Here is a 71,250-nt window from a genome sequence, read left to right on the forward strand (position 1 = left end):
ATATTCCATTATGTCTCAGTAACAGTATAATCCACAGCAGAAGAGACTGCGTTTTGAGTCCGTGCCTGTAGGGGGCGGTGTTGCGCAGGCACAGTGCGCACACTGGACCTGACACTTAAAGAAGACACGGTGCTTCCGGGCTCACGATTACGGATCTGATCCTGGTTCTTACGGAGCTGAGCTGAACCAAACCGGGCCCGTTCAGGACAGTAGACCGAGCCAGGGGCTGAGGTAAGCCGCTCCCCGCGGAGTGTGGGGCCGTGGGGCCCGTGCGGCCGCGCTTCTGCCTTTAATGCCATGACTTTCGTTTTCGAGCCATTTATCAATTTATTTTATTCAGGAAGAACAGTTGGCTTTGGCTGGTTGGAAAAGCAGGCATGAAACCAGCGCGTTTTAAAGGTTCGAGTGTTTTGGATTAGCAATAGCACTGCTGCAGCTCTTAGTCAAGGTATTCATGACCTATTTATGTTTATGATCTGAGGCCGACATGTTTCAAATAGATATTGGTTTATTCAGCTATTCACAATTACAAAAACAATGACGTACAAGTCGTGTGCATATCAGGTGTTAAATTTTGTTTTGGTTCCTGAGACTTTACCCAATCAGAAAGCAGAAAGGGCCCCACTCTGGGTAGACTAGGCAAGAGAAGAAGAAAAAACAGAGAGAGAATAGTTTGTAATAACTCTTCCATAATCCAGCACCTGTGTCTGATAACTCTAACTGACTACTACCTGTCTGTAAAGTACTTTACTGCGGTCCATCCACAGTACTCACAACTTATACAGACACATTACAGTGGAGATGAAGATTTTACTTCAATATTTGTGTTACTTTTAGATGGAGTAAAGGGTCAATGCCGACCATGTGACCTCAGGACAGGGCCCTATACCCATAGCAGGACGTACGAGGGGGACACCGGCCCTGGGACAGCCCGAGCGGCACACCGGCCCAGGATATGGCAAGCGAGTGCAGCAGCAGTGGGGTGTCCCGGACAGCCCTGCCCATCTGTATAAACGCTGGACGTCCAGTGTCTGTGTGCAGTGACCCGCCCAAACAAAAGTCCATCTCTGATGTGAGGAGGACCTTCTGCCTGGTGGTGACCTTCGACCTGCTGTTCATCTCTCTTCTCTGGATCATCGAGCTCAATGTGAGTGTGTGCACCTCACGACACTACAGCAGTACTGTGGAGTAACATCAACTAAATATCAGGACCTCGAACAGCTTTGCCCATTTATACATTTATACATTTATACATTTATACAACTATAAAACTATAAGACTCTGACCTTTAAAGTGGGACCATGATGCAAAATATGTTTTCAGTTTATAAAACTCTGCACTGTTGTAACCAGGGGTATTGGTTTTGTATTTTCTGTGTTATCATTGGAGCCAACAGCACATTATTTATTACTATTTGACAACGTTTAAAAACAGGTCCTTCATCCTGGCCTATTGTACATGTTTTTAGTGGTAGGGGAAACCGGAGTACCCGGAGGAAACCTCCGCAGACACGGGAAGAACATGCAAACTCCACACAGAAAGAGCCTGTCTAGGTGGGATTTGAACCCAGACCTTCTAGCTGTGAAGCACGAGTGCTAACCACTGTGCCACCCTGCCGCCCATCGAAGCTTCATTCAGGCATTCAAGTTGACCGCTGGATTATTCCTGCTTCCCCTTACAAATCTTCAGTCTAAGCCAGTGCGCATGCGCGTATACATGCGCACTGGCACCAATGATGACAACAACACTTTGTAAGAGTTACGTTTTCGGACAGTTTTGTACATGTTTTGCAATATTATTATTAGTTGCTCACATTTTCATTCTAATATTGAAGTTGAACAATGTCAAAACTGACTTCCTCAAACTGGCTTCCTCTCGCTGTTTTCCTCTCCTCGTCTCTCAGCAGAGTTTCTGAACACTTTGGTTTCTCTAAATACTGCCTTTGGCGCAGTGCAGTGGCTATGTTAAGTTTGTTAGGAAGCTTCATAAATGAGGGCCCTGGCTCTGACTGGGGCTGTGTTTGTTCCAGGGCAGCGGAGACGTCCTGCAGCAGCTCATAGAAGAAGTTGTCCACTATGACTTCCACCACTCCTTCTTCGACATCTTTGTGAGTGTTATGTAGAACGCTACGTTCTGGCCGTTAACAAACATCTGTCACAATGTTGCATTGGTAACGCAATTTCAACTTCAGTGTGTGGCCCAGAGACAGTTTCAGCCTGAGCTCGTAGCTTTAGTGATGTTCAAATCAGAGTAAATCCTCCTTCCCCTCAGAGCTGGAACATTCTGATCAGGGTTCAATGCCAGTACTCAAATTGTACACTATACAACTATACTATACTACTCACTATCAACTCTTTTTGGTTTAATGATGGATTAGGACAAATGAGCTAAGCCCTGGAGCACCACATGAACAAAGCAATACTATGTTTAATGGTTTAGCAATATTCACATGAAGACATTTTGGAAATCTTGCACTTTCATGTATTGTTTGCAGCTCCTGGCCCTGCTCAGGTTCGGCGGTCTCATTCTGTCTTACGCTGTGTTTCGGGTGAGGCACTGGGCACCCATAGCTGTGAGTATCATCTACTCTGTAACATGGTTCTGTCAAAGCTCCCTTTAATCAGCAGCTCGCCAGTTCTTTTTAATGTCGCTCCCCAAAGATTGAACCCAAATTTGATCACTGTCTTTGCCAAAGATTCACATTGTTTCTGTGTCAAAATGCAAACGTCTTGGCTCATCTCAGCAACCACCACTGAGGAACATGCAAAGATTTAGTGGCTCTCTGCTGTTTTTATTTAGTAAACGAAGCCTAGAGGGGCAAACCAGTGGGAGATCGCTGCTTTATGTCTATGGCGTAAGAAAACAGCTGGAGTGGATATTACTATTTTGAACCTACAGCTTATTGTTTTGCATAGAGTAAGAGTCCTCTGTTTGAAGGTTGTAAGACGCAGCATAGACACTGATCAGGTGCCATTATGCTAGTGCTGTCCCCTTTGACCTTTGCTGTTCATGCCCCACAGATGACCACCGCAGTCAGCTGTGTCTTCCTCATCATCAAAGTCACTTTATCCAAGGTAACGTTTCACAGTTTACATCAGGACCTGTACATTATGAGCTTGTTTTCATCATTCATGTCTGACTGAACATCCATGAGGCTTAAGAACCTTTAATCGATGAACGCAATTTTTCAGACAATGGTGGCGTCATCGACCCATTAGAAATACATTACTGTAAGGCAGGGGTAAGCAACATCAGGCCCGGGGGCCAAATCCGGCCCAGTACAAAACCTCTGGCCCCAAGATGAGTTTGAGAAATATTATATTTATGTGAAATAGAGCTCCGTCAGTCCACTGCAAGAAAGTCATTAACTAGATTAGTTTAAAATTTTGAATTTGAGCATCATAATCCAAATTTGAGTTGTTTTGCTGAGTTAAGATGCGGTTGGATGTTTGACCATAGATCATTTAGATTACTGATTATTGATTTACTTGTTCTGGTAGGTTTCTGACTCGTTTCTTTACATTTAGTCTTTATTTCAAGTAATTGTATTTGCCAATGGGGTAAGAACATTGGTCTTATGCCATTGGCAGCTTTCTTATTTCACCTGAGATTTACCTTAGATATAGTCTGAAACTAGAAAAGTAAACCTCCCTGTATTACCTCAATGTAAGTCATTTAAGCCAATGCTTAAAGCCATCTACTTTTACTTAGTGTATTGTCAGAACATCCCACTTGGTCATATTTAATGTAATGTATAGCCTAAGGCATTTGCAAGAAATGGTTCTTTACTTTGGGCTACAATGGTGAGGGGGGCCCTTGGTGTTTTGGGGATGATAGAAATCGGCCCACAATGCAAACTTGCCTACTCCTGCTTTAAGGGAATATATCAATGTATGTGTATATTTAATGTTACAGCTGTCCTTTAAGCACAATAGTTAAAGCAAATGCAGGCCTCATTGTGAAGTAGAGATTACTAGAGGGGCATGGTGACTTATGGGATGGCACATGGCTCCTAATCACTGGTGAGGAACCCCCAGAGGTCCCTATGCGAAAGGGGATATGATAGGAAAGCAGCTCCCTACCTCCTTCCTCACTGACTGCACTGTTCGGACACTTCTTGTCATGGCGGACGCTGACGCACATCCGGTTTAGCCTTAGACCTCTTACCCATTTACTGGTTTCGGCTCCAGCCATGGAAAACCTCAAGAGAAAATCTGTACGAACCCCGCTGGGGTAAACAACATTATAACATGGTCAAAAGCGCTAAATTGGTTTTCTTCTTCTGATCTCGTGTTGTAAATCCTTATGAAACGCCCTGACTCTCCCTTTTTTGTCTCTGTGTCTCAGCTTTTGTCACTGGGTACGTTTGGGTACCTGCTGCCCATCTTCTCCTTCGTCCTGGCCTGGGTGGAGACTTGGTTACTAGACTGCAAAGTGCTGCCCCAGGAGGCCAGCGACCAGGCCTGTGAGTGCCCAACTGTTTTAATAGATTAGCTTAACATTGTGGTCAAATAAGAGATAAAGGTTGTAGACCAAACTCAGACCAAACTGACTGGACTTACTTCAACTAAGAGTTACTTTAACTGAATTTTCCTCACTGAGAAGTAAAGAGTTATTCAAAGGTTACAAGCTATAAGGAGCAGCCTGATTCTTTAATACTGTTAGCATGGGCATGTACATGTACATCTGATATTCCCAAACAGTAAACAATGGAGATAATCTGACTGACAGAAAGCTGTAGAAACATAGTATACTGTGTTCTTATATTGTGTTCACGAAGAGTAGGACTACAGATGTTCACGGCACTTCAAATATTAAGTCATGAAAAACTAGTATTCAAACTGGTATTCAATCGAAAAAAAATCTCAGGGACAGAACCATCTCAATGACATCGCTCAACTACTTTTACAAAAACAATGGTCGAAAACAAACTCGGCTACAGTTTTGAAACATTTTCACAATCTTTTGCTCAAAAGTTGCCCGTTGTTTTTCCTCTGTTTGAATGAATGTTTAGAAATCTTAGGAAATCTGCCGTTTTTGGGGGGATTTGTGACATATTCAGGCATTAAAAGGTATTTGACTTACTGCCACCTGTAGAAACCCTGAACAAGGTTACTTTCAAAGTATTCTCAGAGGAGGAAGTACCCGCAGTAACAGTGAGGAGTTGCTTGTGTTTCAGGGTTTGCTGGTGTGGTGAGCGGCGCTGAGCGGGCCCCTCTGCTCGGCCCCGGGCCCCTGTCAGACGGACAGTTCTACTCTCCCCCAGAGTCTGTGGCAGGTACAGCCCAAAATCACATTCTAATCATTTCCATCTGAGAAAACTCTCAACGAGGTCAGGAAGACTCGAACCTGTGCCGCTGAACCGCGCTGGGTCGACAGTGATCACATGACCTGGGGCGACAGTGATCACATGACCTGGGGCGACAGTGATCACATGACCTGGGGCGACAGGGGCGACAGTGATCACATGACATGGGGCGACAGTGATCACATGACCTGGGGCGACAGGGGCGACAGTGATCACATGACATGGGGCGACAGTGATCACATGACCTGGGGCGACAGGGGCGACAGTGATCACATGACATGGGGCGACAGTGATCACATGACCTGGGGCGACAGTGATCACATGACATGGGGCGACAGTGATCACATGACATGGGGCGACAGTGATCACATGACATGGGGCGACAGTGATCACATGACATGGGGTGACATGGGGCGACAGTGATCACGTGACATGGGGCGACAGGGGCGACCGTGATCACATGACATGGGGCGACAGGGGTGACCGTGATCACATGACATGGGGCGACAGGGGCGACAGTGATCACATGACATGGGGCGACAGTGATCACATGACATGGGGCGACCGTGATCACATGACCTGGGGCGACAGTGATCACATGACATGGGGCGACAGGGGCGACCGTGATCACATGACATGGGGCGACAGGGGCGACCGTGATCACATGACATGGGGTGACAGGGGGCGACCGTGATCACATGACATGGGGTGACACGGGTGACCGTGATCACATGACATGGGGCGACAGGGGCGACCGTGATCACATGACATGGGGTGACAGGGGGCGACAGTGATCACATGACCTGGGGCGACCGTGATCACATGACATGGGGCGACAGTGATCACATGACATGGGGTGACAGGGGGCGACAGTGGGTAGAGTGCATTTTCTCAGGTCGGGGGTTTGAATCCCGTCTCCTGAAGGTGCACACTGTCGCTGTGTCCTTGGGCAAGACACTTCACTCACCTTGCCTCCAGTGCGTATGAAGGAGAGAGTGAATGGTGGTTCCTTACTGTAAAGCATATTGAGTGCCTAATTTAGGTGGAAAAGCGTTATATAAGTTGAGACCATTTACCCTTACACTGTTCTGAACTAGGGATGTCAAGATTAACCAGTTTTACAATAACCACGGCAGGTTAATTGTAAGAATTTTCGGTAAACCGCTGTCACCTCCTGAGCCGTAGCGTATATCGGTGTCAAATATTGCGCTCTCACCGGTAAAGCCTGAAGAAACGGTGTCCAGTGTTCAATCCAGCACAAAACACGTGAAGTCAGCGGGAAGCTCAATAAGTGCAGAGAAAACGTGATCCTAAGGAAGAGTCCCAAAGAACTGTTATAGTAATTCATGAGACACAGATCAGACGAAGATCTTTTGAAAACATTCACAGCAACTTGTTTCATTTAGAGAGAGCAAATATCAGTATTCTTTTACCTGTTAATTATTCTAAAATTGTAATTTCATTATTTTCTTTTTTTGCCAGGGTAGAGCCTGAGCATAAAGATAAAGATAACTTAGACTGAAAGTTCAGTAGGTTTGTAATTAAAACAACCCTGAAAGAAATATAAAAATGTGCATATAATGCTTGTTTCTTTTCATTTCAGACGGTACTGTAAAAAATTTCAGAAATTCTCTGTATTTTCGTCCTTACTTTTGATAATCGTGAATAATCGTAAAATCGTAGTTTTTTCCTCACAATAATTGTGACTCAAAAATATACAATTTTGACATCCCTATTCTGGACACAAGTGTGTCTGACACTCACAGAGGCATGAGATGCATGTTGCTGTTATAAAGCAGCAGAGTGGCGCCACCTGTTGGGCAGACTGGTGTAGTGCAGCCACTCTCACCATTCTCACTTGTTCTGTGTCGTTCTCTAATGTGGAGCTACCATTCTTCACAACATCTTTTAAGACTGGAAAAATCAGGTAGTCCATTCAGTCTTGTCTTGAGCTGAGGACAAACCCCAAATCTTCCAGTTTTGCGGAAGTATTTATCACCTGGCTCTAGTCTTCATTTAGATTTTGTTTCATTCACTATTTTCAAAAGAAAACATTCAATGGCAGTAATCGACAGGGACAGTTTCAAATTGATATAGCTCAGATGATGTTTTAGAGGAGTGAGAGAATTTAGACGCACACATCTGAAAATGTCCAAAACAACTCACACAGTGGCCTTTCGGGACGGGACTCAATCCCACTCCCACCCGCCCCGGCGGGACTCTCCTCCCCTGACCGCCCGAGGGATTCCCATGGGGTTTTTGAAGCACATTCTGAAGGTCATTGTAATTCATGATGGCTCTTTCCAGAGTGAGGTTTGAACAAGGATTTAACACATCACTATGGTCCTTGTGATCTGCATCAGAGGATCACAGCCGGTTGGCTGGAGTTCGGCTGTAAGTTTGGTCAGTTCGTGTCGAGAGCAGCCAGTGCAGGGATCTAGAACACACTCTTATTGCACTGATGCTGTTGCTGACAGGCTCACATCCAAAGGCAGTGGGAGGCACTCGAGTGGTCCTCTCTCGACCTGGAGCCTTCCCTAAACATCCCAGTGTCCACTAATGCCTAAAAGTATGCTTTACATTACCTTATGTTACTTTACGTTACTTCACGTTACCTTATGTGGTTGTCTCCGTTGTGTTATTTGCAGACATTTCATTTATTCATTTATTTGAATGGGACAGTGCATATTAATGAACAGACAACTAGTGCTATAAATATGCCGTTTTTAGCTCAAGGCTCATTTCCATCCGCAGTCCCATCCATCCATCCATCCATCCATTTTCTTCCACTTGTCCGTTGCCGGGTCATGGGGGCAACCGATCGAGTTGCCCAAATCACATTGCACGTGCCCCTATAGCTCCCCCTGCAGGTGGTGGGTCCACAGAAGAACAGCCCCATGGTTCTAACCGGGCCTGTTGGTCTCTCATAAGGGGCTTCTGAACCGCTCTTTGTCTGACCCGTCACCTAGGACCAGTTTGCCATGGGAGACCCTACCAGCGGCACCAAGCCCCTGACAACAGAGCCCCCAGGATCATTCAGGTGCTCAAACCCCTCCACCACGTTAAGGTGGCGGTCCCAGGAGGGACCAAGGAAGACAAGAACACACAAAATATAAAACACATTAGACAAAACACACAGCAGTACATTACAGACAAAACAGGCAAGGACAACAACTACACAATACATAAAGTGCATTTCTTCCATACACCAGTCCCCTCGCTCACGCTCACACACCTGTACCTGCAAATAAATAAACATATGTTCCGGTCTAATGCCTCTTAACGGTTACACCTTTGTTGGCAAAGAAGCCATTCTTGTTGTTGTCTCTGAAATGAGACGTCGGTGCTGCTTTCTCTACGGTCAACTAGAACAAGCCTTAATGGAATGTGCCTTCACAGCCCCGCCTGACTGCTGATCGAGTGCTGGTCTCATGATTTCTTGTCAGTGATCACTGTCGCCCCATGTCAGTGATCACCGTCGCTTCTTCTCTTCCTTAAGCGGAGGCGGGGCCAGGTCATGTAACACTATAAAGATTTTAGATAATTTCTTACTTAAAGCACATATATGAAAAGAGTGGGTCCTTTGATCAAGTACCTTAATAATAAGACCTACCCGTAGACCTTACAGTGTGTGTGATCAAACCTTTGTCTCTGTGACTGTGATGCAGACTCTGACGACGAGCTGGAGGACAAACATGAAGCAGAAAAAGACCTCCTCCACCACAGCCCCTAGCACAGCTACAGTAAGTAAGTGCTTTATTTAGCAATGTACAACCATACAACCAAATGTTCAGGAGTTAGTCCAGAGCCACTTCCTCCTGAGCAGCTTCCTCCACCCCACAACAGTCTTCCACCGTCTTCTGGGAAGAGCTTAGCAGTTGATCTGTTTTATTCTCCATTGAACGTCCATTAGCCAGAACAATAGGGATAGAGGCATGTGTGGCTTAGCTTTGAGTCTTGCCCGGATGCCTCCAAGTTTGTCCCTTCCTTGTTTCCTGTAGTGCCTCTTGTGACGCCTCCTCTGTGCTGCAGGTGTAGTTGGCTTTTAGTGTCTCAGAAGGAGACATTTGTAGGTCTCAAATGGGTTTAGCCAATAAGCTAGCTGTGTGTTTACCTTTAAAAAGCTGCTTTCTTCTTTGCAGTAAACAAATCCACTCAATCCAAGCACTGGTATGTCTTGGTTCTTTAAATGATACTAAGTTACTAAGAGCACAATGCTTCAAGTCTGTGTGTTTGCAGCCCATTTCTGTTGAGCACAGTATGTTATTATTATTATCTTGTGTTGAAATGTCACTTGTGCTACAATGATAAGCCTCTTTCATCTAAAGGTTATTCACAATCGTTTAACCCTGATCTAATGTTAAATCTTGGGTGATCCTTCCTGCCTTGTCACTCAAGGATGAGGGCACAACATTATAACAAGGTTTATTCCGCCACTTTTGCCTCTTTTTGTTTTGTCTCGGCACTTCCGTTGTATTGACACTTCCAGTCGAGCGCAAAGCCCGTTCATTTAAACGGAGAACGAGGGAAAATGTTCGCCGCTCAAATCGTTTCTCTGCATGGCCGAAAATTGGCTTTGTTTTCGTGTGGTATGTGGACTAGGAGAAAAGGGGCGGGCACAATTCATGGCGGCGCCCACGCAAACTTCCGGAATAAGGTGAATACAGCAGAGATATCAATGGTTTTGTAAAGTAGTTTAATATAGGACTTTTCACATGTTATTGTGGTGTATTGTGGTGTAAGGCTAATCCATGTGTGGTCTCTTATGTCCCTCAGGCACCTGCTGCTCCGGCTGCTCCTGCTGCTCCTGGAGGAAGTGGTCAGTGTCCTCACGGGACATTCTGCCTTGGACTCATCAGCCTTTTGAGTTGTTTTTTTTACTGAAAAGGACCCCAGCACTTTTACACATATACGGTGAACATGAAGAAGCGCTCGTCAGAAGCGGATCAAGAGAAAACTATTACTGAAACGTTTTAACTAAGCTGCAAGCTTTAGAGCTAATGTTTACTGACACTTCAAATGGCTTGAATTTGGTGAATTTGTTTTCATGAGTAGGTTTAGAATAGCCGTTTAAAAGATAAAAATGTGAGTTCATTCAGTCCTTGCTGTGTAAACTACTGTTATAGCCACAGCTGCCCGGTTGTAGACTGACAGAAGTGTGGTTGTGCCATCAGCCCCTCCAACCACCACCCACGGCAAGGACACGACAACAGTCCCTCTGCTCCTGTCCTTTCTCACTTGCTGCAGTGAGCACAGGCTCCAGAGAACACCACATGACACTAAAGGTTTAATATCATTATTTGTCTATTTCATATGGACATAACAGCATTGGACTAATCAGATACTTTGTTTTTAGCGTTTTAGTAAAACTGCTAATTTGCTGTACTTGTCCACAGATTCTGAACTTAAGCTAGCAGAAAATTGACAACGTTTGTGTGAGCGGACCGAGCGTGAAGTCTCCTCACGAGGCACGCAGATTCCTACGCATTTTGTATCATCGGTCGCTCTGGACACATTTCTATAATTCTGCTTTCTCAACATCAAATGTTTTTTTGTGAGCTGCTTTCATAAAATACTGGATCACAGGTGTGGTGCCCCTCGGAGACTTGATGCCTGACACACAGCGACTTATTCTCACATGGGCAGCGGCGTGCCGATGTGTACGCCACACTAGACTATTCCAAAACATACTCAAATTGACCAAATTCAAGTACATGTAACGCTTTAATGGTTTCCCAGCATACACATGAACATGTAAGAAGTGATCCTGCGTGTGGAATGAGCCGACTATAACAGACGTGTACACACTGACCCCATGGAACTGTCTGCGGCCTGTTTTTAGCTGGTTTTCATAACTCCAAAATGACGCCTGACATCAGGGTATGATCTTTTTCTGTTCAACATGCTCGCGTCAGGGCACTAATCAGTGTGGAACGGAGGTGAAGAGGGGGAGAGACATTCAACAAATTGCCAAAGCCAGCAATGGAGCCTTTGTCTTGGGCAGTGTGTGTCTGAACTGAAGGAATGTATATAAATGGGCATGCAGAGTCTGTCATTGCACACACAGATCATGACTCATCGAGAGTATTATCCCTCTGCTAACTGGGGCGTCTGATTCATTTTGCACATACTGTGTTTTGGTTTCCTTGTCTTGACTGTTTAAAGTGACCGTTTTTGCTCAAGTTTTATGATTTTATGAAAGAATGATCCTGTGGGCCAGTAGTCTTTGTCATAGTTGATAGATTGTATAGTAGAATGGAGGAAAGGAAAGCACGTGTAACTGCTGCAATGCATGTTTAGGCCTTTAATGCCGATTTTTTAAATCTGTCCAGATCAGGTCTGCCCCCTGTGGGTCAGACACATTAAACTCACACATCAGCTCTGTCTCTGTGCCTTGTTCATCTTTGTTCATTGGAACAACGAGCAAACGTTTTCCTGTTGAAGCAAATACAAGCTCTACTCCTCCCCCGCCTCTCATGGTACATAACAAACCCCTCACCGGCCGCATCATGTAAACACAAACACATGCAGGGATAGCAAGTGTTTGAAGCAGCAGATGCTGCAATAGTTAGCCTCAAACAGTCAGAATAAAACATTAGCGGCTAACAGAGTCAGAGTATAGTATTAGCAGCTAACACAGTCAGAGTATAGTATTAGCAGCTAACACAGTCAGAGTTCAGTATTATTAGCAGCTAACACAGTCAGAGTATAGTATTAGCAGCTAACACAGTCAGAGTTCAGCATTATTAGCAGCTAACACAGTCAGAGTTCAGTATTATTAGCAGCTAATACAGTCAGAGTTCAGTATTATTAGCAGCTAACACAGTCAGAGTATAGTATTAGCAGCTAACACAGTCAGAGTTCAGTATTATCAGCTAATACAATCAGAGTATAGTATTAGCAGCTAACACAGTCAGAGTTCAGTATTATCAGCTAATACAATCAGAGTATAGTATTAGCAGCTAACACAGTCAGAGTTCAGTATTATTAGCAGCTAATACAGTCAGAGTTCAGTATTATTAGCAGCTAACACAGTCAGAGTTCAGCATTAGCAGCTAACACAGTCAGAGTTCAGCATTAGCAGCTAACACAGTCAGCGTATAGCATTAGCAGCTAACACAGTCAGAGTTCAGTATTATTAGCAGCTAACACAGTCAGAGTTCAGCATTAGCAGCTAACACAGTCAGAGTTCAGCAGTAGCGGCTAACACAGTCAGAGTTCAGCATTAGCAGCTAACACAGTCAGAGTTCAGCATTAGCAGCTAACACAGTCAGAGTTCAGCATTAGCAGCTAACACAGTCAGCGTATAGCATTAGCAGCTAACACAGTCAGAGTTCAGCATTAGCAGCTAACACAGAGTTCAGCATTAGCAGCTAACACAGTCAGAGATCAGCATTAGCAGCTAACACAGTCAGAGTTCAGCATTATAACAAGTTTACAAAAGATGGTGAACTGATAAATATCTGAGCGACCTGCTCTGATGCAGCTGTGAAAGGTTCACTACTGATACAGTAGACATATCTGAAGGTAGCTTTAACTCTACACGGCCAAATTGTTTTCACCATGTAAAATGACATATCGATGCAGCAAAAAAAGTCATTTATCAAAGTCACTGACGGGGATTGACACATTTACTGCTAACAGCCTAAAACACGTGGGAACTTCTAAATTAAATGTGCTCAGGATTGTTTTTAGCCGCGCTTTCATCTTAATTGGTTTGATTTACTTGCAGCCTATTAGTTTTTTTCTTTTTTTACATATTTTGATGAAACATGAGATTTTGTTTAGTGTTTTGTTTGATATAAATACGTACTGTGGTGAAATGTTATTACAATGTTTAAGAGAGTTATTGAAGACTTTCCTCATGTGGTGCAGCCCAATTAAAAACAAGCCCAAATTCAGTCCAGTGACACTTTATTCAGCTCACATATGTTTTCACCAGCAGCATGTTTACATTTCTCTCCGCATTGGGCCCCTGTACTGAGAGGCCCCTGGATGATGACGAGCTCCCCTTATTTTCAGAGTGTTACACCTGTCCCGCGAGGCCCCTGTCATCGGGCCTATGTGCGCAATAGCTTTTTAAATAGAACATCTACCTACAGTTTATTGCTCAAACAGGTTTGAACCTGTTTCAGTGGAGCTGCTGCTGAAGCTGTGGCAGGGGCCCATCAGGGCTCAATACAAATACATGTTATTACTCGGAGTGGAAATGTGCAGCAAATCAATATCAAACTTGGCTGCGTTCATTTGTTCTTTGTAATGCACACACTGACGCTTAAGGCAAGACACTGCAGCGAAAGTCCAGCTTTAAAGGGACAGGTTTGGAAACTGAAAACAATGAAATCATCTGATGCACAAAAGAAACTCATTATTTCACTTTATCAACGTTCCATAGATTTAAAACTTTAACTTCAAAAGACCTTTTTCTTAAAACACATTTTTCTGCCCTTGAAATCTAATAAACAAAATATTTAAACCCCCAAAACAAGGTGAATTTCCCCCCTGTAAGAGCTAGCTTTCTACAGACTTAATCATATATCCAAGATCTCTTGTGTAAATACATTTTGCATCTATATGATCAATAAAATAATAATTGAGTGAAATGAGTACGTTTTCAAACATAAAACAGAAAGATACATTTAGAGATGCTTGAGTGGAGCCTTGCTGCCGTCTGATTTCCTCCTGTTTGTTCTCGAGCTGTGCACTTCCGGCGGAGTATAGATGGTAAATATCAATACTACTGCTGCTGCTACTTCAACAATGGAGTATTTATCATTTATAGTATGCAGCATATACAGTACTGGAATTACTTTACCTGACTGATTTTTTTTCACTGAGATGATGGATTTGCAAAGTTTTCCAAACTTGGAAGCATTTTCATGTCAAACCCAGTGGAACTGTATCTCTATAGGACGGATATGGCAGACTTCACTGATCTGACCTCTTGTAATTACATGTGAGCCTTGTCTCGCCTCAAGTTACTGGTATACATTATCTGGATTTTGTTGCTGAAATCATTGGCAGTTTCACCCATTTTTAAACATAAAAGGCTTTTATATGGACTGAAAGAACATGCAGTGTATTTTTCCACATGTTCTTATCAGTAATCTACAAGGAAAGATTCAAATTCATGTCTCTCATTTTTTCCCACTTCGCTTGCAGTGTCTCACCTTAAACTTTGACTCAAGAACCGCCTTTGTGTTAGTTTGAAGTAAAATGTTCACTATTTGAATGATATCTATTTTGGAGATGACCAGTCCTTCAGTCAATCAGGGAGGGTCTGAAAACAGCATCTCCACAGTTCCATGAAAACAACTTCATTTAAAGGCATCACTGTCCATGAGCAGCCCCTGACCAGTGGTCACTCTGTTCCTCCGGGGCTGGCCCTTCAGGCGCCTCACTGGCTTTTTTTTTTCTTTTCTTTCAGCCCAAAATAAATCATTCAAGTGACTAGATTTCTACAGTCTAAAGTTCAAAACAGCTAGATCTCCCACAACTACAGCAGTTTATTGACAATACAGAAGGAGCCCGTCTGACCAGGGCCGGGGGCCATGATCCCGGTCACTGAACCCGAGGCCCAACTGACCCCGCGCTGCCCCACCAATCACAGCACTCGTTACATTCAGACCCTGGCAGGCCGGCGTGGCGCGGGCGTGGCTGTGGGTGTGGCTGTGGGCGTGGCTGTGGGCGTGGATGTGGGGGTGTCCGGGGCGGTGGCTGTGTCTGAGGGTGGGGCCGCAGGTGTGTCTAAGGCCGGGGCCGCAGGCGGGGCCGGGGCCTGCAGCTCGTTGCCGGGGCAGGAGTGGGTGCTGACACCGCGGTTGAGGGGGACGGGCTCGTGGCGGGGGATGTTGACGGGGCAGGAGCGCGTGCGGGCGTGGCCCTTGTGCCCGCCCGGGTGGCACACTAGGCTGCCCACCGTGTCGGTAGGGGACAAATGTCGCTTTAGCCACACCTCCACCTTCTTCTCGCGCGACTTGATGGAGTACCAGGTGAGGAAGATGAAGAGGAAGCCAAGGAACTTGAGGCTGGCGGCCAGGCCAAAGTAGACGAAGCGCAGTGAGGTGACGTCGTATTCCCAGCACGAGCCGTGCACGCCGCAGTCCTGCTGCCACAGCATGCACGTGGTGTCGATGACCGCGCCAAAGTAGATGGGCGTCGGGATGTAAGCTGCAACATAAAGATCATAACTGAATACTGTAACAGAAGTCTTCACTCAAACCCTGTCCCACTGCTTCTGGAGCTTCAGCCACACTCTGACACTGGTTACAAAACAATGCTAAGACAGGTGTGTAACATTCACAATCTGTGTCTCATTTCTCTCTACCATGAAGCACATCATTCTGTTACAGCCAAGGGATAATCAAAGTGCATGTTTATAGCTTTCATACATTGTCACCATCACAAACTCGTTTTTAAGTAGCTGCTTTGAACCAAAATATTGGCACAAATATAAATGAATGTTTTTAGAACATCAATAATCCATCAGCGACATGTGATCCACAAACCTTTTCAATATTCCTATGGGAGGAATCATTGCACTCACTCCCATAGGAATACGGTGTCTATTATCTACTGTCCAGCATATCAGACTGTTTCTGACCCTTGTTGAGCCCCGTGGTTCTCTTTTAGGAGCTACATCATTGTGTTGAAACAGTGACTTGGATCTTGCTGTGACTGATGGGCCTGACAGCTGTGCTCCGTCCGCACTAAAGCCCTCTCTCTGCTCAGCATTCTGCCTCAGTCTGGGCTTTTAGCTGATCATCTGCCTTTCCCTCAGTAGCAGTTAACCCTTTCAGGCCTTACCCAGAGTCCGCAGCAGGACAAACTGCATCCCCAGAGCGAAGGGCCTCTCCTGCTCCGCCACAGACCTGCAGCAAACACCACAACATCACTAAGGACAGTCAAATCACACTGCCTGTATCTGTAGTTCATATACGGGCAGGACATGCAGGCCAGGGAGGGCAGGGGTGGGCCATATCGTATTGCGGTATAATTCTTTGATATTGTTGTCATTTTTGATATCATTGTGGACACAATATGATTGATGTCACGCTCAGCTCCGTCAGAGCAGATGTAGAACACGGGGGCGGGGGCTGACAAAGTCAAATCAAATGCAGGATGTAAACTGCTTGAGGAAATATTATTTGCGAGGAAATGAGTATCTTTAAAAAAAATAAAATTACTCAATTAATCTTCCCAATAAGCATAAGGCCGGGATTCTGAAGTAATTTGTCCATTGTCAGTTAGATCGTCAAATATATTTTTATAGTGATATTTCTTTTTTATATCGTGATAGAGATTTTAGGCCACATCGCCCGGCCCTAATCACGGGTCATCATGAAAAAATAATAATAATAATAATAAATTGTATTTCTTAGGCGCCTTTCTAGACACTCAAGGTCGCCTCACATCCACAAGTATAATTACACAACAACTAAAAACAGTTCAAATACAATGTTAAAAACAGCTTGAATAAAAAGGACGATGCAGTTGTGGTCACAGTGAGTCGGCTTGTCTAAACAGAGGAGTTTTGAGGATGGATTTGAAGTGTGGGAGTGAGTCGGTGTTACGGAGGTCAGCAGGTCAGCAGGTCAGGAGGTCAGCAGGTCAGGAGGTCAGGAGGTCAGGAGGTCAGGAGGTCAGGAGGGAGAGTGTTCCAGAGCTGGTGCATGGTGACGAGTAGGGCTGTCACGGTATGAAAATTTTACCTCACGGTTATTGTGACCAAAATTATCACGGTTTTCAGTATTATCGCGGTATTTTTTTTAAAATGTGTGTTAATATGTTCAGAAAGCATTGATAGTCCTACACAAACTGAAATTGTTTCAAAAAAGTTTAACAGTGCTTGTTACATAAAAAAATACAGACAAAGCCTTTTCACATCAAAGTAAAGGAACTATAACGATGTGTTGTTGATCGTTTCGAGGGTATTACATGTGCTATTTATAGCGCCAGAAACGAAGATAAACCGTCTATATCAGGAAAATTGTTGTTGTCCTTCCAGTGAGCTTTCACTTTGCAGATTTGGGAAAATGCCATCATTATTAAATTCATAAAACTGCGGCGAGAGTGAATCTATTGTAATCTGCCACCGGGAGCCCCGTAACGCATTGTGCCATCGTGCGGAGGTATCCGGACACGGCTTATGTGCTGGCGGTGGCGCTGCAGCAGCACTATGAGGCGACTGGTTACAATCTCCTTCAACCCAAAGTCCCACATCAGCATTTCATTTGTTTGTGTTGTGAAGCACTTTGGGCAGCCGTGGTTGTTGTAAATGTGCTATAGAAATAAACTTGACCTTGACCTTGATTTCAGCTAAAGCGCTAACGTTAGCTGACTGCTATAGAGCTGTGGGAGACGGTCACGCTAACGTTAACTTCCTGCTATAGAGCTGTGGGAGACGGTCACACAGGTGAGTCAGAGGTTCGAAGTATTGCTGCATTTGGAGACACTTTTTCCTGCACGCTCTGCAAACTGAACACTGAAGGCTGACAGATCCTGCGCGCTGTCGCGTCGGACATGATTCCAGCTTCGAGAAAGTTTTGTTTGGGCAAACAACAAAGTGCGCATGCGCAGAAACTGCAGCAGATGAGACGGTGGCTGGTGAGGCTCACCGTGCCTACACCGCGGGTGCGGTTATTCACCGAGATAATAATAAAAACACAAAGCAAGACGGTCATTTTCACCGTCAAAATTTTTACCGGGGTTTACCGCTACACCGGTTACCGTGACATCCCTAGTGACGAGACGGGCGAGTGGGGCGGCAGTGACCCGGAGAGAAGAGGAGGAGCAGGTGTGGAGATATGGAGGAGGTCAGTCAGGTATGGAGGGGTGAGCTTCAACTAAATACAAAACTAAATACAAAAATACTATATACTTTATGAAAACAAGTCCCTTTTCTGATGATGATCGGGATTTCCTATGATTTTAATCAGCTTTGTGGTTAAAAATGCCCAAATATTTGATCAGTTGTGGATATCGTGTAAAGAAGGTGGAGCTGAGGGGAGCCTCTGGTGTCTCCACCTCAGCTCACTCAGCACTCTCTCTCCCCTTAGGTGCTTTTTTGGTTTTCTATCATCTGGGATAAAGAATCTGGCACAAGAACAACACGTTTAACCTGTTTATTTCACTTAAACCCGTGTTTTGAAAGAGCCGAGGTGATAGCCTGCACTGTACATTCCGATTAAGGTCGTAACATGAAATACAATGTTATAAATACTAGGAGACCTGAATTACCCTCTATTCCATGTAAGAAGTACATTTTCAAGAGACAATTGTGATTAATTGCTTTTCCATTTTACAGCAACATGTTTCCGCTCCAATAACAGGGTTTTGCAAGTACTGACTAACTTTACATGATGCCGGTAATGATTATTTGTTGTCCTGTTGTGCTCCCGCTCATTCTAAAGTATCCATTATAAGATTCTGTTCCATTTACTAGGATTTGCCTGTTTTGAATAATATAGTCTTCATATTGGCTTTACTTGCTTTTCTCTTTATCCAGTACATGGTTTTAGTAACTGTCACTAACCTCCCCAGTGTCCTCTACTGCCCCCATGTAATGGGAACTTGACCGTCACGTAACTGTCATATGACACATGATAAAAAATTAAAGTGTTTTACACCGTTTTGCTTTATTACATTTATATCTTGTACTAAATTTGTAAAACTTCATTAATGGGAATAACAAATAAACCATAAAGGGAACAGGGATATTCCAGTAACCATTACTAAGGATAATAGTACAGGTTAAGGCCATATTTAAGTAACAAAAGTAATCAGTACTAGGAATTCAGTTGTCAGTACTAACATGTCTAGTAATCAGAACTTATATCATAAGTAATGAATACTGTGAAATCCCTCTTAATCATACTAGCGTTACTAGTAATCATGGCTTAACATTGGGCTTGATAATTATGCATTGGGTTTACAACTTATTCCAAGTAAGCGCAATGAGTTGGAATTTACAGTGTGGCGAGACCAGACTGAACCCCTCTGCATTATTTATACAGATCGGGATCAGTCTGGGACACATGCCCTCGGTTACTCACTGATGAAATGAAGTTGATGAAAATGTTTTTAAAAATGGTTTCAGTTATTGTTCCAAACTGATCTGGAATAGTGTATTGTCATATTTACCTGAGTGTGACGATGATGGCCGAGGGCTGAGCACAGGCCGTGATCAGGGTGACGATGAAGAGGAAGATGAGGAAAGGGATGAGCGTTCCACAGGTGCGCTCACACTTCCCCGACAGCGCGTAGCCGTTCTCATTCAGGTAAGTCTTCACAATGACCAGCTGCAGCTGTGGGCCCCCCTGCCCCCCCGAGGAAGGGGTGATCACCTGCCGGCTCTGCACACACGCACAGTCCGAGTAGTTCCGCACCTGTGCCCAGAGAGGGGGGAGAGGAAGGGGGGCAGACAGGGAGAGGGGGAGAGAAGGAGAGGGGAAAAGGAGAGAGACAGAGAGAGGGGAGAGAGAGGGGGAGGGGAGAGAAGAAGAGAGGAAGATGAGAGGGACGGAGAGAGGGGGGAGAGAAGGAAAGAGGGGAGAGAAGGAGAGAGAAGAGGGGAGAGAAGGACAGGGAGAGAGGGAAGATTAGAGGGAGAGAGAGGAGAGAAGGAGAGGGAGAGAGAGGAGAGGGACCGAGAGGGGAGACAAGGGGGCAGAAGAAGGGAGAGAGGGAGAGAAGGAGAGAGACAGAGAGAGGGGAGAGAGAGGGAGAGGGGAGAGAAGAAAAGAGGTAGATGAGAGGGACGGAGAGAGGGGGGAGAGAGAGGGGGAGAGAGGGAAAGAGGGGAGAGAAGGAGAGAGAAGAGGGGAGAGAGGGAAGATTAGAGGGAGAGAGAGGAGAGAAGGAGAGGGAGAGAGGGAAGATTAGAGGGAGAGAGAGGAGAGAAGGAGAGGGAGAGAGAGGAGAGGGACCGAGAGGGGAGACAAGGGGGCAGAAGAAGGGAGAGAAGGAGAGGAAGAGAGGGAAGAGGAGAGGGAGAGAGGGGAGAGAAGGAGAGGGACAGAAAGAGAGGGGGAGAGAGAAAATATTAATTTCAATCAATCATACACAGGTCCAAACAGTTGGACCCAGTTACAGTAAACAACAGCCTTGATGATTGGGCTGATGAGAAGGCGGGCCGCTGAACATCAGCAGGAGTGAGTGAGTGTTTCCAGGGAGCATACCCCGGTGGAGTCGTTGCCCACGCTGCTGCAGCCGGCCAGGCAGGGGTTAAAGTAGGTGATGCCGTCAGAGCCGCACACCGGGGCGTACTCATGGATCCTACAGCCACAGTTCACATTACAGCCCCCGGTCAGGTTCCTCTGGGTCATGGTCAGTGTGGGCCTGTGGAGACACAGAACAGTTATCAAGGATGGGTCTGGATCCTACACACATTCATACCCCTATTTATTCCTATTATTGAACTGAAGTCTGACTACTGAAAGTGTTCAAATTACGATGGGATTTTAAAGCCCCAGAACACATTTTTTCATGAGTAGATGGCCGTCGTGAAACCGGCCAGAGGGGGTTTAGAGGAGGGCAGCACTGCTGAGCTCCATAACAAGCACACAGTAATCAGAATATGGGCTGTAGACGTGAATGCGATGCCTTTAGGGGCACTGGAAAACTCCACTCCAAGCACGAGGACTGACACTACTGGCTCAGACTCAAGTGTCCGGCACAGATTGATTGGAGCACATGGCAGACGTCCAGAGGTTTCTGTCTGAGTTGGACAGTTTTACAGCAGTGCCCACTCAGCACTGCACACTGGTCAACATCGTGCAGAGAAACCAGCTGGTTCATCTTTTTTAAAGGGAGGGATTACACCTTTTTACCATATTATAGTGTTGCTACTCATCAAAAACATAATTGTGTTTAGAGCTAGTCACACATGTTATTGAGTAATCTCTGTAGCTGAAACTCTTTGAATTGCCTTCACGCCTGCCTACATAATGTGTGGCGCTTGTTCAATCACCAGGTTCACAGACCAATCCTGTATCGGGGAAAAAACGTGGTAATACAACAAACTTTTGTAATCATCTCAAGAGCCATGGTCCCTCTGATGTAAAGAAAGCCTGCAAAAACACGTCATCTTTGGAGAGACGGAAAAGAATCCACAAGGAGTCTATGTCTGACGAAGAACTCTCTGATCGAGCCCATGGAATCACACAATCCAAACAGGGAGTCAGGGACCAGCCAGCGAAGACAATCTGTTAAATCTAGGAATAAAATCTAAATAAATGTAAAAAAGCTACAAACTCACGCTAACTTCATCAGCGACTTTGAATGTGATTGTTTTTTTGGTGAGTGGATCGACATAGAGTGTGTAGTGTGCGTGCTGCATGCTTACCCGGTGGTGTAGGGGATGTTGATGCCCCCCAGGTTAATGCTCTCACAGCCCACGATGAAGAGTGTGGAGAAGCACAGCAGGGACACGCCGCTGCAGATCATGGCCAGCTTTGCCGATTCACGCGCGCCCAACTTCAGCTTCTTTATGATGTAGCCGCCCAGGACGATGCCCACGCCAGCACTGGGCACGATGATCACCCCTGAGACACAAAAGGACAGAGCTGACACTGGGGAATGGGTCCTTGATGAAAAACCTAATGCAGGTTTCAAAGTGCTCTGTGGCCATTCACCTTTTACACTTCAGAGACGCATCAATGGCAGTGATTAGACGCTACTAAACACCAGAGTTCTATTCATAATAAGAGCCATTTAGGGGCAGCAGAGGACATTAAAGTCCTTGCATTGAGACTACATGACATAGTCTAATGTTAATTAAGACCTGTCTGAATTATCAGTCAACCCAAAACATCCATCTGGGAAGACTCGTGTTGATATGTTTGGGCACAAATCTACTGGCGTTAGCCGTGAGTGGCCAATACTAATTACCAACACGGCGACAGAAAAACCGAAGGTTCGGCTACAAACTTCCAAAAGCAAATGGTGTCTACTGTTGTTTAGTTCATTTTGAAAGTAGGCCAGAAACTCAGGTCTGGGAGAAAATCAGTCGGCCGTGAAGAAATTCTGGCAAAACATCCGGAGCCTCAGGAGGAGGAAGCAGTTCTTCACCAACACTGTTCACAGTCCGAGTAGGGGGCTGCTGACCTCGACTGGGGGTGTGGTCGGCCGGTCGAAAGAGTACTTCGAGGATGTCCTCAATCCCACCGTCTCATCTACCGATGAGGAGGCAGAGACTGGGGACTTGGAGGGGGGCTCGCCCATCACCCAAGGTGAAGTCAGGGCTTCAGGGGTGGATGAGATTCTTCCTAAGTACCTTAAGTCCCTGGATGTTGTAGGGCTGTCTTGGCTGACACGTCTCTGCAACATCACAGGGCGGTGGGGGTCAGTGGTCCCCCTCTTGGACACACTGGACCAGCTATATACCCTCCATCGGGTGCTCGAGGGTTCATGAGAGTTCAGTTTGGGAACCTCAGGATCTCATCTCTGCTGTTTGCAGAGGATGTGGTTCTGTTGGCTTCATCAAATCAGGACCTTCAGCTGCTCTGGGGCAGTTTGCAGCTGAGTGTGATGAATACTGAGACTGACCAAAATAGAGATTGGGATTTTGATTAAATTTCGATGAATGGCCCAGCCCTAATTTATAGTGACAAAATAAATTTACAATAGAATAGAATAGAACTTCATTGTCTGTTCCAGAGAGCAGAAATTTGTCTTTCAGCACGGCTCATTGAAATAATAAACAATATTAAAAAAATAAAAAGTACATTGATCAGATTATCAGGTTCGTCCCATTGAGATTTACAAAGAGACCAAATCTTCATCAGATCATCAGAACAGTAAAGGAGTTTTGTGTGTCTCCCCTTAAATCTAACCGCTGCTATTTGACACCGGTGGCTCCCGTAGGGTGACCCGGTGCGGGTGACCCGGTGCGGGTGACCCGGTCACCGTACCTGTGTAGATGCTGGCGCTGGACGCCGGGATGCCGAACTGCGACTCGATGAATTTGGGGATGAAGGTGATGAAGGCGGTGACGATGGCGCACTCAGCCGTGTAGGACAGGCTGACGAACAGGAAGGTCACGTTACTCAAGATCTTCAGAGCGGCACGGGGAAGGTCTGCACAACACAGCACAAATTCAAATCATCATTACAGGTCGCCACATCAGTCTCATCTCCATTCATGTACATCCAAACATGGAAATCCTACAATGTCTGGGCTTTCTGGAGTTATTTGCATCATCAAACGTGCTCGATCCAGATTCTCTCCACAGAAAAATGAATGGAGTCAGTCCCAACTCCCTTTAGAAAAGTATGGCGCATTGATATTACGGCATTTACATAATGTATGCAGTTTCATCACCTATTTAAAGAGGAATAATAGCTGCATGTCCAGCCCCATGAAAAAGAGACTGATACAAAAGTTTGCTCAACCAAATTATTACTTAGGTAAAAGTACTGATGTAGAAAATATTTCAATCAAAAGTCAAAAGAACATATCAGTTTAAATAAGTATTATGAAAAAATATATATATATATTCCCAAATTCACCACTGTTACTTCCTCATTGTGAGTCAGTGGCACTGACAGCGCCACCTACTGTTCTGGAGTGTTATCATAAGGCCTGATTTCATTAGTCATATTTTTGCCTGTTTTTACCCTGCTTAAAACTATATATTTTTACTTCAAAATCAAACTTTTTGTTGCATTTTACAGCTGTAGTTACCAAAAAGGCTTTGAGAAACAAGGAACAACTTAAAATAAGCATGGTTTTAAATAGTGCGTCTGCTCAGCTGCGTAAAGTGGGCAGAGCAAGTAGTCTGTCCATAAAACTCAGAACAGGCGTCTGTTGATTTCGGATCCAGTTCATCAGCAGTGACTCCAAAAGTCCGTGCAGCAAAGAAAGCACCTCACACAAACGGCACCGCATCACATGGCAGCACAGAGGGCTCTCGCTGTGAGGTCAGACTGTGACGAGTGAGAGGAGGCGAGGGACAGAGGCAGGAGCCCTCGCTGTCGTTTCAGTCTGACTTTAACCTGCGCTGGACACCACTTCCTATGTGCTAATAAAACAAGTCAAATAGATTTAGCTGATCACAATCTGTCACTGTAGTTGCGGGAACGTTTTTGGAAACGCTGCAATGGCGTGCTGATTTTTGCGTTAATAGCTAATCCTCTAAATATACTTCGTACCTACCACCTGTGAATATAAGTCAGCAGGTACGTTCAGTAATTAGTAATTAGTAGTAGGCTACTGAATCCTGTGTATGTATGTGTGTTCCTGCCTCTCATGTCCTTGCCGAAGCCCATGGAGGAGGTGACGCTGTGGCCCTGGCTCTTGCTCTTCTCCCGCAGCATGTCGTCGTCACTGGAGTCGTCCAAACTCAGCTTTTTCCTGCGCTTTTTCTTCTTGTGGCGCGGCGGGAGCTTCTTGGGGAAGGCGAACATGGGGAAGATGACCAGCAGCATGGCCACAGCACAGAGCAGGAAACCACTCCACCTGCAGGGGGCGACAAGAACGAGTCAGTCTGTGAGGTCCAAGTTAGGACGTGGAAAAAAGGTGAGTTGTAGTACCTTTCATAATTAATCAAAAGCAGGTCCCGAAAAAGGGACAGCATTAACACTTGGTAAAAGAGCATCCTCCAAACATGAGCTTCACTAATGCAGGTGCAGGCCCCACTGGCACCACAGGCCCCACAGGCCCCACAGGCTCAGGTGGAGCTCAGTGTAAGTGCAGAGCAGGTCTTACCAGTTCCCTATGAAGCGTGGGTCGCTCTGATCGATGTGCACCTCTGTTCTGGGGTCCACATAGAAACCGATGAGGACTCCGCCCAGCAGGTATCCCGCCGCCGGCCCCAGGGCTCCCATCACGTACATGAGAGCTGCGGAGACCAGCACAAGGTGGGACACAATCGTTAGTTATTGTTTAAGGGCAGAGGGTTGGTGAGGGAGTGTCCCATGATGCTGCAGGGGATGCAATCGCTCACGCTCATGAATAATGATTGAATTCTAAAAAGATATTACCCACAAAGAAAATTGACTTATAATATTCTACCTGGATGTTTCAGAACGTAACAGCCTAAAATAATGCCGGCCTGTATGCTTTTTATTCTATCAAGTTCATTGTTAAACGTTAAACTGTGCCATGGGGAAACTGGTTATAATACAAGCACATGCAGACAGATACACACAGAAACATGCTTTACGCCTTGTGACCAAAAGAGCCACTTCGTCCCGTTTCATACCAAAAGAATCTGTAACAAGAAATATATTTTTTGTTGCTAGGATACAAATCCAAATTCAATGTAAAGTCCTCGTATCAGATAAAGAGAGATGCACACAGGCTAAAAACATGGACAATAGGACTAGGTTAGTGTACCTTGAAGAGATTGTGAATAATCACACTGACAGTTTGTGAAGGCTCTCATTCATCCAGGAAGTATCCATCATTGTGAACTGGACTCAACGATTTAAGCTTCACTACGATGAATCACAGAGACTTTTCTACAATAATGAATAAATAAAGAGCCTTGTGCTCATGTTGTGAGTGTGAGTCATTTGTCAGACTAAGGGTGAATGAATAAAGCAAAGAAAAGTGATTTCGAGAACTGATATTGAAGAACTAGAGCAAAAAAGTTTGAAATTCTTTTGTTCCAAACGTTCATGTTCCAGAGTGATTACCCGGGCAGTAGGTTTATGTAACAACCCTAATTCCTCCTGAGGAGCCTGCGGTCATTCGAGTGGTCAGATGACCTAGGCCCATGCGGCTCCTGGGCAGATTTTCTCTGATAATTAGAAGGATTTAACAGTGCAGCTCTGGCCCCGGTTGAAGGGGAATGTGGAACCTGAGGACCTGACTTCCACCGGACTGAAGCTGAGCTGAAGTTACCTAACACCATCAAGGCCACGCTGCTGCTCAGGAGGCCACGCATTTAGTTTGTTCTTAAAACTTTTGTCATTGCAAATAGTCTCACAGTGCAGAGGAAATGAATGCACAGATCTCATGCATTTACGAATGTGTTTGTACTTTAAATCTAAGGTTAGCAGCTTTTAGACAGAAGAGCTCATAGTGACATATTAGGATTGTTCAAATGGAGAACATGCAAACTCCACAGAAAGGCCCCGTCCAAGTTGGAATCGAACCGGGACCTTCTAGTTGTGAAGCACGAGTGCTAACCGCCCTTTCTCACCCCATCCTTTGCCGTCTGCCACAATATGGTTGTGAGAAACTGTACTAAGCACGGTTCCTCATACTTGAATCTTTTCTTACTCAATCAAAATGATTGTGTCATTTTTCTGGTCCCAACAAATGACGTGTTGGCTTCAGCGAACAATAAAAAACGTACACTCTCCATGAGGTCTTACTGAGCCTGTATTTTACTCTACAGACATGTTCTGAACTGCATCTGATTTTTGTGTGAGTTTATCTCAGCAGCGTAGATGTTTATGCTCCCGGATGACTCAAATGAATATAATTAATATAATGTGTGTGTTGTGTGTTGTATTATAACATGAATCAATTGCAAAAGGCAATAATGTCCAACGTCTCAGTATGTTTTGTGCTTTGTACAGCAAAGCTTCTGTAGAGAGTGCATCGAGCTGTGATCCACATCCATCTGTGGTGAGGCAGGGTCATATCTGAGAGCACTGTCTGCAAACATGACATGGGTCAAAGCAGAAATCAGTCTTTTCCTCTTCTTTACAAAGACATATCTGAGATCTGAGCTGCTTTCTTTGTCTGATTGACAAACGACAAACCAATCAGAGAACCAGAACCACAAAAACTTAAGAACAACTGTTTTAAACGAAGGAGAATTCAACAGGAATGATAACGGCTATTTCAATCCATGTACGTTTGGAACAGGACTAAAATACATTCGATATTTGACAACAAAAAGAAGATCCTCTTAGATTAAGCATCAACTTCTACGTAGAAATGTTCTGCTTAAGAAGGGCTGCAATATTTTGACAAAAAACCTAATATAAAAAGCTCCTGAGGTTTGGTTATCGCACTTGACAAAACCCCGATTGCGATTCAGTATCCATAACATTTTAAAGTGTTTTACAAATAAATTAGCTTAAAACTTTTCACTACAGATCGTGTGAAATATGGCTACATATAATAAAGTCCATGTAGTGAACACACACAAGCGAGGCGACACAAACAAACACACAAATGAAGGAAGGCAGGAGAGGTGCATGAAGCAAAGCACCAGCTCACAGCGATTAGGAGGAGGCCGAGTTTGATCACTTTATGTTATTAGAGGTAAGATAAACTATACCTACTCCACATACACAGCCTGGCAGTACAAGTGAGGACAGTCCAGTCAAACCAGCACTTTCTAAATGTACAACAGGTCAGTTTTGCCAAATTGTGGTTTATGCTTTCATCTTCTTTTGTTGATTTTAGTGATATTTAAGTGCTGATTATGATATTAAATGTAATTTTAAACAGGGATTCATCCATAGGGAATAGTGAGGGCCACTCCTGATGACAGGTCAGGTCACGCTCTCTGTAGGACAGAGTTCTATGTCCCTTCCTACATAGGCAGCAGTCTGTCTGAATGAACCTATTGTGCATGTTTTGGGTTGAAGCACTCACCCAGACACAGTTAGAACTCACAAAAACATCCTAAAAACAGGGTCCGGGTTCCAATACTCAAATACACTGCGTTCCAAATTATTATGCAAATGACATTTTTCTAAGATTTTTTAAATTCTCAACTCAAATGAGAGTCAGCATAATTTTTCATAATTTTTAATTTGTCTTTAACTGGTAGAGGATCATTTAAATGTGGTTGAAAACATCTCCCAGTGATCCCATAGTAAAAACCTCAAAATCTCCTGTTCCAAATTATTATGCAACTCATCGTTTCAAAACATTTTAAAGCTTGTAATTAACAGAAAATGGTCATTTGTTGAATTTGTAGCATTAGGAGGTCACATTTACTGAAATCAAAAGCTATTTCAATTCAAAAAATCTTAACAGGTCAGGTTATATTTTACCATAGGAGCCCTTGTGTGATAGCAGCTTCAAAATTCTTAAATCCATTAAACTTGTGAGTTTTGGACAGTTTCTGCTTGGATTTCTTTGCAGGATGTTAGAATAGCCTCAGAGCTGCTGTTTGGATGAAAACTGCCTCCCACCCTCATAGAAGTTTTTTTTATTGAGGCTCCAAAGGTTCTCAATAGGGTTGAAGTCAGGGGAGGAGGGGGTCCACATCATGAGTTTCTCTCCTTTTCTGCCCATAGCAGCCAGTGATGCAGAGGTATTCTTTACAGCAGGACATGGTGCGTTGTCATGTATGAAGATGATTTTGTTCGGGAAAACACGGCTCTTCTTTTTGTAGCATAGAAGAAAGTGGTCAGTCAGAAACTCCACATATTTTTCAAAGGTCATTTTCACACCTTCAGGGATCCTAAAAGGGCCTAAAGGGGCCGACCAGCTCTCTCCCCATGATTCTGGCCCAAAACATGACTCCGCCCCCTCCTTACTGACGTCACAGCCTTGTTGGGACATTGTGGCCATTCACCAACTATCCACTACTCCATTGATTTGACCATCCAGGGTCACACATCAGTGAACAAGACTGTTTGAAAATGAGTCTTCATGTATTTCTGAGCCACTGCAGCCGTTTCTGCTTCAGCTTCAATGAACAGTTTAGGGGAGGCCGGATAGAAGGTTTTTGCACAACTGCAGCCTCTGGAGGGTCCTACACCTTGATGTTCGGGAGACGCCATAGGCACCAGCAGCTTCAAATACCTGTCTGCTGCTTAATCTGATGTGTTTGTCTGGCAGAAACCGTCCATATTGTGCCATTATCTGCACAAACACGAGTGTGTCTGAATCATCCACAAATCTCTTATCTGTATGATGATTACGCTTAATCTTTCATGAAATATCGAAGGTTTTCATACCTAGACCAAGGCATTCAACTATTTCACACTTTTCATCAGCAGAGAGATCCTTTTTCTTTCCCATATTGCTCGAAAATGATGATCTGCTTAATAAAGTGGAACATCCTTTTTCAGTAGTTTTTCTCTTAACTGGGCTTAACCTGAAAACTAATCATCCCAGGTCTCTGAGATTCATGTCAGTGATTCATAGAGCCCCGAGACACAATACCATCCATGAGTTTCATTATTATTTTTAGTTTTTTACCTTTTTTGACACAAAAATACAATTTGCATAATAATTTGGAACACAGTTTGTAGCTGTATACTCAGTTTGTCTTCTATAAATTACATTCTACACAACGATCTTTTTGGTTTAATGATGGTTTGGATTTAGACGATGAAATGGTATAAAATAGATGTATTAGGACGAATGAGTCAATAGAATGTTGATGTAAAGGTGAGTATAGCGGTTGGTCCCTAAAATAAAATCATTCCACAACATATTTCCCCCAAGTGTTCCGCTCCAGAGTCAGCCTGAATAAGAGGATGACACGAACATGCCTGGCTCCTGCCGGTCATTGTGCTGCATGTCTGACCGTTGTCTCAGGGTCCACCCAAAGCCCAGTGCACTTCCACAGAGCGGCTATTGTCCCTCCACAAAGCCACGCTGTGCTGCGTATTCCTCCAGGCTCACAAATGTAGGCTAATGCTGCACGCCAGGCGCCTCACTGCTGAGGATTATCATCAGCACAGGCCGGAGCGCACTGATCCACGAGCGCCAGCCTAAACGGACACCATGATGGAATAATCAGATATGCAATAACTGTCTTTTGCTCGGACAGTTCAACACCGTATGTTCCGGTCAGTTCACGCAGAAGCAGGAAGCAGCGTGGGTTTCATTAAAACAAAAAAGACAATAGACATATAGTATAATAATAATAATACTGATTCAGGACAGAAACGAGGTGGACTGAGGACTTGAGTAATATTAAACTGAGTTCACTCATTTGAAACTTTCAAATCTTTAAAACTAGAAATTGTTAAAATTGTTAAACATTGTTAAAACAACGAATAACAAACTGGATATGATAAATGATGCTTGATGATAATCAGCATCAACATTTCCAGCTGTATGGGCAACATGGTGGCACAGCAGTTAGCGCTCGTGCTTCACAGCTCCAAGGTCCCGGGTTCAATTCCCACCTGGACGGGGCCATTCTGTGGAGTTTGCATGTTCTCCCCGTGTCTGTGTAGGTTTCCTCCAGGTACTCCGGTTTCCCCTACCACTAAAAACATGTACAATAGGTCCCCATCTGGGGCTAGGACTCCCCTGAAAAAGAGATTCAGTATCTCAGTGGGACTTTCCAGGTGAAATAAAGCCTGGCTCCACATCTGCTTCTGCAGGTCGCCCCAGCAGCTTTGAAGGATGGATCAAATGCAGAGAACAAGGACCAAGAAGTTTTACCTTACTCTAACCTTATTAATATTATTACAGGCACTGGTCAGTGGGTTCTAGTTGACGTGTTGAATTGAATAGGCTGTTGAATCCAACACAAATGAACTCAACCTGTTAAAAGCACACAAAGGTTGGGCACATTCATTGTCTGATGAAGGGCTATTTTTGGTGAGCAATTAATTTCTTCTGGGAGCTGTTTGGCTTTGTTATGTTATGCCCTCGTTGGCACAGCCACAGAATTCTTAGGATAGCGTGTCCAGAGTGGTGAGTATGAACAATTGTCATTCTATCACTGCTCTTCTGCACATGGCTGCTCCTGTCTTTAAGACTCTGATGGGGGTAAGTGCTGAGATGCCCCAGCGGAGCGTCCTGGATGTTATTATCTGCTGTAATGATAGCAGCAGCGGCTGAGGCTGTAGTCTGTAATGCTTTTGTCTTAAAGTGGTTTTCTCTGAGCTATGGTAGGATTGATCTCAATACTTTGGCATAACAGGCTCTTTCTGTGCAGCACAAGGAACATGCCAGTCAGTTGGGACCTACAGATGGTCAGAAGGAATGCACTAAGCCCCTCCTCAGTGGGAGCTTTCATAACCTGCCCCTTTGTTGGCTCATGAGCTTCGACTTAATGGAGGCCACTGGGTTGATTTGGCTGGAGTTCTGTGGAGGTGGCTGCACATGATGGCCACGAGGCCACGAGGCCACGAGGCCGAAGACCTCCAGCCTGGAATTCAGGAGCAACCAGTGAAGCTCCACAAAGGCTCTCCACATTTGGACTGAAGCCTGAGTCCACTCTGAAGGTTTAGTAGCCAGCTCATGAGTCAAATCAGGTTTCTTTATAAAGTGATTTTTCATAAAGCACTGAAGAACTAGTACAGTGGGAGGATAAAGTATGTGAACGCTTTGTAATTTCACATTTCTGCCTAAATTGATCTGATCTTCATCAATGTGATCTAATCTTCATCAGAATAATAAGAATGAATAAACAGTGTCTGCTTAAACTAATACCACCCAAACATTAATATTTGATCATATTTTTAATGGCCATAACATGTAAACATTCACAATATAGCTTAGAAAAAGGAAGTGAACCCCAGAAATCTTGCTGAACTGCAGCAGTTTTGTGAAGAGGAATGATCCAAGCAGTCATTGCTGCAAAAGAAGGATCGGCTATTTAACACAAGAGATTCCACGCTGTTGTGAATGTCTCAGGTTTTTCTGCAAAATATCGTCATAAACTTGTGAACATTTTTCTATTGCATGGTTGTCCAGGCCCAGAGGCAACAAAACAGCCCCACACCATGATGCTCCTGCTCCAGACTTCACAGTGGGGAGAGGGTTTTGATGCTGGTGTGCTGTTCCATTTCCTCCACACATGGCGTTGTGTGTCCCTCTCAAACTATTCAACTTTGGTTTGCGAAAGAGCTCTTGGATGCTCCACAGCACTAAGGGACAAAAATTCAATGGACTGTTGGACCCAAAGTGCATTCTGTTTTTGATGCCTCAGCATGTCCATATCTTCTCATCACTATACAGTCATTAAAACAACTTAACTAGTCTAGAGACTACAAGAGAAAGCATCTACACTGTAAATTACATCTGATTCTAAATGGCCTTCACTAGCATTGAATAACAATTTCATAAATTAACATTATCTTTCAGCTGTAAGAGTTGTAGATAATGAATAATCTAGTGCAGAAAAAAACAGTATCTGATATCATAAACTAAGTACTGTTAAAGTACAGGTAACAGCCAGGGCTTGACTTTAACATCTGCCAACTCGCCAAATGCAGGTAGATTTAACTGTAGATTTAACAAGAAATAGCGTACGGCGTGGGGGCGTGTCATCGTGTGTGTGTGGCTGCTAACGCTGGAATACTACTGCAGGCTAACTTTTATAGCGCGACTGATGATGGCCTGGCTGTAAACATGCACAGCGCCCCCTGCTGACCATTACGTTTCCCGAGCCAGCTCCTTCCCCTCAGAGTGTGATTTAAGACAGAAGGATGTAGCGCGGATTTCAATAACTCTCATTGAAAAGAACTGAGCGAGGAAACTGGATTTTAACTCAATCGTGAACGATTTTGCTGAGCAGAAGGCACACAAAGGTTACTTCAGACGGGTGAGTGAAAGTTTGTTTTTTTTGCTTGTGGCCGCTGTGCCATGGTTTGCTTTTTGATGAGGCCATTGTTGTGCTGTAAGTTAACATGGTGGGTTCCGTTGACTGGATTTGTTTTTGGTCGTACGCTGTGTGTACAGGTTACAGATAATATCGTAGTCATTGTCCATGGCACTAGTGACCGTGTGTGCGTTCTTTCCCTCTGGTCAAATGGTGTGTGTGTGTTGGGATAATGTTGCTAGTTGTCATTGTGTTGCTAGTTGCTGTAGAGGTAGACTCTATGGGAAGTGAATTTGAGCAAGAGATATTTATTTATATATTACCTGCTTGCAAACCTTTTTTTTTTTTCTTTGATGGCACATTTTACTTGCTTTTTGCCTTTTCTCCCCCCTGGTCTTTACAGCTTTACGGGGGGAGCAGGTCACAGCAGATCACTGGAAAGCTTGGAGACTACACTTTCTGAATCTAGTCCAACTCAAAATGCCCCAAAACCGAGTTGTGACCCTGGATTCTACGACTGGGCACATGTTTATACTGTACTCGGCTAAAACCTACAATATAAACTATTTACACGCTGGATTTGGCCCATGACCTTCAAGCTAAACACTGTCTGTGTCACCGTCATCAACAGTAACAATGTTTAAAATTAACCTTTAAAATGCTTCTTAATATATTCATGAGTCAAGTACAAATATAAAACACGTAACTATACATGTTTTGTGAAACATGGCACTGACTGTGTGGGTGGAGCAGTGGGGCAGGGGCCGTTCTGTGCTAAACATGCACCGGAGGAAAAGATAGAAAGTATTGATAACTTCTCAAATTAATGTTTAGCCTCGATATCACTTTTAGTATTGATTTAGTATCGGGGAATCTTAACGACGACCTTACGAGTGACCTTGTGCAACTTTTGTGTCTTAGAGGCCACTGGGTGGTTAGCGAAGGTGCTAAGCTAACCATCCAAGCAGCCCCTATGGCGAGGTCAAATGTGCACTGATATAAACGTTTTGTTTTACTTAAAAAGTTGCATGGCGCACCTTGAACTTACCATTTGATGTTACCTGTAATACAGCATTATGGCCCCTAAACTAATATGTGGCCAAGACAATGCTGTGTAAGTGTGACTTGTGACATATCCACTTTTACACTTTAAACATGCTACTTGCTGTGCACATTAGCAAACACTTGGTAAATGGCTTTTTCTTTCTTATTAATGTTGTACAATATGAACAGGGATGGGACTGCGGATGGAAATTAGCCTTGAGCTAAATCCGGCATTTTTACAGCACTAGTTGTCATTAAAGGAATAGGCCACCGTTTTTACATACTGAGATATGCTCTTACCTCACTTTAGTCGAGTTAATATATCCCCATCTGGTCTTTGTCCGTGCGCTCTGCCAGGCAAACGGAGCACATACGCAGCCTCTCCCACATGTCATATAGCTCCAAAAAAGCTCACGATAGAAGCTACCAAGCTCTTCCACGTGTTCCCTATTTAAATAAAGTTACGTGAAGTGTTTTCATGCGAAGTATATTTACACAGAAATGTAACGTGTCGATTTTATAAGCAAATAAAAAGGGGGACTATATTGTGAGGCGTAATGATACGAGGAGCAAAACGTCCGCGCAGTAACTCCTAAAGACTTCCCCCGCTCACTTCCGTCAATAACCTTTAGGAGTTACTGCGCGGACGTTTTACTCCTCGTATCATTACGCCTCACAATATAGTCCCCCTTTTTATCTGCTTATAAAATCGACACGTTACATTTCTGTGTAAATATACTTCGCATGAAAACACTTCACGTAACTTTATTTAAATAGGGAACACGTGGAAGAGCTTGGTAGCTTCTATCGTGAGCTTTTTTGGAGCTATATGACATGTGGGAGAGGCTGCGTATGTGCTCCGTTTGCGTGACAGAGCGCACGGACAAAGACCAGACGGGGATATATTAACTCGGCTAAAGTGAGGTAAGAGCATATCTCAGTATGTAAAAACGGTGGCCTATTCCTTTAATATGCACTGTCCCATTCAAATAAATGAATAAATGAAAATGAAAGAGAACATGGTGAAGGTGTTACCCAGGTAGAGCGACGCGTTCTCCTTCTTCACGTTGTCATCCAGGTAGGTGGGTCCCAGCGTGTAGATGGGGGTGGAGCCCATGCCCACCAGGATCTGCGCCAAGATGAACAGCGCTACGTAGAGGTCGTGCTCGTTCCCCTCCTGCTCGCGTGGACAGGAAGTGACGTCCACGCGCTCCCGCCCACTGCCGTTACCGTTCAAACACAGGCCCTCATTGCCCGAGGACGAATTCACTTCCTGTATCTGGTAGGGTGGTGAGATGAAATGAGGGAGTGAAAAAAGGGCAGCGCCGACAGCAATAAATACTCCGCCCACCGCCAGCCAGCGCGGCCTCTGGCCCCGCCCGCCGAAGTAGCTGATGAAGACCACCACCATGAGGCTGCCGATGTCGAAGCAGCTGACCAGGAGTCCGGACTCGGAGCTGCGCAGGCTGTAGCGCTTCTCAATGGTGGTGATGACGGAGCTGAGGTAGCCCGACACCATGAGCGACTGGATGAAGGTCAGATAGCACATACAGAAGAGGAAGCAGCGCGAGTCCTGCAGAACCACACTCAGGCGCTTCTTACAGGGCAGTCCCAACTTAGCAAAGCGGGAGCGGAGGAAGCCAGCCGGTCGCCTCGTCACTGCCGGCGCCTGGGAGCCGTCCGTGTAGGAGCTGGGCCGGTTCAGCGCGGACTTCCCAGCTTTGGCCGCATATTGTGAGGTTGTGGTTTTCGGGGCGATCTGGAGAAACTTGGCGCACTCCTCAAACTGCTGTGATGCTGATGCAGTCAGCAGGCTCTCCTGGAGGCGAGTCCTCCCGCTCAGCAAGCTCTCCTCGTGGGCTGCTTTCTCCGTCAACAGGCTCTTCTCATTTGGAGCTCTTTCACTCAGCAGGCTCTCCTGGAAAGGAGTTCTCCTGTTTACTGGGCTATCCTCGGAGGGCACTCTCTCAGACAGGAGACTCTCTTCATCAGGTACTCTCTCCGTCAGCAGGCTCTCCTCCTGAGGTGCTCTCCCACACAGCAGGCTCTGCTCTTGGGGTGGTCCTGCAGTGAGGACGGGTAGACTCTTGGATTTGAAGTTGGCCTCCTCGGGCTCACTGGAGAAGTCGGATAGCTCAGCCATTGTTTGCAGTATTCTGAGGGGGAAAATGGCACGGGTCAAAAACGGAGATTTACACAGTACAAAGCATTCAAGCTAGAGTATACAGGAGTTTTTGTGTATGTTTCAAAAATATTACCAGTCTGTGTTCAAAGAACTGAGGTAAACATGTCAGCTTTCAAATGAGCTAAAGTTCATGACCTTTAAAGAGGACTCCTCCCTTTGACCCGTTTTCTTCTCGGGGTGTGGGAGTTTCAGCATGCATCAGGACATCTTTAAGCGTCCATTTTAGACATATCAAATCATCTTCCAATACATGGACATCGTACATTTTACATAAGAATAAATATACAATGAGAAAACAGCAAGGATCAGTCTGATCGTACTGATGCAGCCAATGAAAACATATTTATCTGCACCATTATTCGAAATTCAATTACAATTAAAGCCCTAATTGAACTACTGTAAGATAACATCCTTGATAAAAAAATATATATATATAAAGTTTAAATGAATTATGGAAGTTTATATGAATTATGGAAAGTGCGCAAGAATTATTTAAACAAAATTAGGCACCCTGGTCATTTTATTGATTTCAATATCTTTAGCACTAAATACTAGAACTCAAAATTGGTTTGGTAACCTCAGTGACCCTTGATCTCCATACACAGGTGAATCCAATCACGAGAAAGGGTATTTAAGGAGGCCAATTGTAAATGTTTCTCCTCTTTACATCTTCTCTGAAGAGTGGCAACATGAGAGCCTCAAAACAACTCTCAGATGACCTGAAAACAAAGATTGTTCAACATCATGGTTTAGGGGAAGGATACAGAAAGCTGTGTCAGAGCTTAAGCTCTCAGTTTCAACTGTGAGGAACATTGTGAGGAACTGGAAGACCAGAGGCACAGTTCTAGTTAAGGCCCGAAGTGGCAGACCAAGAAAACTTTCAGATAAGCAGAGGCGCAGGATGGTGAGAACAGTCAGTCAACCCACAGACCAGTTCCAAAGACCTACAACATCCTCTCATAGTTAACCACAGACCAGTTCCAAAGACCTACAACATCATCTCACAGTCAACCACAGACCAGCTCTAAAGACCTACATCATCTCACAGTCAACCACAGACCAGCTCCAAAGACCTACAACACCATCTCACAGTCAACCACAGACCAGCTCCAAAGACCTACAACATCATCTCACAGTCAACCATAGACCAGCTCTAAAGACCTACAACATCATCTCACAGTCAACCACAGACCAGCTCCAAAGACCTACAACATCATCTCACAGTCAACCACAGACCAGCTCCAAAGACCTACAACATCCTCACAGTCAACCACAGACCAGCTCTAAAGACCTACAACATCATCTCATAGTTAACAACAGACCAGCTCCAAAGACCTACAACATCATCTCACAGTCAACCACAGACCAGCTCCAAAGACCTACAACATCATCTCACAGTCAACCACAGACCAGCTCTAAAGACCTACAACATCATCTCATAGTTAACAACAGACCAGCTCCAAAGACCTACAACACCATCTCACAGTCAACCACAGACCAGCTCCAAAGACCTACAACACCATCTCACAGTCAACCACAGACCAGCTCCAAAGACCTACAACACCATCTCACAGTCAACCACAGACCAGCTCCAAAGACCTACAACATCATCTCACAGTCAACCACAGACCAGCTCCTAAGACCTACAACATCAACTCACAGTCAACCACAGACCAGCTCCAAAGACCTACAACATCATCTCACAGTCAACAACAGACCAGCTCCAAAGACCTACAACAACATCTCACAGTCGACCCACAGACCAGCTCCAAAGACCTACAACATCATCTCACAGTCAACCACAGACCAGCTCCTAAGACCTACAACATCAACTCACAGTCAACCACAGACCAGCTCCAAAGACCTACAACACCATCTCACAGTCAACCACAGACCAGCTCCAAAGACCTACAACATCATCTCACAGTCAACCACAGACCAGTTCCAAAGACCTACAACATCATCTCACAGTCAACAACAGACCAGCTCCAAAGACCTACAACATCATCTCACAGTCAACCACAGACCAGTTCCAAAGACCTACAACATCATCTCACAGTCAACAACAGACCAGCTCCAAAGACCTACAACATCATCTCACAGTCAACCACAGACCAGCTCCAAAGACCTACAACATCATCTCACAGTCAACCACAGACCAGCTCCAAAGACCTACAACATCATCTCACAGTCAACCACAGACCAGCTCCAAAGACCTACAACATCATCTCACAGTCAACCACAGACCAGCTCCAAAGACCTACAACATCATCTCACAGTCAACCACAGACCAGTTCCAAAGACCTACAACATCATCTCACAGTCAACAACAGACCAGCTCCTAAGACCTACAACATCATCTCACAGTCAACCACAGACCAGCTCCAAAGACCTACAACACAATCTCACAGTCAACCACAGACCAGCTCTAAAGACCTACAACATCATCTCACAGTCAACAACAGACCAGCTCCTAAGACCTACAACATCATCTCACAGTCAACAACAGACCAGTTCCAAAGACCTACAACATCATCTCACAGTCAACCACAGACCAGCTCTAAAGACCTACGACATCATCTCATAGTCAACCACAGACCAGCTCCAAAGACCTACAACACAATCTCACAGTCAACCACAGACCAGCTCCAAATACCCACACCATCATCTCACAGTCAACCACAGACCAGCTCCAAAGACCTACAACACCATCTCACAGTCAACCACAGACCAGCTCCAAAGACCTACAACACAATCTCACAGTCAACCACAGACCAGCTCCAAAGACCTACAACATCATCTCACAGTCAACAACAGACCAGCTCCAAAGACCTACAACATCATCTCACAGTCAACCACAGACCAGCTCCAAAGACCTACAACACCATCTCACAGTCAACCACAGACCAGCTCCAAAACCTACAACACCATCTCACAGTCAACCACAGACCAGCTCCAAAGACCTACAACATCATCTCACAGTCAACAACAGACCAGCTCCAAAGACCGACAACATCATCTCACAGTCAACCACAGACCAGCTCCAAAGACCTACAACACCATCTCACAGTCAACCACAGACCAGCTCCAAAGACCTACAACACCATCTCACAGTCAACCACAGACCAGCTCCAAAGACCTACAACATCATCTCACAGTCAACCACAGACCAGCTCCAAAGACCTACAACAGTGCAGGGACTGGGAATCTTGTTAAAGTTGAGGGTCGCATGGATTCCACTCAATATCAGCAGATTCTGGAGAACAATGTCCAGGAATCAGTGACAAAGCTGAAACTGCACCGGAGCTGGATCTTTCAACAAGACAACGACCCTAAATACTGCTAAAAGTCTACTAAGGCTCAAAATATAATAAGGCTCATGCAGAGGAACAAGTACAACATTCTGGAACGGCCATTTCAGTCAACAGACCTGAATATTATGGAACATTTGTGGTGTGATTTAAAGCGGGCTGTCCATGCTCAGAAACCCTGACTGAACTGGAGATGTTTTGTAAAGAAGAATGATCCAAAATACCTTCTGCCAGAATCCAGACTCTAAGTGGAGGCTATAGAAAGTGTTTAGAGGCTGTTATTTCTGCAAAAGGAAGATGCACAAAATATTGAGTTCATTTTTCTTTTGCGGTGCCTTCATGTATGCACATGCCTAATTTGATTTAAATAATTCTTGCACACGTTCCATAAATCATCACTGTGTTTGTCTCTTTCTTTTCCAATGATTTCTAAAGGAAGATCACGATCATTTACAGGCTGCCCAGACTTATCACTGTATCGAAACCCTTCCACAGCCCACCTTCATGACGACTGTTTTTGTGACGCCTTTGTTGCTCCGTCTGAGTCTTTGAACCAGAACAATTCACTGATTAATGAAGGTTCTTGAGTCCTCGTCTGGACTCTGTCACTGAAGTGTCGAACGTTTCGCCTCTCATCCAAAAGGCTTCGTCAGTGCACTAAAGTTCAGTTCAGCTCACAGTCCATGAACTGAACTTCAGTGTGCTGCTAAAGCAGGACTAAAGCAGGACTAAACCAGGGCTAAAGCAGGACTAAAGCAGGACTAAACCAGGGCTAAAGCAGGACTAAACCAGGACTAAACCAGGGCTAAACCAGGGCTAAACCAGGACTAAACCAGGACTAAAGCAGGACTAAAGCATGGCTAAACCAGGACTAAACCAGGACTAAAGCAGGGCTAAACCAGGACTAAACCAGGACTAAAGCAGGGCTAAAGCAGGACTAAACCAGGACTAAAGCAGGGCTAAACCAGGACTAAACCAGGACTAAAGCAGGGCTAAACCAGGACTAAACCAGGACTAAAGCAGGGCTAAAGCAGGACTAAACCAGGACTAAAGCAGGACTAAAGCAGGGCTAAACCAGGACTAAACCAGGACTAAAGCAGGGCTAAACCAGGACTAAAGCAGGGCTAAACCAGGACTAAACCAGGACTAAAGCAGGGCTAAACCAGGACTAAACCAGGACTAAAGCAGGGCTAAACCAGGACTAAACCAGGACTAAAGCAGGGCTAAAGCAGGATTAAACCAGGACTAAAGCAGGGCTAAACCAGGACTAAACCAGGACTAAAGCAGGGCTAAACCAGGACTAAACCAGGACTAAAGCAGGGCTAAACCAGGACTAAACCAGGACTAAACCAGGACTAAAGCAGGACTAAACCAGGACTAAAGCAGGACTAAACCAGGACTAAACCAGGACTAAAGCAGGACTAAAGCAGGACTAAACCAGGACTAAACCAGGACTAAAGCAGGGCTAAATCAGGGCTAAAGCAGGATTAAACCAGGGCTAAATCAGAGGTAAACCAGGACTAAACCAGGACTAAAGCAGGGCTAAATCAGGGCTAAAGCAGGACTAAACCAGGACTAAACCAGGACTAAAGCAGGACTAAAGCAGGACTAAACCAGGACTAAAGCAGGACTAAAGCAGGACTAAACCAGGACTAAACCAGGACTAAAGCAGGGCTAAATCAGGGCTAAAGCAGGATTAAACCAGGGCTAAATCAGAGGTAAACCAGGACTAAACCAGGACTTAACTAAGACTAAAGCAGGGCTAAACCAGAACTAAAGCAGGGCTAAACCAGGACGAAACCAGGACTAAACCAGGACTAAAGCAGGGCTAAACCAGGACTAAACCAGGACTAAAGCAGGGCTAAACCAGGACTAAACCAGGACTAAAGCAGGGCTAAAGCAGGACTAAACCAGGACTAAAGCAGGGCTAAACCAGGACTAAACCAGGACTAAAGCAGGGCTAAACCAGGACTAAACCAGGACTAAAGCAGGGCTAAACCAGGACTAAACCAGGACTAAACCAGGACTAAAGCAGGACTAAAGCAGGACTAAAGCAGGGCTAAACCAGGACTAAACCAGGACTAAAGCAGGGCTAAACCAGGACTAAACCAGGACTAAACCAGGACTAAACCAGGACTAAAGCAGGGCTAAATCAGGGCTAAAGCAGGATTAAACCAGGGCTAAATCAGAGGTAAACCAGGACTAAACCAGGACTTAACTAAGACTAAAGCAGGGCTAAACCAGGACGAAACCAGGACTAAATCAGGGCTAAACCAGGACTAAAGCAGGACTAAAGCAGGGCTAAAGCAGGACTAAACCAGGACTAAAGCAGGACTAAACCAGGACTAAACCAGGACTAAACCAGGACTAAAGCAGGACTAAAGCAGGACTAAACCAGGACTAAACCAGGACTAAAGCAGGGCTAAACCAGGACTAAAGCAGGACTAAACCAGGACTAAAGCAGGACTAAGCCAGGACTAAACCAGGACTAAACCAGGACTAAACCAGGACTAAAGCAGGACTAAACCAGGACTAAAGCAGGGCTAAACCAGGACTAAACCAGGACTAAACCAGGACTAAAGCAGGACTAAAGCAGGACTAAACCAGGACTAAACCAGGACTAAACCAGGACTAAAGCAGGACTAAAGCAGGACTAAAGCAGGGCTAAATCAGAGGTAAACCAGAACTAAATCAGGGCTAAACCAGGACTAAATCTGGACTAAACCAGGACTAAAAAAAATACTAAACCAGGATAAAACCCAGGCTAAATCAGGACAAAATCAGGGCTAAACCAGGACTAAACCGGGGCTAAACCAGGACTATAAAAGACTAAACCAGAAAATAAATACGGACAAATTGTGTATGAATCCGGGCCAGGAATAATCCGAAATTAAACAGGGATTACATCACACTCGGAATATTGGCACGAAACCAGGTCCAAATTTACCAACACTGCCGGACTAAAGCGAGGCGAGCGGGACGAACCCAGGGTCAAGTCCAGTGAAGGACACGGCGCGGGGGCTGTGACAAAGCCTCTCCAAACAGGACAGACACGGGGCAATACCTTTGTCTGAACCCAGACAAAACCCCGACTAAGACTAAGGCAGGACTAAAAACAGACGGCAGGGACTCACCTCTCCTCTGGTCCAGGATCAGTCCGGGGGATTTGTTTATCTGCGCGGTCCAGGGGAGGCCTGTCTGCCGCAGCGCATCACTCTGCTCCTGGGCTCACGGGGCTCCGCGCTGCCTCCCTGCCGCCGTTCGCCAAACGCATCCCAGGCGCCCCAACGTCACCGCCTGCCCGCCTCCGCCCGTTCCTGCCGCCGCCGCTGCGCTGCACCGTGTCCGTCCATCGACTGGTCCTCCTCTACCACAGCCTCCTCCGCGCCAAGGACATGCCCTCCTCCTGCGGGACGCGCGCGCCCCGTCACTGCGCGTTGTCCAGGGCCGGTCCAACACAGGCCGACGAAGGGAAGGACGGCTGGGGGGCGGTGAAGGAGCAGCCAGGGCCGGGGGAGAGAGGAGAGAGGACGGCTGCCGCAGTGCTTTGACGCTCTGCCGCGCTTTAACAACAACACGTCAAGCTTCAGCAGACGCAGGAAGCCCCAGCCCACGTTTCACATTAAAGCGACGCTCATTCATGTGAACCTTGGGGAGTTTAACCTTCTGCTGTAGGTCTACATTAGTGACATAAATGTAGGCTCGGTCAACATTATGTATTTTCATGTAGAAAAAAAAAAAAAAAATCTACCAAAATCCAAAAGGCCAATATTTTGAGTAACCAAATAATTAACAAGAGAGAGGGGGGAGAGAGAAAAGTGAAACCAATTTAAAAATATAAAATGTAGCTGCAGGCCTGTACCGACTCGGTTTACAACCTTTGCCCTTTCAAAATAATAGCCGGCCGTGACAAAAAGGGATAAGGAGGCCCTCTAGTGGTAAATGTCAGGTACTGCAATTGAAAAGCCCATCAGTGACTTGCCTGGCTGGCTCTGCCATACTATTCCCTGTCCATTCCACGCAGGGAACTTAGTCTGGTCACGGAGCAGTTTGAACGGGCGGGCCTAACGTGTAGGAGGCCTACAGATTGTCAGTGAAATAAACCAATCAGCAATTAGGCTAGTGGACGTCACGACAGCTGTAGTCCAATTCACAAAATATGAATTGAATATAAACTGACCAGAGGCGGAGGCAAAATCCTAATAACGCATCTTACTGTTGATAGAAATACAACAGTGAGTGACATGACCTTGTCAATTCCCTGTGACGGTCGTCATTGGTTGGGCCTCGATCAGCAACTTGTTTTGTGTCCAGACCCACCTTCTTAGGTGGGTGTGGTTTACCAGGCTAATGAGGGACGCCTGTGTCCTCACTGCAGTCCTCAGTCTCCTCGTCCTTCTGAGGAGACTGAGGCCCTTCTGAGGAGACTGAGGCCCTTCTGGAGAGACTGAGGTCAATCTGGGGAGACTGAGGGCCTTCTGAGGAGACTGAGGGCCTTCTGAGACTGAGGTTTCAAGTTTCAAGTTTAATGGTTTTGTATAGCCCAATATCACAACAGAAGTCACCTCACAGCTGCACCAAACATTAAGGCAAAAAAACAGAGCAATAAATATGACAATTAAAAGTTCAGGTAAATATAATGGCAAATATAATGTCCAATAGGAGGTAGCGACGAGCGGCGTGGGCGTCCCCCGTCCTTAGACTCTCCAGTACGGCAAGGAAAAACTCAAAAACCCGGCAGGAGAAAAGAGAAACCTTGGGGAAAACCACAGAAGGAGAGATCCACTCCCATGGACGGACAGGCTATAGAGACCCAGGGCCGAAGGATCCCTCAGCAGACGGGCCAAGATCACAGACCGTCCAGTCCTCAGATTCCAGAATGCCAGTTCCTCCGTTCACCCAGGTTCCTCCGTTCGATCTAGACAGGCACTCCCGAGGGGGAGTGGGACAGGAGACACCATGTGAATAGTGATGAACGGACTACAGATAAAGAAGAAGAGGATAGCGCTCAGTGGACCGTACTTCCCACAGCAGTGTTCCTCCTGAGGCAGCTTTACTTCGGGCTGTGGGTTAGTGCTTTACCAAACTGACCTGATTATAAGCTAATTCGAAGAGGTACGTTTTGAGCCTAGTCTTAAATTTCGGGACTGTGTCTGTTTTTTTAACGTGGGCTGGGAGTTTATTCCACAAAACCGGAGCTTGGTAGCTAAAGGCTCTGCCTCCTACAGTAATTTTGGAGACTCGAGGAATTACTAGTTGCCCTGAGTTTTGAGAGCGGAGAGCTCTGGTTGGCTGATATGAAATGACAGCGCCTTGGAGATAAAGCGGAGCTAAACCCTTTATGGATTTAAATGTGAGGAGCAGGATTTTAAATTTTATTCTAAACTCAACAGGAAGCCAATGGAGAGACTTTAGCACAGGTGTAACGTGTTCTCTTCTCTCTGTCCGCGTTAACAATCTAGCAGCTGCATTTTGAACTAATTGAAGACTTTTTCAGGGAGCTTTTAGGGCACGCTGCCAGCAGGCTGTTGCAGTAATCCAGCCTTGAAGAGACAAATGCGTGAATACGTTTTTCTGCATCGCTCTTAGTAAGGATATTTCGTATTTTAGCAATGTTGCGCAGGTGAAAGAATGCTATTTTACAAGCCTGGTTTATATGTGTTTTAAAAGAGAGGTCTTGGTCAAACAGAACTCCGAGGTTTTTTACTGTTGTGCTCGTTGATATGCTAATATTATCCAGGGAGATGATCTGTTGAGATAAAGACTCTCTCAGGTCTTTCTCTCAGGTCTTTCTGGGGAGACTGAGGTCCTTCTGAGGAGACTGAGGTCCTTCTGAGTGTGCAGGCCTCTGTTCAGGAACTTTTATGTTTTTATGTTTTTCCAAAACATTCAAGATGGCGGTGTGGTGATTGATACGCTGTTCTCTTCTGCTCTTCTGACTGTTTGAAATAATTTGGAAAATATAAAATCCCATATGACACAAGTCGGACAAGACCTCGTGGAAGGCCCAGGGCACACTGGTGGAGGACAGTTTCTGCCAGACAAATATATCAGATTAAGAGAACAGCTGCTACAAAGCCGCAGACAAGTATTTGAAGCTGCTGGTGCCTCTGGAGTCTCCCGAATATCAAGGTGTAGGACCCTCCAGAGGCTGCAGTTGTGCATAAACCTTCTATCCGGCCTCCCCTGAACTGTTCATTGAAGCTCATGAACAGAACGGCTGCAGTGGTAGAAAGACTCATCAACAGTCTTGTTCACTGATGAGGCCGTGTAACCCTGGATGGTCAGATGGATGGAGTAGTGGATGGTTGGTGAATGGCCACCGTGTCCCAACAAGGCTGAGACATTACCAGGGAGGGAGTGGAGTCTTGTTTTGGGCCAGAATCATGGGGAGAGAGCTGGTCGGCTCCTTTAGGATCCCTGAAGGTCTGAAAAACATGTGGAGTTTCTGACTGACCACTGTCTTCTTTGGTACAAAAAGAAGAGCCGCGCTTTCCCGAACAAAATCATCTTCATGCGTCATGTCCTGCTGTAAAGAATACCTCTGCATCATTGGCTGCTATGGGCATAAAAGGAGAGAAACTCATGATGTGGACCCCCTCCTCCATATAGTCGGTTCTAATTTTTATTGTTCCTCTTTGCCCCTTTTTAAAGTATTTTTAATTCAAATTAAGATAACTTTATTACTGCTTGTTTGCACATTATCCTGTTCTTTGATTGCACATTTTTCTGACTACTTGAATCCCCTGAGTGTTCTTGAGAGCTCTATAAAGTCCCATCTTATCTCTATCTTAAATCAGTCCTAGAAGCATTACAGTCACTTCAGCTTCATTCCCAGATGAACTTAACACCTTCTACTCTCGCCATTGGGCGTGTAGTGGACTCATCTCAAATGGAGCCCTTTCCAACTGAAGACTGGGGTATGCACTGTGGGTCAGGACTTCAAATCACAGAGACTGATGTGTGTAAAGTTTTTAAATCTGTTAAGACAGGGAAAGCTGCGGGCCCAGATGGCATTACACCACGGGTCCTAAAATGCTGCTTTAGCCGGCTAGCAAAATGTTATCACAGATATTAACTTGTCACTATTGCTCTGTGTTGTTCCCACTTGTTTCAAATGATGTATAATAGTGCCTGTGCCCAAGAAGCCCTCTGCTGCTCACATGAATGACTATAGGCCTGTCGCACTAACCTCAGTGATAATGAAGTGTTTTGAACAGCCTTTGAAAAGGTACATAAGTAACAAAAGATGTGCCAGGGTTGATCCACTACAATTTGCTTATAAATCTAACGGAGCTGTAGATGATGCTGTCTCATTGGCCCTACACACAGTCTTACAACACTTGGATTGTCCAAATGTTGTCGATTATAGCAGTGCTTTTAATATAATTATTCCATCAATCCGTATAACCAAGCTAAAAGCCCTTGGCCTTGGCTATTCAATCTGTAAGTGGATACAAGACTTCCTGACAGGACGGCCACAGACTGTGAGGGTTTATTTATTTGACAGGGACATTGCACAACAAATGTGTTGCACAGACCATAGATAGCTACAAGCTCATTTTCCTGTAGTCCCTCGGCAGAGACAAAGTGACAGCAGGTTTATAAAGTGGCCAATGAGTCATTCACAATATACAATACAGATAAAGCACTGGCAAAAGGATCACATCAACAAACATTCAGATGCAATAGTTACAGTATTTCCATTTGCAATTACAATTATATGTCATTTGCGTATGTGGAATAGCGCGTCAACATCTTGCCGTCCCTCCTCGTTCTGTGACTGGTCCCAAGAGATAGTGCTCCTGTGATAACGCTGGGCTAGGCGCAATTACAGGGACCAGGGCTGGACTTTGATTGACAGGTCGTTAGCATTAGAGCTAATGGCACGGGCGCAGCTATGACCGAACTACACGTCACGCGAGGGCCGAGTCTTTATTAGGAACATGCTAAGTCAGAGCAGGGTAGGAGGAGTCTGTGAACCTGCCATGATTTCCCCCTTGAACGTGGATATTATGGCAAATATAATGTCTATGGGTTTTCCACGTCGAATGCTCTTTTCAGGCACCCACCACCTCCCCTTTAAGTGTGGGCAACGCTTACTCATCTTCATGGTTTTAAACATCGGGGCACCACAAGGATGCTGTCTTAGTCCCTCATTGTATAGTCTGTATACTTATGACATCCCACAAAAAACATTTGAATTTGCTGACAATACTACGGGCATAGCTTTGATGTGTGACAAAAATGAGCTGTCATTAGGGAAGAGGTGAGTTCCCTGATCACATGGTGCAAACAAAACAATCTGGCCCTGAATGTAGAAACAACTAAGGAACTCATTATAAACTTCAGGAAACAGAAATCACATCACACTCCTGTTCAAGTTGAGGATTTGACGTTTTTATAGCTGGAATGCTTTGGTGTGTTGTGTTGATGCTTTTATATATAGATTAGTTTCTTGTTCAGCGGAGAGAGCGCCAAGGCAAAACTCTTTTCATTGCTTTGGTAACTATACGTGACTCACATGACAAACTAAAACTTGAACTTGAATTCATACACTGAACAAAAATCTAAATGCACAAAAACGCTTTTGTTTTTGCTTCCATTTTCCAAGACATAAAACATTTTCAGTAATGAATGGTTCTAAATCCGTCCCTTCACAGATGTGGATATTAAGATGCTGTGGATAATAAAATGATTTGACACAGTCACGTCCATAGTGATCACTAAATAACAGAATAATATATGTCTGTTTTACCTTGTTTTTTGGCTCCTCAAAAGCATGCTGGACTTTGTTGCCCTCACACTGGCCAAGGGGAGAGCAATGAATCAAAAAATGTAATTAAACAAAAGGTACATATACCTACTATATGGACAACAAATACTACAAGTAGTATTTTAGTATTTTTACAGCGCACTGAAGCCCCTCTCTGAGTCAGGCTTATTTAAACTCCTTTAGTTGGCCTGACTTAAAGGTACACTGCGTAACATTTTGGACTATACTGTTGCCATCAGTACAAAACATGCTCCTAATGAGCAGCTCGACACAGTACATGCTATTACTGCAGTGAGAAATTAATGAATGGATTTGGATGGGAACCTAACCTGTTTAAATCTCAAATTCTGCTTCCTTTAGTCACATCTCCATGGAAACGAGCTGGAGATGTACCCACTCCCGGTAAAGTTATGTCATGTCTTAGGAGAGCTGAGCCGCTCACAGCGAAATCACATGTTTGTTTAAGGTATTTTTCAATGCTGAAAATATCTGTCATAAAATAAAAGCTTGTATTTCAACTTTATTTTGGGGGTAAAATTCTACACGGTGTGACTTTAAGGGTTGTAGAGATGACTGTAGCCAAAGTGCATGGATCGGTGAGGTCCTGTACTGGTTGGTGCAGGACGGCTGTTGTAGCCCCTCCTCTCTGTCAGAGCTTAGTCCAGCAGCCGCTCCACTCAGGGACACAAGGATTGTCCTCCTTCTACAAGGCCAAACGGAGAGCACGGTCTGCAGCGTTGACATGGACCCACTGGAGCCAGGGCTGAAGTGGACCAAGAGGAGGCACAGGCCGAGTCGAGCCCGAGGTCAGTGCCACTCAATACTTTGTCATTACTTACTTATTACTTTATCCTATCACCAAATCCAAGACTAAACTACAGCCCGTCACACCATGTCATCGTCAGACTAGGTTTGAGGATAGAATGTTATAAGTTAAAAGTTACAAAATAAATCCCCGGGAAATCTAACAAAGCTTGTCCCAGGACAAACATTAGAACAATGTACAACGGAGAGAAAAGAGCTGTGAGCTGCCGATCACTGCACTGACTGCAGAGTCCAAATGCTTTATGTGAACCATCACTGCGGGACCAAATCTACACCAACAACACGGACAATACAGTGCAAAGGAAAAAGTACTCTACTGGGTAATTGTTCGAGTGTTAACGTCTTATTGATGATGTAAAGACAGACACAACATAAAACCATATGGTTTTAAAACAGAAACATAAAACCATATGATTTTATGTTACGAACAATTTTCCATAAAATTAGTTAAAAGTAAAAAAAACTTTGATTCATAGCTATTATGAGGCAGACGCTTTTGCCACTTCTTTACTTTGGAAAGAAGAAATGACATCTATGATTGGATACATTATTTGTAAATATACCATGGTCTGGGTGAATCCTCGATTCTGATTCTGGAGGGTGTCCGTTAAAAAGTGATAATGTACACCGAGTCCGGCAACAGTTAAATAACAGTTAAATCATGTTCCACATCACTACACTGCAGCTGTTTCCATAGTAATAATAAACAATAGAGCTGGAACAACTTTCAGGTAAAACCGATTAAAAAGTGAAAGAACTTAAAAAAAAAAAACATGTGGGACCGAGGTATAAGCGGGAAAATGCACTACATATAAACAATTCTATAATATATTCTATAATCTATAAACTACTCAAGTAGAGGTACATGTACTTCCAAATCAATGTAGCAGCAGTAGTAGTACAAATATTTAATAGTATAGTATTATATTGTAGATGCAGCAATCAAAGGTCACTGTTAGTTTTTGAATAATAGCATGTTTTAATTGGTCCCCTGATTCACTTCACTGGTCACCAGTGGAACCATGGGTCCAGTGGAACCATGGGTCCAGTGGAACCATGGGTCCAGTTGAACCATGGCCGGTGTGAGCGGAGACGGACATGTGTGACAGATCGGACGGACTTTGACAGAGCAGCCACTTTAAACAACAGCCGGAATGAGCGCAGTAATCACGCTTTTATCTGGATTAAACAATGCACTGTAATCCTCAAAGGACAGCCATTACCCTGCAGCCGGCGGATGAGCAGTCCAACATGTCCACAGCCTGTCCCACTGTGTCCAACATGTCCAACATGTCCACAGCCTGTCCCACTGTGTCCAACATGTCCACAGCCTGTCCCACTGTGTCCAACATGTCCACAGCCTGTCCCACTGTGTCCAACATGTCCACAGCCTGTGTCCAACATGTCCACAGCCTGTGTCCAACATGTCCACAGCCTGTGTCCAACATGTCCACAGCCTGTGTCCAACATGTTTTGACTCATAGTTAAATGCTCAAATTCAACATTTGAATTGGGCCTCGGCTTTAGGGGAAATGTAAAAGGCGATTCCTACATCAGCAGCAGGGTTTAGTCTGGAGGGAGGTCCTAAACTTATACCTGGTCAGACCGGTTTGGCCTGGTATTGGCCCTGAGTCCACAAGTTCAAGAAGGAAAATGCAAATGTCTTTTTATAAAGTGTATGCAAACATCTGGGTCCCACTGTATGTCCCCAGTGTATATCCACAGTATGTCCTTTCTATGTCCAGCCTGTGTGTCCTCACAGTGTTTCTAATGTGTCCCTGTGTCCAGTCATGTTGACACGTCACTGCTTTAACTCCAAATCTCACAAAGAGGCTTTAGGGAAGATTGTTTGGTTCTTAAGAAAGAAGACAGTTCATTGAGTTTAATCCCATGAGTCTGAGGGATATTTTCAATATTTTGTAGGATTGAGAGCTTACTCATTCACAACATTGCTGTTGTGCATTTCCAATGATCACAGTCTTATCCAATTTTAACACTGTTTTTTGATTGTTTCCAGCCAGGAGTGGTCTCAAAGTGACCGACTTTCTCCATTCACACCCTGGGGTGGTGCCTCAGCCTGGTCCGCGGTACCACTTCCTGCCTGACACCAGTGTGATGGGCCATTGGGGCCAAAGCAGAGCTCCTCCAATGAAACGGCCCCGAAAGAAGGCGGAACAGCCGGCTTTAAACTGCTCCTTTCAGTCCCCAAACATGCTCCACAGTTCAGTGGACACTCCAGACCCAGACGAGGCCCCCAGGGAGAAGGTCATCGGGCGTGTGGAGCGCGTCAGTCCGGTGGTGCTCCTGAGCCAGCTGCATCCCAGGCTGAGGTTTAGCTGTGTGTGTGAGCGGCCACGAGGGGGCGCTGTCAGGAGCTTCGTTGTGTTGCTGTGGCTGGAGGGGCGAGTGTTCGAGGGCTGTGGGCGGAGTAAGGGCGTGGCCAAGGCTCGAGCGGCGGCCTGTGCCCTGAACGCGCTCCACCGGCTGCACCCTGAGGCCGGGCTGAGGGGAGGAAGCCCCGTGCAACAGACGCATCAGGTAGACTGTTCCTGAAGCTAAAGACACACAGGCTGTGGAGGGAGAGACAGGGAGGTGTTCATGTTTTAGTCTCATAGTTTATAAAGTATTGTATAAAGCCACGGTTCAAACCACAAACGCCCTGTCTAAGCTAGGCGTAAACCAAACAGTCCTAAATACATTACTAATGTAGCCGAGGGGCCCTTTTATTTGAACAACAGGTGAGTCTGGCTGAACAATCACAATCTAAATCCCATTTAGGCAAAAGTACCAGTTCATATCAAAGCACTATTGGTTCATGGACCAAGTTGCTGGTTTAAAGTGATAAGATGATTCTTGGAAACAAGCCTAAAGTTCTTCCAAAATAGCAGCTATAGTCGAAGTACACTCTCGCTGTCAGGAACGAGAACTGGCAGACCCAAAAATGCAAAAAGCAAAGCAAAAGTGTTTAATACAACAAGACAGGTAAGTGGAAGGGGGCTGGGGGGCAGATCCTGGACGGCAGTGGAGAAGAGGGAGGACCTTGGTGGGTAATCCAGATGGAGACGCAGACAGAGGACGGATGGCAATGAAGCAGGAACTGGCTCCAAAACTGAACAGGACACACGGAAAAAGGCAGGTTTGTCTCAAAAATCAAAAAAGTACAATAAAATCATTCAAAAAAAGCCTGATAGATGATCGCAGCTTGAGTGACAGAACAATCTGGCAATGGAGGGGAGGTCTGGTGGCATTTTCTGCAGAGTGCATTGCATGATGAGATCCAGTTGTGGAACTGACAAATAAGGTAAACACACAAGGGGAGGGGCAGCTACACTCACATTCAAACCCGACCTGTGCCACTAACGCCTCACAAAAACAGGCCACATGTTACCCATACAGCAAAACAATTAAGATCGTTTCAACATTGCGCCACAGACAGGGCTGGAGGTCTCATCCATCCAAGGGGAACAGGCGATCAACACACTTGGAACACCTTTAGTACAAATTATTTAGGCAATCAGACAGTGCTTATGCCTTAAAATATACATTACTTTAAATACCGTAAATTCTCTAATACTGGCCTGTATTCCATTAGCGGCCGGGTCTCTGACAGAAGCCGGGTTCGCGGCTGGCGGAGGCAAATTAAAGCCGGTCTCTAAAACAGGCCGGGGCTTTTATTAGAAACTATAGCTGTCGAAATATTCCCCATTTTAGGAATTTGTCTCATACTGGTGTAAATGAAAACTCAGGTGCAGGAAGTAAACAAACGGGAACCCGGGCCGAGGGGGGACGCTGCGGAGGAGCTGATCCGAGCGTAACTTTGACACAGATTTAGCCACTTTTCAAACCTCCAGTGACTATTTGTGGAAACAGGGGGAGAGTTGTGTGACCCTCCAGGGTTTTAATAAAGTCACCATTGCGTCTTCAAAGCACGTCCAGCTGCTCCGTGTGCAGGTCAGTCCCACGCCTCAAAATAACTCCTCCCATCAGCGCGAGCGTCTCGTCTTCTCTCGGGTCAGTCTCATGATCGATCACAAACACAAACGCTCCGTCTAAACTCGCCTTTTACACAAGATAACAACAAATAATCTGGTCCGGTAAAAACGAAACAGAAACCTGCAGTGACATTGATGTCAATGTTCCGCTAACAGCAACGAAACACTTCCTGTTGTCCCGACAAAATAAAAGGCGTCAATGTTCCAGCCGCTGGGAGAGGGTTTGAAATGTTCATTAATAAATTAACCTAATATTTTAGGTGCAAATGGACACAAATCTCGTTTTTCTTCATTTTCCTGGTCGTCCGTTTTGCTAAAAAAAAAAGGCCTGTCTCTAATTGTGGCCTGGTTTCAGTAAAGGCCTGGTCCTAGATGCCCTTGAGTAAATAAAGGCCCCGGCCTATATTAGAGCATTTACGATATACATTACTTGTGCTAAAACGATCAAAATACTTACAACAAACAGCAAGGACAGCAGCTCAGGGAGTCAACAGCGCTGCAGCCTGTAAACTTTTAACTCGTCCCCATAATCAACAAGAGGTGTCTATGCTGCAGTAGGAGATCCCAGTACTGTCGCCCAAATGACCAAATACAAACCACCCGGGTACACTAAAGTGACTAAAGTCTGAAGGCCTAGTTCTTTAAAGGGAGTGTGTGACCCAATAACTGTCAGGTTAAACCTTGTAGATTAGTCCTTTCAACCCCAAGTGCTTGTTCAGCTCTTTGCAGAGTCCATCTGTGCACTGGTGACAGAGAAGTCCAGAGAGCTGAGCCTGTCCTCTTCATCTGCTCCTCCTCTTCACAAAGGCCTGGCTGGGATCGTCCTGATCACAGGTGACTCCCACGTGGACACACGGGACACACACATGTAATGCTATCTTATATAATGACTTAATGTATTACCCAGAACTCTGAACACGTCCCTCGTTCACCAACAATGACGTTCTGAACATAACTCACACATGTTACTATTTACACCAGCGCTCTGAGCGCATTAGTCGTATCTTTCAGAACTGCTTTTACCTTATGAACCTTCACGGCCCCGTTGCTCCTCCGGCAGGGGTCCCCTAGTTATTCCTAAAGTCAACAAAAAGACTCATGGTGAGGCGTCTTTCCAATATTACGGCCCTCGCCTCTGGAACCACCTGAGGAGGAGCTCAGGGCTGCAGAGAACGAGAATGTTTTTAAGAGCAGGCCGAAGACCCACCTTTTTAGCTTAGCTTTTAGCTTTTTATTTTTGCTAGGCCTATTTATTTATCTCAGCACCTTTTAATTCATTTAATTGATATTTAATTGTCATTAATATTTATTTTGTATGTATTTTACCTCTGGGTCTTATTTTAATGATCCTATTATTCGATTTTACTTTTTATTTATTTCAACAATTTTTATGTTTGTCCAGTTTCCTCTAGAGGAGCCCTCTGCCTCGGGAGCGGTGATTGGCTGTGGGTGCTGGGGGGCTGTCCTGTGGGTGTCTGGATGGAGGTGTGGTGTTGTCTGGGCACCCTGTGTTGGCGCCCTGTGGCTGCAGCCGAGGAGCCGCTCCCGCTGCAGACGCTCCTTGGATGGTGTTTCCTTACCTGGTTTATCTGTACCCAGCCTTATCTCAGCCTGATCTCAGCCTGATCTCAGCCTTACCTCAGCCTTATCTCAGCCTTACCTCATGCCTTATCTCAGCCTTATCTCAGCCTTATCTCAGCCTTGCCCCAGCCTTACCTCAGCCTTACCTCAGCCTTATCTCAGCCTTACCTCAGCCTTACCTCAGCCTTACCTCAGCCTTACCTCAGCCTTACCTCAGCCTGATCTCAGCCTTATCTCAGCCTTACCTCAGCCTTACCTCAGCCTTACCTCAGCCTTATCTCAGCCTTACCTCATGCCTTATCTCAGCCTTATGTCAGCCTTATCTCAGCCTTATCTCAGCCTTACCTCATGCCTTATCTCAGCCTTATGTCAGCCTTACCTCAGCCTTATCTCAGCCTTACCTCATGCCTTATCTCAGCCTTACCTCAGCCTTATCTCAGCCTTATCTCAGCCTTACCTCAGCCTTATCTCAGCCTTACCTCAGCCTTACCTCAGCCTTACCTCAGCCTTATCTCAGCCTTATCTCAGCCTTACCTCAGCCTTATCTCAGCCTTACCTCAGCCTTACCTCAGCCTTACCTCAGCCTTACCTCAGCCTTATCTCAGCCTTATCTCAGCCTTACCTCAGCCTTATCTCAGCCTTACCTCATGCCTTACCTCAGCCTTACCTCAGCCTTACCTCAGCCTTACCTCAGCCTTACCTCAGCCTTATCTCAGCCTTATCTCAGCCTTACCTCAGCCTTACCTCAGCCTTACCTCAGCCTTACCTCAGCCTTACCTCAGCCTTATCTCAGCCTTATCTCAGCCTTATCTCAGCCTTACCTCAGCCTTACCTCAGCCTTACCTCAGCCTTACCTCAGCCTTATCTCAGCCTTATCTCAGCCTTATCTCAGCCTTATCTCAGCCTTATCTCAGCCTTACCTCAGCCTTACCTCAGCCTTATCTCAGCCTTATCTCAGCCTTATCTCAGCCTTACCTCAGCCTTATCTCAGCCTTATCTCATGCCTTATCTCAGCCTTATCTCAGCCTTATCTCAGCCTTACCTCAGCCTTACCTCATGCCTTATCTCAGCCTTACCTCATGCCTTATCTCAGCCTTATCTCATGCCTTATCTCAGCCTTATCTCAGCCTTATCTCAGCCTTACCTCATGCCTTATCTCAGCCTTACCTCATGCCTTATCTCAGCCTTATCTCAGCCTTATCTCAGCCTGATCTCAGCCTTATCTCAGCCTTATCTCATGCCTTATCTCAGCCTTATCTCAGCCTTATCTCAGCCTTATCTCAGCCTTATCTCAGCCTTATCTCAGCCTGATCTCAGCCTTACCTCATGTCTTATCTCAGCCTTACCTCAGCCTTACCTCAGCCTTATCTCAGCCTTACCTCAGCCTTATCTCAGCCTTACCTCATGCCTTACCTCAGCCTTACCTCAGCCTTACCTCAGCCTTACCTCAGCCTTACCTCAGCCTTATCTCAGCCTTATCTCAGCCTTACCTCAGCCTTACCTCAGCCTTACCTCAGCCTTACCTCAGCCTTACCTCAGCCTTATCTCAGCCTTATCTCAGCCTTATCTCAGCCTTACCTCAGCCTTACCTCAGCCTTACCTCAGCCTTACCTCAGCCTTATCTCAGCCTTATCTCAGCCTTATCTCAGCCTTATCTCAGCCTTATCTCAGCCTTACCTCAGCCTTACCTCAGCCTTATCTCAGCCTTATCTCAGCCTTATCTCAGCCTTACCTCAGCCTTATCTCAGCCTTATCTCATGCCTTATCTCAGCCTTATCTCAGCCTTATCTCAGCCTTACCTCAGCCTTACCTCATGCCTTATCTCAGCCTTACCTCATGCCTTATCTCAGCCTTATCTCAGCCTTACCTCAGCCTTACCTCAGCCTTATCTCAGCCTTATCTCAGCCTTACCTCAGCCTTATCTCAGCCTTACCTCATGCCTTACCTCAGCCTTACCTCAGCCTTACCTCAGCCTTACCTCAGCCTTATCTCAGCCTTATCTCAGCCTTACCTCAGCCTTACCTCAGCCTTACCTCAGCCTTACCTCAGCCTTACCTCAGCCTTATCTCAGCCTTATCTCAGCCTTATCTCAGCCTTACCTCAGCCTTACCTCAGCCTTACCTCAGCCTTACCTCAGCCTTATCTCAGCCTTATCTCAGCCTTATCTCAGCCTTATCTCAGCCTTACCTCAGCCTTACCTCAGCCTTATCTCAGCCTTATCTCAGCCTTATCTCAGCCTTACCTCAGCCTTATCTCAGCCTTATCTCATGCCTGATCTCAGCCTTATCTCAGCCTTATCTCAGCCTTACCTCAGCCTTACCTCAGCCTTATCTCAGCCTGATCTCAGCCTTACCTCAGCCTTACCTCAGCCTTATCTCAGCCTTATCTCAGCCTTACCTCAGCCTGATCTCAGCCTTATCTCAGCCTTACCTCAGCCTTATCTCAGCCTTACCTCAGCCTTACCTCAGCCTTACCTCAGCCTTACCTCAGCCTTATCTCAGCCTTATCTCAGCCTTACCTCAGCCTTATCTCAGCCTTACCTCAGCCTTACCTCATGCCTTACCTCAGCCTTACCTCAGCCTTACCTCAGCCTTACCTCAGCCTTACCTCAGCCTTATCTCAGCCTTATCTCAGCCTTACCTCAGCCTTACCTCAGCCTTACCTCAGCCTTACCTCAGCCTTACCTCAGCCTTACCTCAGCCTTATCTCAGCCTTATCTCAGCCTTATCTCAGCCTTACCTCAGCCTTACCTCAGCCTTACCTCAGCCTTACCTCAGCCTTATCTCAGCCTTATCTCAGCCTTATCTCAGCCTTATCTCAGCCTTACCTCAGCCTTACCTCAGCCTTATCTCAGCCTTATCTCAGCCTTATCTCAGCCTTACCTCAGCCTTATCTCAGCCTTATCTCAGCCTTATCTCAGCCTTATCTCAGCCTTATCTCAGCCTTACCTCAGCCTTACCTCATGCCTTATCTCAGCCTTACCTCATGCCTTATCTCAGCCTTATCTCATGCCTTATCTCAGCCTTATCTCAGCCTTATCTCAGCCTTACCTCATGCCTTATCTCAGCCTTACCTCATGCCTTATCTCAGCCTTATCTCAGCCTTATCTCAGCCTGATCTCAGCCTTATCTCAGCCTTATCTCATGCCTTATCTCAGCCTTATCTCAGCCTTATCTCAGCCTTATCTCAGCCTTATCTCAGCCTTATCTCAGCCTGATCTCAGCCTTACCTCATGCCTTATCTCAGCCTTACCTCAGCCTTACCTCAGCCTTATCTCAGCCTTACCTCAGCCTTATCTCAGCCTTAACTCATGCCTTAACTCATGCCTGATCTCAGCCTTATCTCAGCCTTATCTCAGCCTTACCTCAGCCTTACCTCAGCCTTATCTCAGCCTGATCTCAGCCTTACCTCAGCCTTATCTCAGCCTTATCTCAGCCTTATCTCAGCCTTACCTCAGCCTTACCTCAGCCTTATCTCAGCCTTATGTCCATTGTTTTACCTTGAGTGTGTGTGGTGCTTGTGTGGTGTGTCTCTGGGGAGGTGGTGGGGAGAGTGTGAATGCGACAGTATGTTTGTATTTGTGGGAGAGTGTGGGTGTGAGAGAACGTTTTTAAATCTGTAAAGCACTTTGTGTTACATGACATGTATGAAAGCACTTTATAAATAAAGATTGATTGATTGATCAGTCGCTGCATTTGGACACGAGATTGTGGGACTGCATCGACCCAGGACAATCTCTCATTTCAACTAGCCACAGTGTTAGACCATACATCACACCAACTCAAGCTAAGGGAGGGCTGACCTCCCTATTAGAGGTGAATGAACGTTGTTTCTGATTTCAGTTTCATAGTTATTATTTGAACATTTGTGTAACTTTATTCATGTTTCAACAGTAGTTAAACTGTAAACTACTGTAGACACAGACCCATGAGAGAAATGAGGTTTGTGGCTCAGAGTTAACCAGCCTAACCTTACTTACCCATGTGGATGAGCTTTAAAGGGTTTGGCCTGTGGCAGAAATTGTGTTGAACAGATGAAGGCTCGGGTCACAGGTCCTCAATATAAAAACAATTTGGAACAGATGATGACACTGAAGCATTTGCAAACACATTGTTGGGGCCGTGGCATCGTCCCAATACAAAGTTTATTAAATGAACACAGGTGTTCATTTTAAAGGCCTGTCAGAACAGACAATGTAATAACAATAACAACGCATCTCCACTTCTCAATTCCCAGGCCTGGACCTCAGATCGGCACAGGTGGTTGCCATGGCGACAGGGACTAAATACTTTAGCTCGGACAGCGCTGTGGACGACAGCCTAACGGTCCGGGACTGTCACGCCGAGGCGCTGTGTCGGAGAGCGCTGTTGTTCTTCCTCTACGATCAGCTGGAGCTTCTGTTGAGGTGACGGAGCTTTAACCAGGGTAAAACACAGAGCAGACACCAGTAATCTATTTTAAAGGTAGTCTGAAGGTTCTTCAGTAGCACTGCTCACGAATGATGTCAAATTTGCTCATTAATGTTCATAAGCTCCGGTGACAGCGTGAGATGCCCGAATCTTCGGACAACTCACAATGGCGACACCTGCTGCAAGACGTCTCATTTTGTAAGAGAACACCGTCCCGGGAGCTTCATTTCAATATAGTTCAATTGAGAAACACAGTGTAGAACAGCCTATGTGTTGGTTGACAGAGGCCTCAAAGTGAGTGGAAAGAAAGCTGTATTAGCTAAGCTTTATTAAGCTAGCACTCGCTCGGTAATCGGTGGCGTATGCTGTGCAGCGTGTGGTGCTGCAAAGTGTTGACGAATATAAACACATTGAAATCACACATTTTATTTGTAGACATGAATTATACGTCTGGCCTGTTAGTTTCTATCTATCATGAACTCAGTGGTGTCCAAAATGGTTTATTTTACAGCTAATACAAAGGGAAATCATTTCCTACCTTCCATTTTCCTCTGCTTTTTCCGGGGCCGGGTCGCGGGGGCAGCAGTCCCATCAGAGATGCCCAGTGTGGGGAAGCTGGCCAATGTGGTTAAGCAGGAGGCAGAATTAAAACTTCCATTGTAGCCCATTTATTGCACCGTGGGGGAAAAAATCTAACTTTACATATTTACAAAAAAAGAACTGTCAAAAAACTTAACAAAAAACAAACAGAACTTAACTGAACTCAGGAAAGACTCCCCATGCACACAGCTACATGGTTTTCTCTTGACTGATCGCACAACCCTTTTATAGCAGGAAGCCCCTCCCCTGGTAAGTACATTCTACCTGGAGGTAAGTATACGTTTTACATTTACAGGTTAGGTTTCTTTTACTGAAATATTCTCACGGGTTACTTTCATCCCAAATATGTGTTTAGGCTTTGCCAACACACAAACACAAATAACTTAACAAAAGCAAACAAATGTTCAATAAACACAAAACTAGTCCCCCCCTGCACATGGACTTGTCCCTGGGATGCCCCAAGATTTTAAAATGGCTGACAAACGAGGACGCACCTCCTCTTTGTGACCAGGTGGTAAGTATTACCCATTTGTGATGAGTTCAATGCTTTACAAACTGAACATTTTGCACAAAATAAAGATTTTAAACTAAATAGTCTGTGTGATGCTTTAACTGAGATGTCAACCAAACAAATAAACAAAACAGTTTAGTTGGATATTGCAAAAAAAAGGACAAATATGAAAACAATGAATACCTGAATATAACTAAATAACGTGACAAAAACAAACTAAGGGAACAAAGTAACCTCAGCCTACTTTGTCACCCAGACTTCCCGATCCACGCACAGCTCCTCCAGCTGTTCTGGGCGACACCAGGCCAGCTCGGAGACATAGTCCCACCAGCGTGTCCTGGGTCTTCCATGAGGCCTTGACTCAAAAGGACATGCCTGGAACACCTACTGCAGGAGACGACCTGAGCCACCTCAGCTGCTCCTTTTGAAGTGAAGGAGCAGCGACTCTAATCCGAGCTCCTCCGGGGTAACTGAGCTCCTCACCCGATCTCGAAGGGTGCGCCCAGCCACCCTGCGAAGGACTCGCAGGGTGCTGAACTAATTTCTGAACTCATTTCAGCAGCTTGTATTCACGATCTTGTCCTTTCGGTCATTACCCAAATCTCATGACCATATGAGGGTGGGAATGTAGATCGATCGGTAAATCGAGAGCCCCCGACTCAGCTCCCTCTTCACCACGACAGACCGATACAGCGACCGCATCACTGCTGACGCCGCACCGATCCGTCTGTCGATCTCACGCTCCATCCGTCCCTCACTGAGAACAAGACCCCGAGATACTTGAACTCCTCCACTTGAGGTAAGGACTCCCCACCGACCTGAAGTGGGGAAGCACCTTTTTCCGGTGGAGAACCATGGCCTCAGATTTGGAGGTGCTGATCCTCATCCCGGCCGCTACACACTCGGCTGCAAACCGTCCCAGAGCAGCTGAAGGTCCTGGTTTGGTGAAGCCAACAGAACAACATCGTCCGCAAACAGCATAGATGAGATCCTGAGGCTCCCAAACCGGACACCCTCCGGCCCCTGTGTATAGTGTTGTGATAGTTCTCTTTAAGCACACTGGCTTTGTGCTAAATGCTTCTTGTGAGTGTAAGGCTTCTTCACTTGGACGCTGCAGTCATGTGGCTGCAGTTCTCTTTGCTATAAATATAAATATAAAATGACTGTAAGGAGGTAATGAATCATGTAAGCAAACCCTGCATGGACCTGGGATGTGTGCAGGCAAAACCCAAAGTGCACCACAAACGCTCACTACCCAAATAAAAGAAAATCCACCGTTGAATGTTTTTTTATAATGTGAATAATAGATTAGCACCCAACAGTGATTCCTTTGAGGCTAAAGAAATGGAATGAAAAAAACTCCCTTCACATGATCACGATCACCATACCGCGAGTCACTCCGGCAGACACCAAAGCAGCAGTGTTTTTGTCACGGCCTTAGTGGGATATATATATATATATATATATATATATATATATATATATATATATATATATGCATGTATTTAATCAAGCCGCCTCCCACTTTGCGGCGGGAACTGGCACTCCAATCAGTGCACCTGTGTTGCACGGACCAATGGACATAAAAGGGCGCGAACACAGAGCAGGGAGGAAACCCACGGCCCGAGGGTGAGGAACAGACGGAGATCGAAGGCGCCCTGAGCAGTAGGGCCCGGCCCGGCCCGGCTGTCAAAGCTATGATGGCGAGGAAGCGCATGGCGGCTGTAGCAGAGGCAGTAGCGTTGCAGAGCTGATAGAGACGTTCCTTGACCCGTGGAGGAGGCGCACGGTCCCGGCACAATGACGTAGGTGCGATGGTTTAGGCGCGGGGACGTGGCTCACTGGAGGAGGCGCGAGACCGAGATATGGAGGTCGCCAACCAGAGGACCAGGACGTGGACTGACCGCTCGACTGTTTTAGCTGGTTTTAATAGTCTTTTAATATTCCTCTAACATGGGCCCATTATTTATACTGGGTATTTAATAAATGTCCTATTTATAGCTTTGTATCTCAGTTTTTTTATTGGTTAAATGCCCCTCTCACCCAAGGCCGTGGGAATCCAGGGTGCTGAGGGCGCTACAGCACCCCCTGGTGGATCGTCTATGCATTACAGGCAATATTAAATAAATAGGAAATAAGCAAAGAAATAGCGTTTTGGGGGGCAATCTTGTCTCTCAGCTCCCCCTAGCCAAAATATCTTCCCACGGCCCTGCTCTCACCTGTGACATTTTGTTGTTACCATTTAGGATAAAATTGCAAGTCGCTTCACTCATTTAGTCTCTACAACACGCTTTATAGTTGTCCAATCGATTATGGCCACGCGTTTGCTTAGTGCGCAGTTCTAAAAACATTTTGGCGTAAACGTGATCAGTGCTATTCTGTGAGTGGAAGTTTATTCAAGATTTTTGTGGAACAAGCTCTGTAGGAGGAGGCTGAGCTGCATCATGGATTCTCTCTCCATGGAGTCGTTCATGTATATGGGGAGCAGTGAGCACTGGCAGTGTATCAATGAAGGGCAGGGTACATTACAACTCTATGGGAAAGTGTTGAAAATCTACTCATGTGTCTGATCATTGTTTGTGAGGGATGAACCTGCCATGTTAATGTTGAGGCTGCTGTACAGACTGATAAAAACACATGTTTGTGTTTCAGGGGTCCGTCAGATGCAGCGGTCCGCTCCACCTTCGTCCCGGTACCAGGAGAGGGTGCTGTTTTCCGCCTGCGTGATGATCTTCAGCTGCACATGTTCCTGAGCTGCCCTCCCTGTGGAGACGCTCGCCTGCACTGGCCCTACACCGGCAGCATGGCGCCGAACCGGGACAGTGAGTCCTTGGCAGAGCGTACACATAGGCTTCATACTCTGTCTTTGGGTCAAGCGTGATGTGTCAGTGATGATTGTGTTCTATCAGAGCAGACTCGGAGATGGAGCTGTGGTGCTCGAGTGAAGGTGAGCGGAGGAGAGGGGACAGTGCCCGTGTCTCAGCCCGGGACAGCACGCCTCAGCATGTCCTGCACTGACAAGATGGCCAAGTAAGTCACCTGAAAGGAACAGGCCACTGTTTTTAGATACTGAGATATGCTCTTACCTGAGCTTAGACGAGTTGATGCCGTACCTGTCTGGTCTTTGTGCCCATGGAAGAGCATGGTCGCTTCCAACTTCACCCCCGTTTGGAGCTATAGGAATAACAACATCTTTGGCCATTTTGCCTGATTGAGGACACGCATGAAGACCAGACAGGTACGCATCAACTCGTCTAAGCTCAGGTAAGAACATATTTCAGTGTGGAAAAATGGTGGCCTGTTCCTTTAACTCATCCAACATGTGACCTATGTCAGACTTTAGCCTGCAGTTCCCTTATGAAGAAACAAAGAAACAAAGAGTTTGGACCACAACTAACATTTTCATTTAGTGGCTTCCTTTGTCATTGTTTGTAATGGCTTAATTTAAATAAAAAATCATGTAATTAAGTGTAAAGGTCTGATTTATGTCAGTGCTGATATATTCTGAGGAACTAAACTTAAAATAATGTCAAATATTGAATAATGATTGAATGATGAATTCTAATATTAGAATAAAAGACTATCAAGTATTTTGGCGATGAGGAGAGCAGTGAAGTGGTGCCTCGTCTCAGTTCTGCGGTGCTGCTCCTCAGGTGGTGTGTGACAGGTGTGCAGGGGGCACTCCTGTCTCACCTGGTGGAGCCCATTTACCTGCACAGCGTTACCATAGCGACGCAGAGCCATCCCGGTCACGTGGGGCGGGTCCTGCGGCGCCGGCTGGCTCCAGTGAAGTGGCTGCAGTTTCCGTATCGACGACAGATGTTCCTGCTCGGCTGTGAGTCCCATGTGTTACACTAACGTTTCTCAAACTGTGGGTCATGGGCGGCAGCTTCGGGGGGGGGTCACAGCCACCTGTCCTCCTGTCTCTCTCTACCTCCACATGTTACCTCACTTCATGTTTCACACGAGTAAAGTACCTTCTGTATGAGGCCAAAGAACATCCCACACCAGCAGGTGGCGCCAGTGCCTAAAGTGTACAGTGTGGACAGGCCTTTTCAGTCATGTTTGTATTTTTTTTGTTATTAGATTAAGTGCATATTTACAAAGGAGTAAAGGAGACATGAAAAGGTAACTCAGTCCTGTACAGTACTGTACAGTACTGTACAGTACTATACAGTACTGTACTACACACACGAGGGAGGACAAAAGAACAGGAGATTATACGGGGAATACTGTAAATATTCATGATGATAAATCCTCATCCAGAGTAAAAAAGCTTGCACTACTACTACTAATACTGATACTACTACTGATACTGATACTACTACTGATACTACTACTGATACTACTACTGATACTGATACTACTACTAATACTGATACTACTACTGATACTGATCCTACTACTAATACTGATACTGATACTACTACTGATACTGATACTACTACTAATACTGATACTACTACTGATACTGATACTACTACTGATACTGATACTACTACTGATACTGATACTACTACTGATACTACTACTGATACTGATACTACTACTAATACTGATACTACTACTGATACTGATCCTACTACTAATACTGATACTGATACTACTACTGATACTGATACTACTACTAATACTGATACTACTACTGATACTGATACTACTACTGATACTGATGCTACTACTGATACTGATGCTACTACTGATACTGATACTACTACTGATACTGATACTACTACTGATACTGATACTACTACTGATACTACTACTGATACTGATGCTACTACTTATACTGATAATACTACTGACAGTGATACTGCTACTGACAGTGATACTACTACTGAGTGATACTACTACTGATGCTGATGCTACTACTGATACTGATACTACTACTGATACTGATACTATTGCTGATACTGATACTACTGCTGATACTACTGCTGATACTACTGCTGATACTACTACTGATACTACTACTGATACTACTACTGATACTGATGCTGATACTGATGCTGATGCTGATACTACTACTGATACTGATACTACTACTGATGCTGATACTACTACTGATGCTGATACTACTACTGATGCTGATACTACTACTGATGCTGATACTACTACTGATACTGATACTACTACTGATACTGATACTACTACTGATGCTGATACTACTACTGATGCTGCTACGACTACCTCTAAGAACCAGTCAGTTGATAGGTAATAGAGACGGATGAAGAAAGTAAACAACATATACAGAACAGAAAACAAAATCAATATACTGTATGGATTTAACTAATGAATTGGTTGTAACACTGGAAAAAAAAGCCCTAAAATCCGTGAAGATATAATAAGATCATAGTTCATGGATCTGTCAGATATCCGGACAGTATCCTGGCAAATCCGGGAAGATCTGAAATTTGCATACCTCAAAGATATGTCTTGCACATCTCCGGATATTCTCCGCATGTTTGACAAATGCAGACATACTGTGCTCAATTTTCCCAGATTGTAGGGCTTTTTGTCCATTGTAATCCCTGACCGATCAGTCATGTTGAAGAGGGCAATGTCAGAGCGTGACCCCCGAGCCAGACCCGGGCCAGCGTCCCGAGAAATAAAACATGAATGAATTCAATGAACTTTAAGCCACCTCCACAGCCTTTAGTCACAGATTTGGATCATTTGGAAGAACCTTTTTTCAGAGTCCATTGCTTTTGTCATATGGCTTAGTGTGCTCCATGAATGGTGCATGTGTTCAGGTGTGGGCTGCTGTCATCCCCTGAGCCGCAGGCAGGGGGCGCACATGAGCCTGAGCTGGACACAAGGGCAGGGGTGTGAGGTGATCCGGGTGAGCAGTGGACGACAGGCCCACGGAGAGGAGCCATCTCGACTTTGTCCAGGCGCAATGTTCCACCGCTGGACACACCTCTACAGAACGGTACAGAGAGACAAGCTGTCTCCATTCTGACCTCAATCTACTGTTACTCCTCTGTCCTCAATCTACTGTTACTCCTCTGTCCTCAATCTACTGTTACTCCTTTGTCCTCAATCTACTGTTACTCCTCTGTCCTCAATCTACTGTTACTCCTTTGTCCTCAATCTACTGTTACTCCTCTGTCCTCAATCTACTCTGTTACTCCTCTGTCCTTAAGCTGTTACTCCTCTGTCCTCAATCTACTGTTACTCCTTTGTCCTCAATCTACTGTTACTCCTCTGTCCTCAATCTACTGTTACTCCTCTCTGTCCTCAATCTACTCTGTTACTCCTCTGTCCTTAAGCTGTTACTCCTCTGTCCTCAATCTACTGTTACTCCTCTGTCCTCAATCTACTGTTACTCCTCTGTCCTCAATCTACTGTTACTCCTCTGTCCTCAATCTACTGTTACTCCTCTGTCCTCAATCTACTGTTACTCCTCTGTCCTCAATCTACTGTTACTCCTTTGTCCTCAATCTACTGTTACTCCTCTGTCCTCAATCTACTCTGTTACTCCTCTGTCCTTAAGCTGTTACTCCTCTGTCCTCAATCTACTGTTACTCCTCTGTCCTCAATCTACTGTTACTCCTCTGTCCTCAATCTACTGTTACTCCTCTGTCCTCAATCTACTGTTACTCCTCTGTCCTCAATCTACTGTTACTCCTCTGTCCTCAATCTACTGTTACTCCTCTGTCCTCAATCTACTCTGTTACTCCTCTCTGTCCTCAATCTACTGTTACTCCTCTGTCCTCAATCTACTCTGTTACTCCTCTGTCCTCAATCTACTGTTACTCCTCTGTCCTCAATCTACTGTTACTCCTCTGTCCTCAATCTACTCTGTTACTCCTCTCTGTCCTCAATCTACTCTGTTACTCCTCTGTCCTCAATCTACTCTGTTACTCCTCTCTGTCCTCAATCTACTGTTACTCCTCTGTCCTCAATCTACTCTGTTACTCCTCTGTCCTCAATCTACTGTTACTCCTCTGTCCTCAAGCTGTTACTCCTCTGTCCTCAATCTACTCTGTTACTCCTCTGTCCTCAATCTACTCTGTTACTCCTCTGTCCTCAATCTACGGTTACTCCTCTGTCCTCAATCTACTGTTACTCCTCTGTCCTCAATCTACTGTTACTCCTCTGTACTCAATCTACTGTTACTCCTCTCTGTCCTCAATCTACTCTGTTACTCCTCTGTCCTCAATCTACTGTTACTCCTCTCTGTCCTCAATCTACTCTGTTACTCCTCTGTCCTCGATCTACTGTTACTCCTCTGTCCTCAATCTACTGTTACTCCTCTGTCCTCAATCTACTCTGTTACTCCTCTGTCCTCAATCTACTGTTACACCTCTGTCCTCAATGTTACTCCTCTGTCCTCAATCTACTGTTACTCCTCTGTCCTCAATGTTACTCCTCTGTCCTCAATCTACTGTTACTCCTCTGTCCTCAATGTTACTCCTCTGTCCTCAATGTTACTCCTCTGTCCTCAATCTACTGTTACTCCTCTGTCCTCAATCTACTTTTACTCCTCTGTCCTCAATCTACTGTTACTCCTCTGTCCTCAATCTATTGTTACTCCTCTCTGTCCTCAATCTACTCTGTTACTCCTCTGTCCTCAATCTACTGTTACTCCTCTGTCCTCAATCTACTGTTACTCCTCTCTGTCCTCAATCTACTCTGTTACTCCTCTGTCCTCAATCTACTCTGTTACTCCTCTCTGTCCTCAATCTACTCTGTTACTCCTCTGTCCTCAATCTACTGTTACTCCTCTCTGTCCTCAATCTACTCTGTTACTCCTCTGTCCTCAATCTACTGTTACTCCTCTGTGTCCTCAATCTACTCTGTTACTCCTCTCTGTCCTCAATCTACTGTTACTCCTCTAAGGTCAAACTGTCTGGTTTAAGAAGATATGTTAAGGAGGCATCTCTGTCATATTTCCCTTTAGGTCAGGAATGATGTGGATTTGAGAACAATACAGAAGAAGCTTGTTTGAACGACAGAGGTCTGAGAGAAAAGGCTGTATTTCAAACTGCTAAAACTTTTTATTTAAAGCTACCTGGATCAAACCGAGAAAGTCTGAGGTAGTTGAATAAAATCTCATCAGCCCTGGGAGGAACATTTGAATGTGATTGAAAAAACCTCCAACAGTTAAAGACTTAAATGATGATGACTGTCCAAGATTTTCTTGATCAACTCAAATGACAGTCATCATTTGCATAATAATTTGGAACACAGTGTAGTGCCACAATCATCCAACATTTATCACAGCACCATTGATTTGGTAGCATGTCATAATGGTTGCTTAAATATTGTGTTTCCTATGGTTAATTCTCCTGCGAGCAGCAGAGGGCGCTCCAAGCAAGTTGCTTTAGGCAAGACACTGAAGGGGAATAAAAGGGACTTTTTTAATTGGCTACATTTTTCTACAACCAAAATATCAGTAATTGAGCCAGGTTTAAATATTTTACTTAAATTTAATTTAGATTTAATTTTGTGATATACAGTATATAGTTTTTAGTATATAATCTTTACATTTTGGCTTATTTCTTTGGTTTCACAGATCAATAAATCAGGCAGAAAAAGCTGTCGGAGCTTCGAAAGTGGAGATGCTGTTGCAAAACCATGTGCCTCACGGGGATCACAAATAAACATAAACATTGTTAAATGAATAGGCCACCGTTTTTACATACTGAGATATGTTCTTACCTCACTTTAGCCGGGTTAATATCTCCCCGTCTGGTCTTTGTCCGTGCGCTCTGCCAGGCAAACGGAGCACATACGCAGCCTCTCCCACATGTCACATAGCTCCAAAAAAGCTCACGATAGAAGCTACCAAGCTCTTCCACGTGTTCCCTATTTAAATAAAGTTACGTGATGTGTTTTCATGCGAAGTATATTTACACAGAAATGTAGCATGTCGATTTTATAAGCAGATAAAAAGTGACTTGTACAGAGCCTTTTACAACAATCAGAAAATATATTTTGGGAAAGTGCTGCGCATTCCTACCTCATGGTCGAGCTCCTGAGTCCTGTGTCGTCGTCCGGGGTGAGTTGGAAATCTGTGAAACATTACTACACTATATACTTTCTGCTTGTTATCACAGCCCGGCACGATGCACGTAAAAGGCATTGTTCACAAGTTATCAACGCTTCTTCAACTGTTCTCTGCTGCTCTACAAGTCACGCAGCTTATATTGACGGAAGTGAGCGGGGAAGTCTTTAGGAGTTACTACGCGGACGCTGTGCTCCTCGTATCATTACGTCTCACAATATAGTACCACTTTTTATCTGATTATAAAATCGACATGCTACATTTCTGTGTAAATATACTTCGCATGAAAACACTTCACGTAACTTTATTTAAATAGGGAACACGTGGAAGAGCTTGGTAGCTTCTATCGTGAGCTTTTTTGGAGCTATATGACATGTGGGAGAGGCTGCGTATGTGCTCCGTTTGCCTGACAGAGCGCACGGACAAAGACCAGACGGGGATATATTAACTCGGCTAAGGTTAGGTAAGAACATATCTCAGTATGTAAAAACGGTGGCCTATTCCTTTAAGGGAGAAACTAAAGAAACAACATCAAGTGCCTTTAATATGAATGTAATGCTTGACATGTCAAACACACAATAATCCAACGAGAGCTCGCTAACCATGATTTGCTCTTGTGTGTCAGATCACAGGGGAAGACGCCCCCTACAGGACATGCTCAGAGGCCAAGATGGCAGCGGCAGATTACCAACGGGCCCTGCGTCGCTTCAGGGCGGGGCTGAAGGAGGCGGGGTTTAAGGAGGCGGGGTTTACGGAGGCGGGGTTTAAGGAGGATAACAACCTATTTTGACTGTGATTGGTTATTGCTCTGTCTGACCGGTGCAGAGGTTCAGACTGGAGTCATTAACCTGAAACTAACGCTGTTATAAAGCCGCTGACCGGACACTCACACGCTTCACTTCATATAAACAGTTTGTGTAACTTACATTCACTCCAACATGATGTCTGTGCTGCAGGAGACACGTTACCTGCACCAACCCATTGAATATTTCTTTCTACGTTCTTAGAGATGAGAACGAGGAAAACAAAGTGGGGTTCGGGACTGCTCAGGTGGTTGCACAGTGTGGAGATTGTGAGATGATCAAGACACATTTTTTGAAGCTAATAACATTGGATTTGAAGTTTTTTTCTTTTTTAAATTGGAAACAGTGTACTGCGATAAAATGAACCCTTGTGTCATCCTGTGCACATTTTTCCTCAGAGCCCTTGGTCATGAGGGGAACGCAAGGATGAATCCTTGGCCCTTTGTTGTTTCCCTTGTAGGAGGTCACTAAATTGTTTACGCCTGAAAGCAGTGCTACCGGAATCAAACCGTGAAAGTTCAAATCTTCACTTTCACATTCTTTAACACACATCTATGTTTTATACTTGATTTTGTGCTTGTTCTTTTTCAACTGTTCCTGTCAATTAAACTGTATATGTGTGTACAGCACCTTGGCCAACTGACTGTACAGCTTAGAGAGAGCTTTATAAATAAAGTTGATATAGTATGGTGCATTTTGGATTTTTTAGATTGAATTCTCGACTCAAACCTGCTTTCACTCCGCCTCCACCAGGAACGAGAGGAAAATGAGACACTGGCCGTCTCTGTCCCTTTCAGATAAACAATAAACCAAAGGGACTTTGGGGAAGTGTGAGTTTGGTTTCTGATCTATGTCCAAAAGTGTAAGACAGAATCAGACAGTTGAAAACCGAACTATGAACTATAGCTAATTATTCTTTTCTACTTTAAAGGAATAGTTCAGTTTTTCCATGCTGAGATATGTTCTTACCTGAGCTTAGACGCGTTGATACGTACCTGTCTGGTCTTTGCGCATGCCCGTGGAAGAGCGTGGTTGCCTCTAACTTCACCCCGTTTGGAGCTATAGGAATATACTGGGAGAGGCCAATGCTAAAAACATCTTTGGTCTTTTTGCATGATTGACGGCACACAGTTCTTACATACCGAGATATGTTCTTACCTAAGGTGAGACGAGTTGATACGTACCTGTCTGGTCTTTGCGCATGCCCGTGGAAGAGCGTGGTTGCTTCTAACTTCACCCTGTTTGGAGCTATAGGAATACATTGGGAGAGGCCAAATGCTAACAACATCTTGTGTAGTTTTGCGCGACTGAGGCACGCACAAAGACCAGACAGGTACGCATCAACTCGTCTAAGCTCAGGCAAGAACATATCTCAGTATGGAAAACTGGTGAACTATTCCTTTAAGGAGGCTGCCTACACCTTTGTGTTAAGGCCAAGAAAAATACAGTAAAAAAGTAGAATCCA

General features: G+C 45.1%; 2 protein-coding genes across 3 annotated transcripts; one reads left to right on the plus strand and one right to left on the minus strand.

Moving 5' to 3' along the window:
- The first annotated feature begins 881 nt into the window (after positions 1-881).
- Positions 882-10,467, plus strand: stard3nl (STARD3 N-terminal like). Of its 2 annotated transcripts, none has more exons than XM_079568983.1 (8): positions 882-1,147; positions 2,030-2,107; positions 2,495-2,572; positions 3,021-3,074; positions 4,348-4,465; positions 5,180-5,278; positions 8,977-9,055; positions 10,085-10,467. In XM_079568983.1, exons 1-7 carry the CDS (start codon positions 956-958, stop codon positions 9,039-9,041), a joined length of 684 nt encoding a protein of 227 aa, XP_079425109.1. In that variant the 5' UTR covers positions 882-955; the 3' UTR covers positions 9,042-9,055; positions 10,085-10,467. The 2 variants fall into 2 exon arrangements, with proteins under 2 accessions (XP_079425109.1, XP_079425110.1); XM_079568984.1 differs by having other exon boundaries at positions 8,977-9,051.
- A 3,741-nt stretch (positions 10,468-14,208) lies between these two features.
- Positions 14,209-42,892, minus strand: LOC306972691 (solute carrier organic anion transporter family member 5A1-like). Its single transcript, XM_079569391.1, has 10 exons — positions 42,410-42,892; positions 34,815-35,935; positions 25,016-25,148; positions 24,552-24,766; positions 23,221-23,385; positions 21,654-21,852; positions 20,488-20,647; positions 19,451-19,695; positions 16,115-16,179; positions 14,209-15,478 (listed from the first exon to the last, which is right to left on the minus strand). Exons 2-10 carry the CDS (start codon positions 35,920-35,922, stop codon positions 14,931-14,933), a joined length of 2,838 nt encoding a protein of 945 aa, XP_079425517.1. The 5' UTR covers positions 35,923-35,935; positions 42,410-42,892; the 3' UTR covers positions 14,209-14,930.
- Between the last annotated feature and the right edge of the window lie 28,358 nt (positions 42,893-71,250).

The sequence above is a fragment of the Gobius niger genome (genome assembly GCF_951799975.1).
Source record: "Gobius niger genome assembly, chromosome: 13".
In the NCBI taxonomy this organism is placed as follows: Eukaryota; Metazoa; Chordata; class Actinopteri; order Gobiiformes; family Gobiidae; genus Gobius; species Gobius niger.

Coding starts and splice junctions, on each gene's coding strand:
- LOC306972691 (XM_079569391.1), bottom strand. CDS start 35,922: ATGGCTGAGCTATCCGACTTCTCCAGTGAGCCCGAGGAGGCCAACTTC. Junction 24,767..25,015: donor CCACGCTTCATAGGGAACTG/GTAAGACCTGCT, acceptor CGCCCCCTGCAG/GTGGAGTGGTTTCCTGCTCT. Junction 20,648..21,653: donor AACATCCCCTACACCACCGG/GTAAGCATGCAG, acceptor GTGTCTCCACAG/GCCCACACTGACCATGACCC.
- stard3nl (XM_079568983.1), top strand. CDS start 956: ATGGCAAGCGAGTGCAGCAGCAGTGGGGTGTCCCGGACAGCCCTGCCC. Junction 2,108..2,494: donor ACTCCTTCTTCGACATCTTT/GTGAGTGTTATG, acceptor TATTGTTTGCAG/CTCCTGGCCCTGCTCAGGTT. Junction 4,466..5,179: donor GGAGGCCAGCGACCAGGCCT/GTGAGTGCCCAA, acceptor CTTGTGTTTCAG/GGTTTGCTGGTGTGGTGAGC.